We start from the raw sequence: 72,089 nt of genomic DNA on the forward strand, positions 1-72,089 counted from the left end.
AAATGTATGTATCAATCGAAAGAAAATCATCTGTGCTAGAAGCAGGATCATCAAGCACATTGTTTCAGAGTGAGAATTGAATTAGTTTTTGAGAAGAAAGCTTCCTGCTACTTCGGTAATTGATGGTTAAGTTAGGCTGTGTTTGTTCCCAATTGCCCTGTTCAGGTCACTTGAAGAAACACTTGGATCACTCTAAGGAAAACCGTCTATGTTAGAAGCTGCAGAATCTGGCAGACTGTTTCACTCTGAGAATTGAGTACGTTTTTGAAAGGAATTCCTCCCATAACTTCGATTTTCCCAAAAGACGTTTGACTTTCTTTGTTCCAAGTAGTCATCCTCACCTCATTTGAAGAAGCACATGTATCAACAGGCAGAAAAACATCTGTGTGAGAAGAAGGATAACCTAGCACATTGTTTTCCTGTGAAAAGGGAGTTAGATTTTGAAAGGAAAATGTCCTGCTATGGAGGATGGCTCTGATTGTTCCAAATAAGCCTATTCAGCTGAGGTGAAGAAACACAGGTATCAATTGACAGAAAACCATCTGAGTTAGAGGCACGATCATCTATCACATTGTTTTTTATTTGTGTGAGAATTGAGCTACTGTTTGAAAGGAAAACTTCATGCTACTTGAGGATATCAAGGTCGTGGTAGGCGCTCTTTATTCCAAATAGGCCTATTCAGCAGATTGAAGAAACACATATACCACTGCAAAGATAACCATCTATGTTAGAAGCTGCGGAATTGAGCACATTGTTTGCTTGTTGGAATTGAGTCAGTTTTGAAAGGAATTACTCTTGCAACTTAGACTTTTCGAGGTGGAGGTAGGCTCTGGTTGTTCCAAATAGCCCTATTCAGATCAGTTGAAGAAACACATGTATCACTTCAAAGAAGACCATATGTGTGAGAGCTGCAGCATCTAGCACATTGTTTCCCAGTGAGAACTAAATGAGTTTCTGAAAGTAATCCTTCCTCCAACTTATGCTTTTCATGCTTGAGATATGCTGTCTTTGTGCCAAATAGGCCTATTCAGCTGAGTTGAAGAAACAGCTGTACTACTCTAAAGAAAACCATCTATGTTTCAGACTGTACCATCTATCACCTTGTTTCCAAGTGAAAATTGAGTTACTTTTTGAAAGGTGTTCCTCCTACAACTTAGATTTTGAACGTTGGAGATTAGCTCATGTTGTCCTAAGGGGCATAGTCACCTCAGTTGAAAAACCCATGTATCACTGCAAAGAAGAACATCTGTGTTAAAAGCTTCATCATCTAGCACATTGTTTCCCTATGAGAATTGAGTAATTTTTGATAGGAACTCCACCTTCAACTTAGATGATTCAAAGTGGAGATTAGCTGTCTTTGTTTCAAATAGGCCTACTCACCTGAATTGAATGAACACATGTTTCTCTAGAAAGAAAACCATCTGTCATGGAAGCCAGATCAAAAGTCACATTGTTTCCCTGTGAGAATTGAATGAATTTTTGAAAGGAAATCTTCCTGCTACTTAGGTTTTTCAAGGTGTATACAGGCTGTGTTTGTTCCATATTGGGCTGTTCAGCTCAGTTCAACAAACACATGTGTCACTCCAAAGAAACCATCTCTGTTAGAAGCTGCAGCATCTAGCACATTGTTTCCCTGTGAGAACTGAGATTCTTTCTGAAAGCAATACTTCTTGCAAGTTAGGTTTCTCAAGGTGGGGATTGGCTTTCTTGTTCCAAATAGGCCTATTCATCAGAGTTGAAGAAACACATATATCACTGCAGAGAAAGCCATGTTTGTTAGAAGCTGCAAAAACTAGCAAATTGTTTCCCAGTGAGAATTGATTTCTTTTTAGAAGGGAATACTTCTGCAACATAGGTATCTCAAGGTGTAGAAAGGCTGGTTTTGTTAGAAGTATGTGTGTGCAGCAGAGTTGATGTAACACATGTATCTCTCGAAAGAAAACCATCTGTGTGAACTATTTAAGCATCGGACACACTGCTCCCTGTGAGAATCGAGTTAGTTTTTGAAAGGAAAAGCGCCGGAAACTTGAGCGTTTCAAGGTGAATGTTGCCTCTCTTTGCTCAAAATAGGCCTATTCATCTCAGTTGAAGAAATACATGTATCACTAAAAAGAAGACCACGTGTGTGACAAGCTGCAGTATCTAACACATGGTTTGCCTGTGAGAAATGAGTTAGTTTAGGAACGTAAACTTCCTGCAACTTTGCTTTCTGTAGGTGGAGATAGGCTCTGTTTGTTTCAAGTAGGCCTATACTGTTGAGTTGAAGAAACACATGTATCTCTCGAAAGAAAACAATCTGTGTTAGAAGCAGAATCATGGAGCACATTGTTTCCCAGTGAGAAGTGATGTACTTATTGAAAGCAAAACTCCTGCTCCCTGGAATGTTCGTGGCGGACCTAGGCTCTGTTTGTTCCAAGAAGCTCTATTCAGCTCAGTTGAAAATACACATGTATCACTCCAAAGAAACCATCTCTGTTAGAAGCTGTACCACATACCACATTGTTGCCTTAGGAGAATTCAGTTTCTGATGGAAATACTTCCTGCTCATTAGGTTTGACAAGGAGGCGCTTCACTTTCTTCCAATTAGGCCTCTTAAGCACAGTTGAAGAACCACATGTATCATGCAAAGAAAATCATCTATATTAGAAGTTGCAACATCTAGTACATTGTTTTCCTTGCAGAATTGAGTGAGTTTCTTAAAGTGATACTTCTTGCAACTTATGTTTTTCAAGGTGGAGGTAAGCTCTTGTTCCAAATATTCCTATTTAGATGAGATGAAGAAACACATGTATCTCTCCAAAGAAAACCACCTGTGCTAGAAGCAGGATCTTCGAGCACCTAATTTCCCTGTCAGAATTGAATTAGTTTTTGAAAGGAAAACCTCCTGCTTCTTAGGATTTTCAAGGAGTAGATATGATCTGTTTGTTCCATGTAGTCCTGTTCAGCTTAGTTGAGAAACGGATGTTGAACAACAAAGAAAGCCATCTGTGTTAGAAGCTGCAGCATCAAGCACATTGTTTCCCTATGAGACCTGAGTTACTTTCTGAAAGTAATACTTCCTACAACTTATGTTTTTCAAGGTGGATATAGGCTCTTTTGGTTCCATAGAGGACTATGTAGCTGAGGTGAAGAAACACATGTATCATACCAAAGAAAATCATTTTGGTTAGAAGCTGCAGCATCTAGCTCCATGTTTCCCTCTGAATATTGAGTTAATTTTAGAAAGGAGTACTTCCTGCAGCTTAGGTTTCTCAAGGTGGAGATGAGCTTACTTTGTTACCAGTATGCCTATTGAGAAGATGTGATGACACACATGAATCTCTCAAAAGAAAATAATCCACATTAGAGGCAGGAGTACCTAGCACATTGTCTCTGTCTGAGAACTTAGTTCATTTCTGAAATTAATCGATCCTGAAACGTAGGTTTTTCAAGGTGCAGTTAACCTCTCTTTGTGCCAAATATCTCTATTCAGCTGAGTTGAAAGAACACATATATCAATTGAAAAAAACCCGCCGTTCCTAGATGCAGGATCATTGAGCTTACTGTTTCCCTATTAGATTTCAGTTATTTTTTCCAAGAAAAACCTTCTGCTACTTAGCATGTTCAAATAGGCATATTCAGCTCAGTGGAAGAAACACATATGTCCCTGCAAAAAAGGCCATCTGTGTTAGAAGCTGCAGCATTTAGCACATTGATTCCCTGTGAGAATGCAGTTATATTCTGATAGCAATACTTCCTGCAACTTAGGTTTTTCCAGCTGGAGCTAGTCTCTCTTCGTTCCAAATATCCCTATTCGGCTGGGTTGAAAAAACACATGTATCTCTCAAAGGGAAACCATCTGTGTTAGAAGCAGGGGCATCTATCACACTGATTCCCTGTGAGAATTGAGTTATTTTTTGAAAGTAAAAGTTCCTTCTACTTAGGAATTTCAAGATAGTGATAGGCTCTTTTTATTTCCAGTAGGCCTACTGAGCAGACCTGAAGAAAGACATATATCACTTCCAAGACAACCATCTATGTTGAAAGCTGCAGCATCTAGCACATTGGTTCCCTGTGAGAATTGAGTTAGGTTTAGAAAGGAATACTTCCTGTTACTTATGTTTCTCTAAGTAGATGTAGGCTTAGTTTCTCACCTGTAGGCCTATTGATTAGAGTGGATGGAATACATGTATCTCTCCAAAGAGTACCATCTGTGTTCAAAGCCAGTGCATCTAGCACTTGGTTCCTTGTGAGAATTGAGTGAATTTGTGAATATAATACTCCCTGCATCTTCGGATTTTCTTTCTGGAGATAGATTCGGGTTGTTCCAAATAGGCCTATTCAGCATAGTTGAAGAAATGTATGTATCAATCGAAAGAAAATCATCTGTGCTAGAAGCAGGATCATCAAGCACATTGTTTCAGAGTGAGAATTGAATTAGTTTTTGAGAAGAAAGCTTCCTGCTACTTCGGTAATTGATGGTTAAGTTAGGCTGTGTTTGTTCCCAATTGCCCTGTTCAGGTCACTTGAAGAAACACTTGGATCACTCTAAGGAAAACCGTCTATGTTAGAAGCTGCAGAATCTGGCAGACTGTTTCACTCTGAGAATTGAGTACGTTTTTGAAAGGAATTCCTCCCATAACTTCGATTTTCCCAAAAGACGTTTGACTTTCTTTGTTCCAAGTAGTCATCCTCACCTCATTTGAAGAAGCACATGTATCAACAGGCAGAAAAACATCTGTGTGAGAAGAAGGATAACCTAGCACATTGTTTTCCTGTGAAAAGGGAGTTAGATTTTGAAAGGAAAATGTCCTGCTATGGAGGATGGCTCTGATTGTTCCAAATAAGCCTATTCAGCTGAGGTGAAGAAACACAGGTATCAATTGACAGAAAACCATCTGAGTTAGAGGCACGATCATCTATCACATTGTTTTTTATTTGTGTGAGAATTGAGCTACTGTTTGAAAGGAAAACTTCATGCTACTTGAGGATATCAAGGTCGTGGTAGGCGCTCTTTATTCCAAATAGGCCTATTCAGCAGATTGAAGAAACACATATACCACTGCAAAGATAACCATCTATGTTAGAAGCTGCGGAATTGAGCACATTGTTTGCTTGTTGGAATTGAGTCAGTTTTGAAAGGAATTACTCTTGCAACTTAGACTTTTCGAGGTGGAGGTAGGCTCTGGTTGTTCCAAATAGCCCTATTCAGATCAGTTGAAGAAACACATGTATCACTTCAAAGAAGACCATATGTGTGAGAGCTGCAGCATCTAGCACATTGTTTCCCAGTGAGAACTAAATGAGTTTCTGAAAGTAATCCTTCCTCCAACTTATGCTTTTCATGCTTGAGATATGCTGTCTTTGTGCCAAATAGGCCTATTCAGCTGAGTTGAAGAAACAGCTGTACTACTCTAAAGAAAACCATCTATGTTTCAGACTGTACCATCTATCACCTTGTTTCCAAGTGAAAATTGAGTTACTTTTTGAAAGGTGTTCCTCCTACAACTTAGATTTTGAACGTTGGAGATTAGCTCATGTTGTCCTAAGGGGCATAGTCACCTCAGTTGAAAAACCCATGTATCACTGCAAAGAAGAACATCTGTGTTAAAAGCTTCATCATCTAGCACATTGTTTCCCTATGAGAATTGAGTAATTTTTGATAGGAACTCCACCTTCAACTTAGATGATTCAAAGTGGAGATTAGCTGTCTTTGTTTCAAATAGGCCTACTCACCTGAATTGAATGAACACATGTTTCTCTAGAAAGAAAACCATCTGTCATGGAAGCCAGATCAAAAGTCACATTGTTTCCCTGTGAGAATTGAATGAATTTTTGAAAGGAAATCTTCCTGCTACTTAGGTTTTTCAAGGTGTATACAGGCTGTGTTTGTTCCATATTGGGCTGTTCAGCTCAGTTCAACAAACACATGTGTCACTCCAAAGAAACCATCTCTGTTAGAAGCTGCAGCATCTAGCACATTGTTTCCCTGTGAGAACTGAGATTCTTTCTGAAAGCAATACTTCTTGCAAGTTAGGTTTCTCAAGGTGGGGATTGGCTTTCTTGTTCCAAATAGGCCTATTCATCAGAGTTGAAGAAACACATATATCACTGCAGAGAAAGCCATGTTTGTTAGAAGCTGCAAAAACTAGCAAATTGTTTCCCAGTGAGAATTGATTTCTTTTTAGAAGGGAATACTTCTGCAACATAGGTATCTCAAGGTGTAGAAAGGCTGGTTTTGTTAGAAGTATGTGTGTGCAGCAGAGTTGATGTAACACATGTATCTCTCGAAAGAAAACCATCTGTGTGAACTATTTAAGCATCGGACACACTGCTCCCTGTGAGAATCGAGTTAGTTTTTGAAAGGAAAAGCGCCGGAAACTTGAGCGTTTCAAGGTGAATGTTGCCTCTCTTTGCTCAAAATAGGCCTATTCATCTCAGTTGAAGAAATACATGTATCACTAAAAAGAAGACCACGTGTGTGACAAGCTGCAGTATCTAACACATGGTTTGCCTGTGAGAAATGAGTTAGTTTAGGAACGTAAACTTCCTGCAACTTTGCTTTCTGTAGGTGGAGATAGGCTCTGTTTGTTTCAAGTAGGCCTATACTGTTGAGTTGAAGAAACACATGTATCTCTCGAAAGAAAACAATCTGTGTTAGAAGCAGAATCATGGAGCACATTGTTTCCCAGTGAGAAGTGATGTACTTATTGAAAGCAAAACTCCTGCTCCCTGGAATGTTCGTGGCGGACCTAGGCTCTGTTTGTTCCAAGAAGCTCTATTCAGCTCAGTTGAAAATACACATGTATCACTCCAAAGAAACCATCTCTGTTAGAAGCTGTACCACATACCACATTGTTGCCTTAGGAGAATTCAGTTTCTGATGGAAATACTTCCTGCTCATTAGGTTTGACAAGGAGGCGCTTCACTTTCTTCCAATTAGGCCTCTTAAGCACAGTTGAAGAACCACATGTATCATGCAAAGAAAATCATCTATATTAGAAGTTGCAACATCTAGTACATTGTTTTCCTTGCAGAATTGAGTGAGTTTCTTAAAGTGATACTTCTTGCAACTTATGTTTTTCAAGGTGGAGGTAAGCTCTTGTTCCAAATATTCCTATTTAGATGAGATGAAGAAACACATGTATCTCTCCAAAGAAAACCACCTGTGCTAGAAGCAGGATCTTCGAGCACCTAATTTCCCTGTCAGAATTGAATTAGTTTTTGAAAGGAAAACCTCCTGCTTCTTAGGATTTTCAAGGAGTAGATATGATCTGTTTGTTCCATGTAGTCCTGTTCAGCTTAGTTGAGAAACGGATGTTGAACAACAAAGAAAGCCATCTGTGTTAGAAGCTGCAGCATCAAGCACATTGTTTCCCTATGAGACCTGAGTTACTTTCTGAAAGTAATACTTCCTACAACTTATGTTTTTCAAGGTGGATATAGGCTCTTTTGGTTCCATAGAGGACTATGTAGCTGAGGTGAAGAAACACATGTATCATACCAAAGAAAATCATTTTGGTTAGAAGCTGCAGCATCTAGCTCCATGTTTCCCTCTGAATATTGAGTTAATTTTAGAAAGGAGTACTTCCTGCAGCTTAGGTTTCTCAAGGTGGAGATGAGCTTACTTTGTTACCAGTATGCCTATTGAGAAGATGTGATGACACACATGAATCTCTCAAAAGAAAATAATCCACATTAGAGGCAGGAGTACCTAGCACATTGTCTCTGTCTGAGAACTTAGTTCATTTCTGAAATTAATCGATCCTGAAACGTAGGTTTTTCAAGGTGCAGTTAACCTCTCTTTGTGCCAAATATCTCTATTCAGCTGAGTTGAAAGAACACATATATCAATTGAAAAAAACCCGCCGTTCCTAGATGCAGGATCATTGAGCTTACTGTTTCCCTATTAGATTTCAGTTATTTTTTCCAAGAAAAACCTTCTGCTACTTAGCATGTTCAAATAGGCATATTCAGCTCAGTGGAAGAAACACATATGTCCCTGCAAAAAAGGCCATCTGTGTTAGAAGCTGCAGCATTTAGCACATTGATTCCCTGTGAGAATGCAGTTATATTCTGATAGCAATACTTCCTGCAACTTAGGTTTTTCCAGCTGGAGCTAGTCTCTCTTCGTTCCAAATATCCCTATTCGGCTGGGTTGAAAAAACACATGTATCTCTCAAAGGGAAACCATCTGTGTTAGAAGCAGGGGCATCTATCACACTGATTCCCTGTGAGAATTGAGTTATTTTTTGAAAGTAAAAGTTCCTTCTACTTAGGAATTTCAAGATAGTGATAGGCTCTTTTTATTTCCAGTAGGCCTACTGAGCAGACCTGAAGAAAGACATATATCACTTCCAAGACAACCATCTATGTTGAAAGCTGCAGCATCTAGCACATTGGTTCCCTGTGAGAATTGAGTTAGGTTTAGAAAGGAATACTTCCTGTTACTTATGTTTCTCTAAGTAGATGTAGGCTTAGTTTCTCACCTGTAGGCCTATTGATTAGAGTGGATGGAATACATGTATCTCTCCAAAGAGTACCATCTGTGTTCAAAGCCAGTGCATCTAGCACTTGGTTCCTTGTGAGAATTGAGTGAATTTGTGAATATAATACTCCCTGCATCTTCGGATTTTCTTTCTGGAGATAGATTCGGGTTGTTCCAAATAGGCCTATTCAGCATAGTTGAAGAAATGTATGTATCAATCGAAAGAAAATCATCTGTGCTAGAAGCAGGATCATCAAGCACATTGTTTCAGAGTGAGAATTGAATTAGTTTTTGAGAAGAAAGCTTCCTGCTACTTCGGTAATTGATGGTTAAGTTAGGCTGTGTTTGTTCCCAATTGCCCTGTTCAGGTCACTTGAAGAAACACTTGGATCACTCTAAGGAAAACCGTCTATGTTAGAAGCTGCAGAATCTGGCAGACTGTTTCACTCTGAGAATTGAGTACGTTTTTGAAAGGAATTCCTCCCATAACTTCGATTTTCCCAAAAGACGTTTGACTTTCTTTGTTCCAAGTAGTCATCCTCACCTCATTTGAAGAAGCACATGTATCAACAGGCAGAAAAACATCTGTGTGAGAAGAAGGATAACCTAGCACATTGTTTTCCTGTGAAAAGGGAGTTAGATTTTGAAAGGAAAATGTCCTGCTATGGAGGATGGCTCTGATTGTTCCAAATAAGCCTATTCAGCTGAGGTGAAGAAACACAGGTATCAATTGACAGAAAACCATCTGAGTTAGAGGCACGATCATCTATCACATTGTTTTTTATTTGTGTGAGAATTGAGCTACTGTTTGAAAGGAAAACTTCATGCTACTTGAGGATATCAAGGTCGTGGTAGGCGCTCTTTATTCCAAATAGGCCTATTCAGCAGATTGAAGAAACACATATACCACTGCAAAGATAACCATCTATGTTAGAAGCTGCGGAATTGAGCACATTGTTTGCTTGTTGGAATTGAGTCAGTTTTGAAAGGAATTACTCTTGCAACTTAGACTTTTCGAGGTGGAGGTAGGCTCTGGTTGTTCCAAATAGCCCTATTCAGATCAGTTGAAGAAACACATGTATCACTTCAAAGAAGACCATATGTGTGAGAGCTGCAGCATCTAGCACATTGTTTCCCAGTGAGAACTAAATGAGTTTCTGAAAGTAATCCTTCCTCCAACTTATGCTTTTCATGCTTGAGATATGCTGTCTTTGTGCCAAATAGGCCTATTCAGCTGAGTTGAAGAAACAGCTGTACTACTCTAAAGAAAACCATCTATGTTTCAGACTGTACCATCTATCACCTTGTTTCCAAGTGAAAATTGAGTTACTTTTTGAAAGGTGTTCCTCCTACAACTTAGATTTTGAACGTTGGAGATTAGCTCATGTTATCCTAAGGGGCATAGTCACCTCAGTTGAAAAACCCATGTATCACTGCAAAGAAGAACATCTGTGTTAAAAGCTTCATCATCTAGCACATTGTTTCCCTATGAGAATTGAGTAATTTTTGATAGGAACTCCACCTTCAACTTAGATGATTCAAAGTGGAGATTAGCTGTCTTTGTTTCAAATAGGCCTACTCACCTGAATTGAATGAACACATGTTTCTCTAGAAAGAAAACCATCTGTCATGGAAGCCAGATCAAAAGTCACATTGTTTCCCTGTGAGAATTGAATGAATTTTTGAAAGGAAATCTTCCTGCTACTTAGGTTTTTCAAGGTGTATACAGGCTGTGTTTGTTCCATATTGGGCTGTTCAGCTCAGTTCAACAAACACATGTGTCACTCCAAAGAAACCATCTCTGTTAGAAGCTGCAGCATCTAGCACATTGTTTCCCTGTGAGAACTGAGATTCTTTCTGAAAGCAATACTTCTTGCAAGTTAGGTTTCTCAAGGTGGGGATTGGCTTTCTTGTTCCAAATAGGCCTATTCATCAGAGTTGAAGAAACACATATATCACTGCAGAGAAAGCCATGTTTGTTAGAAGCTGCAAAAACTAGCAAATTGTTTCCCAGTGAGAATTGATTTCTTTTTAGAAGGGAATACTTCTGCAACATAGGTATCTCAAGGTGTAGAAAGGCTGGTTTTGTTAGAAGTATGTGTGTGCAGCAGAGTTGATGTAACACATGTATCTCTCGAAAGAAAACCATCTGTGTGAACTATTTAAGCATCGGACACACTGCTCCCTGTGAGAATCGAGTTAGTTTTTGAAAGGAAAAGCGCCGGAAACTTGAGCGTTTCAAGGTGAATGTTGCCTCTCTTTGCTCAAAATAGGCCTATTCATCTCAGTTGAAGAAATACATGTATCACTAAAAAGAAGACCACGTGTGTGACAAGCTGCAGTATCTAACACATGGTTTGCCTGTGAGAAATGAGTTAGTTTAGGAACGTAAACTTCCTGCAACTTTGCTTTCTGTAGGTGGAGATAGGCTCTGTTTGTTTCAAGTAGGCCTATACTGTTGAGTTGAAGAAACACATGTATCTCTCGAAAGAAAACAATCTGTGTTAGAAGCAGAATCATGGAGCACATTGTTTCCCAGTGAGAAGTGATGTACTTATTGAAAGCAAAACTCCTGCTCCCTGGAATGTTCGTGGCGGACCTAGGCTCTGTTTGTTCCAAGAAGCTCTATTCAGCTCAGTTGAAAATACACATGTATCACTCCAAAGAAACCATCTCTGTTAGAAGCTGTACCACATACCACATTGTTGCCTTAGGAGAATTCAGTTTCTGATGGAAATACTTCCTGCTCATTAGGTTTGACAAGGAGGCGCTTCACTTTCTTCCAATTAGGCCTCTTAAGCACAGTTGAAGAACCACATGTATCATGCAAAGAAAATCATCTATATTAGAAGTTGCAACATCTAGTACATTGTTTTCCTTGCAGAATTGAGTGAGTTTCTTAAAGTGATACTTCTTGCAACTTATGTTTTTCAAGGTGGAGGTAAGCTCTTGTTCCAAATATTCCTATTTAGATGAGATGAAGAAACACATGTATCTCTCCAAAGAAAACCACCTGTGTTAGAAGCAGGATCTTCCAGCACCTAATTTCCCTGTCAGAATTGAATTAGTTTTTGAAAGGAAAACCTCCTGCTTCTTAGGATTTTCAAGGAGTAGATATGATCTGTTTGTTCCATGTAGTCCTGTTCAGCTTAGTTGAGAAACGGATGTTGAACAACAAAGAAAGCCATCTGTGTTAGAAGCTGCAGCATCAAGCACATTGTTTCCCTATGAGACCTGAGTTACTTTCTGAAAGTAATACTTCCTACAACTTATGTTTTTCAAGGTGGATATAGGCTCTTTTTGTTCCATAGAGGACTATGTAGCTGAGGTGAAGAAACACATGTATCATACCAAAGAAAATCATTTTGGTTAGAAGCTGCAGCATCTAGCTCCATGTTTCCCTCTGAATATTGAGTTAATTTTAGAAAGGAGTACTTCCTGCAGCTTAGGTTTCTCAAGGTGGAGATGAGCTTACTTTGTTACCAGTATGCCTATTGAGAAGATGTGATGACACACATGAATCTCTCAAAAGAAAATAATCCACATTAGAGGCAGAAGTACCTAGCACATTGTCTCTGTCTGAGAACTTAGTTCATTTCTGAAATTAATCGATCCTGAAACGTAGGTTTTTCAAGGTGCAGTTAACCTCTCTTTGTGCCAAATATCTCTATTCAGCTGAGTTGAAAGAACACATATATCAATTGAAAAAAACCCGCCGTTCCTAGATGCAGGATCATTGAGCTGACTGTTTCCCTATTAGATTTCAGTTATTTTTTCCAAGAAAAACCTTCTGCTACTTAGCATGTTCAAATAGGCATATTCAGCTCAGTGGAAGAAACACATATGTCCCTGCAAAAAAGGCCATCTGTGTTAGAAGCTACAGCATTTAGCACATTGATTCCCTGTGAGAATGCAGTTATATTCTGATAGCAATACTTCCTGCAACTTAGGTTTTTCCAGCTGGAGCTAGTCTCTCTTCGTTCCAAATATCCCTATTCGGCTGGGTTGAAAAAACACATGTATCTCTCAAAGGGAAACCATCTGTGTTAGAAGCAGGGGCATCTATCACACTGATTCCCTGTGAGAATTGAGTTATTTTTTGAAAGTAAAAGTTCCTTCTACTTAGGAATTTCAAGATAGTGATAGGCTCTTTTTATTTCCAGTAGGCCTACTGAGCAGACCTGAAGAAAGACATATATCACTTCCAAGACAACCATCTATGTTGAAAGCTGCAGCATCTAGCACATTGGTTCCCTGTGAGAATTGAGTTAGGTTTAGAAAGGAATACTTCCTGTTACTTATGTTTCTCTAAGTAGATGTAGGCTTAGTTTCTCACCTGTAGGCCTATTGATTAGAGTGGATGGAATACATGTATCTCTCCAAAGAGTACCATCTGTGTTCAAAGCCAGTGCATCTAGCACTTGGTTCCTTGTGAGAATTGAGTGAATTTGTGAATATAATACTCCCTGCATCTTCGGATTTTCTTTCTGGAGATAGATTCGGGTTGTTCCAAATAGGCCTATTCAGCATAGTTGAAGAAATGTATGTATCAATCGAAAGAAAATCATCTGTGCTAGAAGCAGGATCATCAAGCACATTGTTTCAGAGTGAGAATTGAATTAGTTTTTGAGAAGAAAGCTTCCTGCTACTTCGGTAATTGATGGTTAAGTTAGGCTGTGTTTGTTCCCAATTGCCCTGTTCAGGTCACTTGAAGAAACACTTGGATCACTCTAAGGAAAACCGTCTATGTTAGAAGCTGCAGAATCTGGCAGACTGTTTCACTCTGAGAATTGAGTACGTTTTTGAAAGGAATTCCTCCCATAACTTCGATTTTCCCAAAAGACGTTTGACTTTCTTTGTTCCAAGTAGTCATCCTCACCTCATTTGAAGAAGCACATGTATCAACAGGCAGAAAAACATCTGTGTGAGAAGAAGGATAACCTAGCACATTGTTTTCCTGTGAAAAGGGAGTTAGATTTTGAAAGGAAAATGTCCTGCTATGGAGGATGGCTCTGATTGTTCCAAATAAGCCTATTCAGCTGAGGTGAAGAAACACAGGTATCAATTGACAGAAAACCATCTGAGTTAGAGGCACGATCATCTATCACATTGTTTTTTATTTGTGTGAGAATTGAGCTACTGTTTGAAAGGAAAACTTCATGCTACTTGAGGATATCAAGGTCGTGGTAGGCGCTCTTTATTCCAAATAGGCCTATTCAGCAGATTGAAGAAACACATATACCACTGCAAAGATAACCATCTATGTTAGAAGCTGCGGAATTGAGCACATTGTTTGCTTGTTGGAATTGAGTCAGTTTTGAAAGGAATTACTCTTGCAACTTAGACTTTTCGAGGTGGAGGTAGGCTCTGGTTGTTCCAAATAGCCCTATTCAGATCAGTTGAAGAAACACATGTATCACTTCAAAGAAGACCATATGTGTGAGAGCTGCAGCATCTAGCACATTGTTTCCCAGTGAGAACTAAATGAGTTTCTGAAAGTAATCCTTCCTCCAACTTATGCTTTTCATGCTTGAGATATGCTGTCTTTGTGCCAAATAGGCCTATTCAGCTGAGTTGAAGAAACAGCTGTACTACTCTAAAGAAAACCATCTATGTTTCAGACTGTACCATCCATCACCTTGTTTCCAAGTGAAAATTGAGTTACTTTTTGAAAGGTGCTCCTCCTACAACTTAGATTTTGAACGTTGGAGATTAGCTCATGTTGTCCTAAGGGGCATAGTCACCTCAGTTGAAAAACCCATGTATCACTGCAAAGAAGAACATCTGTGTTAAAAGCTTCATCATCTAGCACATTGTTTTCCTATGAGAATTGAGTAATTTTTGATAGGAACTCCACCTTCAACTTAGATGATTCAAAGTGGAGATTGGCTGTCTTTGTTTCAAATAGGCCTACTCACCTGAATTGAATGAACACATGTTTCTCTAGAAAGAAAACCATCTGTCATGGAAGCCAGATCAAAAGTCACATTGTTTCCCTGTGAGAATTGAATGAATTTTTGAAAGGAAAACTTCCTGCTACTTAGGTTTTTCAAGGTGTATACAGGCTGTGTTTGTTCCATATTGGGCTGTTCAGCTCAGTTCAACAAACACATGTGTCACTCCAAAGAAACCATCTCTGTTAGAAGCTGCAGCATCTAGCACATTGTTTCCCTGTGAGAACTGAGATTCTTTCTGAAAGCAATACTTCTTGCAAGTTAGGTTTCTCAAGGTGGGGATTGGCTTTCTTGTTCCAAATAGGCCTATTCATCAGAGTTGAAGAAACACATATATCACTGCAGAGAAAGCCATGTTTGTTAGAAGCTGCAAAAACTAGCAAATTGTTTCCCAGTGAGAATTGATTTCTTTTTAGAAGGGAATACTTCTGCAACATAGGTATCTCAAGGTGTAGAAAGGCTGGTTTTGTTAGAAGTATGTGTGTGCAGCAGAGTTGATGTAACACATGTATCTCTCGAAAGAAAACCATCTGTGTGAACTATTTAAGCATCGGACACACTGCTCCCTGTGAGAATCGAGTTAGTTTTTGAAAGGAAAAGCGCCGGAAACTTGAGCGTTTCAAGGTGAATGTTGCCTCTCTTTGCTCAAAATAGGCCTATTCATCTCAGTTGAAGAAATACATGTATCACTAAAAAGAAGACCACGTGTGTGACAAGCTGCAGTATCTAACACATGGTTTGCCTGTGAGAAATGAGTTAGTTTAGGAACGTAAACTTCCTGCAACTTTGCTTTCTGTAGGTGGAGATAGGCTCTGTTTGTTTCAAGTAGGCCTATACTGTTGAGTTGAAGAAACACATGTATCTCTCGAAAGAAAACAATCTGTGTTAGAAGCAGAATCATGGAGCACATTGTTTCCCAGTGAGAAGTGATGTACTTATTGAAAGCAAAACTCCTGCTCCCTGGAATGTTCGTGGCGGACCTAGGCTCTGTTTGTTCCAAGAAGCTCTATTCAGCTCAGTTGAAAATACACATGTATCACTCCAAAGAAACCATCTCTGTTAGAAGCTGTACCACATACCACATTGTTGCCTTAGGAGAATTCAGTTTCTGATGGAAATACTTCCTGCTCATTAGGTTTGACAAGGAGGCGCTTCACTTTCTTCCAATTAGGCCTCTTAAGCACAGTTGAAGAACCACATGTATCATGCAAAGAAAATCATCTATATTAGAAGTTGCAACATCTAGTACATTGTTTTCCTTGCAGAATTGAGTGAGTTTCTTAAAGTGATACTTCTTGCAACTTATGTTTTTCAAGGTGGAGGTAAGCTCTTGTTCCAAATATTCCTATTTAGATGAGATGAAGAAACACATGTATCTCTCCAAAGAAAACCACCTGTGCTAGAAGCAGGATCTTCGAGCACCTAATTTCCCTGTCAGAATTGAATTAGTTTTTGAAAGGAAAACCTCCTGCTTCTTAGGATTTTCAAGGAGTAGATATGATCTGTTTGTTCCATGTAGTCCTGTTCAGCTTAGTTGAGAAACGGATGTTGAACAACAAAGAAAGCCATCTGTGTTAGAAGCTGCAGCATCAAGCACATGGTTTCCCTATGAGACCTGAGTTACTTTCTGAAAGTAATACTTCCTACAACTTATGTTTTTCAAGGTGGATATAGGCTCTTTTTGTTCCATAGAGGACTATGTAGCTGAGGTGAAGAAACACATGTATCATACCAAAGAAAATCATTTTGGTTAGAAGCTGCAGCATCTAGCTCCATGTTTCCCTCTGAATATTGAGTTAATTTTAGAAAGGAGTACTTCCTGCAGCTTAGGTTTCTCAAGGTGGAGATGAGCTTACTTTGTTACCAGTATGCCTATTGAGAAGATGTGATGACACACATGAATCTCTCAAAAGAAAATAATCCACATTAGAGGCAGAAGTACCTAGCACATTGTCTCTGTCTGAGAACTTAGTTCATTTCTGAAATTAATCGATCCTGAAACGTAGGTTTTTCAAGGTGCAGTTAACCTCTCTTTGTGCCAAATATCTCTATTCAGCTGAGTTGAAAGAACACATATATCAATTGAAAAAAACCCGCCGTTCCTAGATGCAGGATCATTGAGCTGACTGTTTCCCTATTAGATTTCAGTTATTTTTTCCAAGAAAAACCTTCTGCTACTTAGCATGTTCAAATAGGCATATTCAGCTCAGTGGAAGAAACACATATGTCCCTGCAAAAAAGGCCATCTGTGTTAGAAGCTACAGCATTTAGCACATTGATTCCCTGTGAGAATGCAGTTATATTCTGATAGCAATACTTCCTGCAACTTAGGTTTTTCCAGCTGGAGCTAGTCTCTCTTCGTTCCAAATATCCCTATTCGGCTGGGTTGAAAAAACACATGTATCTCTCAAAGGGAAACCATCTGTGTTAGAAGCAGGGGCATCTATCACACTGATTCCCTGTGAGAATTGAGTTATTTTTTGAAAGTAAAAGTTCCTTCTACTTAGGAATTTCAAGATAGTGATAGGCTCTTTTTATTTCCAGTAGGCCTACTGAGCAGACCTGAAGAAAGACATATATCACTTCCAAGACAACCATCTATGTTGAAAGCTGCAGCATCTAGCACATTGGTTCCCTGTGAGAATTGAGTTAGGTTTAGAAAGGAATACTTCCTGTTACTTATGTTTCTCTAAGTAGATGTAGGCTTAGTTTCTCACCTGTAGGCCTATTGATTAGAGTGGATGGAATACATGTATCTCTCCAAAGAGTACCATCTGTGTTCAAAGCCAGTGCATCTAGCACTTGGTTCCTTGTGAGAATTGAGTGAATTTGTGAATATAATACTCCCTGCATCTTCGGATTTTCTTTCTGGAGATAGATTCGGGTTGTTCCAAATAGGCCTATTCAGCATAGTTGAAGAAATGTATGTATCAATCGAAAGAAAATCATCTGTGCTAGAAGCAGGATCATCAAGCACATTGTTTCAGAGTGAGAATTGAATTAGTTTTTGAGAAGAAAGCTTCCTGCTACTTCGGTAATTGATGGTTAAGTTAGGCTGTGTTTGTTCCCAATTGCCCTGTTCAGGTCACTTGAAGAAACACTTGGATCACTCTAAGGAAAACCGTCTATGTTAGAAGCTGCAGAATCTGGCAGACTGTTTCACTCTGAGAATTGAGTACGTTTTTGAAAGGAATTCCTCCCATAACTTCGATTTTCCCAAAAGACGTTTGACTTTCTTTGTTCCAAGTAGTCATCCTCACCTCATTTGAAGAAGCACATGTATCAACAGGCAGAAAAACATCTGTGTGAGAAGAAGGATAACCTAGCACATTGTTTTCCTGTGAAAAGGGAGTTAGATTTTGAAAGGAAAATGTCCTGCTATGGAGGATGGCTCTGATTGTTCCAAATAAGCCTATTCAGCTGAGGTGAAGAAACACAGGTATCAATTGACAGAAAACCATCTGAGTTAGAGGCACGATCATCTATCACATTGTTTTTTATTTGTGTGAGAATTGAGCTACTGTTTGAAAGGAAAACTTCATGCTACTTGAGGATATCAAGGTCGTGGTAGGCGCTCTTTATTCCAAATAGGCCTATTCAGCAGATTGAAGAAACACATATACCACTGCAAAGATAACCATCTATGTTAGAAGCTGCGGAATTGAGCACATTGTTTGCTTGTTGGAATTGAGTCAGTTTTGAAAGGAATTACTCTTGCAACTTAGACTTTTCGAGGTGGAGGTAGGCTCTGGTTGTTCCAAATAGCCATATTCAGATCAGTTGAAGAAACACATGTATCACTTCAAAGAAGACCATATGTGTGAGAGCTGCAGCATCTAGCACATTGTTTCCCAGTGAGAACTAAATGAGTTTCTGAAAGTAATCCTTCCTCCAACTTATGCTTTTCATGCTTGAGATATGCTGTCTTTGTGCCAAATAGGCCTATTCAGCTGAGTTGAAGAAACAGCTGTACTACTCTAAAGAAAACCATCTATGTTTCAGACTGTACCATCCATCACCTTGTTTCCAAGTGAAAATTGAGTTACTTTTTGAAAGGTGCTCCTCCTACAACTTAGATTTTGAACGTTGGAGATTAGCTCATGTTGTCCTAAGGGGCATAGTCACCTCAGTTGAAAAACCCATGTATCACTGCAAAGAAGAACATCTGTGTTAAAAGCTTCATCATCTAGCACATTGTTTTCCTATGAGAATTGAGTAATTTTTGATAGGAACTCCACCTTCAACTTAGATGATTCAAAGTGGAGATTGGCTGTCTTTGTTTCAAATAGGCCTACTCACCTGAATTGAATGAACACATGTTTCTCTAGAAAGAAAACCATCTGTCATGGAAGCCAGATCAAAAGTCACATTGTTTCCCTGTGAGAATTGAATGAATTTTTGAAAGGAAAACTTCCTGCTACTTAGGTTTTTCAAGGTGTATACAGGCTGTGTTTGTTCCATATTGGGCTGTTCAGCTCAGTTCAACAAACACATGTGTCACTCCAAAGAAACCATCTCTGTTAGAAGCTGCAGCATCTAGCACATTGTTTCCCTGTGAGAACTGAGATTCTTTCTGAAAGCAATACTTCTTGCAAGTTAGGTTTCTCAAAGTGGGGATTGGCTTTCTTGTTCCAAATAGGCCTATTCATCAGAGTTGAAGAAACACATATATCACTGCAGAGAAAGCCATGTTTGTTAGAAGCTGCAAAAACTAGCAAATTGTTTCCCAGTGAGAATTGATTTCTTTTTAGAAGGGAATACTTCTGCAACATAGGTATCTCAAGGTGTAGAAAGGCTGGTTTTGTTAGAAGTATGTGTGTGCAGCAGAGTTGATGTAACACATGTATCTTTCGAACGAAAACCATCTGTGTGAACTATTTGAGCATCGGACACACTGCTCCCTGTGAGAATCGAGTTAGTTTTTGAAAGGAAAAGCGCCGGAAACTTGAGCGTTTCAAGGTGAATGTTGCCTCTCTTTGTTCAAAATAGGCCTATTCATCTCAGTTGAAGAAATACATGTATCACTAAAAAGAAGAACACGTGTGTGACAAGCTGCAGTATCTAACACATGGTTTGCCTGTGAGAAATGAGTTAGTTTAGGAACGTAAACTTCCTGCAACTTTGCTTTCTGTAGGTGGAGATAGGCTCTGTTTGTTTCAAGTAGGCCTATACTGTTGAGTTGAAGAAACACATGTATCTCTCGAAAGAAAACAATCTGTGTTAGAAGCAGAATCATGGAGCACATTGTTTCCCAGTGAGAAGTGATGTACTTATTGAAAGCAAAACTCCTGCTCCCTGGAATGTTCGTGGCGGACCTAGGCTCTGTTTGTTCCAAGAAGCTCTATTCAGCTCAGTTGAAAATACACATGTATCACTCCAAAGAAACCATCTCTGTTAGAAGCTGTACCACATACCACATTGTTGCCTTAGGAGAATTCAGTTTCTGATGGAAATACTTCCTGCTCATTAGGTTTGACAAGGAGGCGCTTCACTTTCTTCCAATTAGGCCTCTTAAGCACAGTTGAAGAACCACATGTATCATGCAAAGAAAATCATCTATATTAGAAGTTGCAACATCTAGTACATTGTTTTCCTTGCAGAATTGAGTGAGTTTCTTAAAGTGATTCTTCTTGCAACTTATGTTTTTCAAGGTGGAGGTAAGCTCTTGTTCCAAATATTCCTATTTAGATGAGATGAAGAAACACATGTATCTCTCCAAAGAAAACCACCTGTGTTAGAAGCAGGATCTTCCAGCACCTAATTTCCCTGTCAGAATTGAATTAGTTTTTGAAAGGAAAACCTCCTGCTTCTTAGGATTTTCAAGGAGTAGATATGATCTGTTTGTTCCATGTAGTCCTGTTCAGCTTAGTTGAGAAACGGATGTTGAACAACAAAGAAAGCCATCTGTGTTAGAAGCTGCAGCATCAAGCACATGGTTTCCCTATGAGACCTGAGTTACTTTCTGAAAGTAATACTTCCTACAACTTATGTTTTTATGTTTTTCAAGGTGGATATAGGCTCTTTTTGTTCCATAGAGGACTATGTAGCTGAGGTGAAGAAACACATGTATCATACCAAAGAAAATCATTTTGGTTAGAAGCTGCAGCATCTAGCTCCATGTTTCCCTCTGAATATTGAGTTAATTTTAGAAAGGAGTACTTCCTGCGGCTTAGGTTTCTCAAGGTGGAGATGAGCTTACTTTGTTACCAGTATGCCTATTGAGAAGATGTGATGACACACATGAATCTCTCAAAAGAAAATAATCCACATTAGAGGCAGGAGTACCTAGCACATTGTCTCTGTCTGAGAACATAGTTCATTTCTGAAATTAATCGATCCTGAAACGTAGGTTTTTCAAGGTGCAGTTAACCTCTCTTTGTGCCAAATATCTCTATTCAGCTGAGTTGAAAGAACACATATATCAATTGAAAAAAACCCGCCGTTCCTAGATGCAGGATCATTGAGCTTACTGTTTCCCTATTAGATTTCAGTTATTTTTTCCAAGAAAAACCTTCTGCTACTTAGCATGTTCAAATAGGCATATTCAGCTCAGTGGAAGAAACACATATGTCCCTGCAAAAAAGGCCATCTGTGTTAGAAGCTACAGCATTTAGCACATTGATTCCCTGTGAGAATGCAGTTATATTCTGATAGCAATACTTCCTGCAACTTAGGTTTTTCCAGCTGGAGCTAGTCTCTCTTCGTTCCAAATATCCCTATTCGGCTGGGTTGAAAAAACACATGTATCTCTCAAAGGGAAACCATCTGTGTTAGAAGCAGGGGCATCTATCACACTGATTCCCTGTGAGAATTGAGTTATTTTTTGAAAGTAAAAGTTCCTTCTACTTAGGAATTTCAAGATAGTGATAGGCTCTTTTTATTTCCAGTAGGCCTACTGAGCAGACCTGAAGAAAGACATATATCACTTCCAAGACAACCATCTATGTTGAAAGCTGCAGCATCTAGCACATTGGTTCCCTGTGAGAATTGAGTTAGGTTTAGAAAGGAATACTTCCTGTTACTTATGTTTCTCTAAGTAGATGTAGGCTTAGTTTCTCACCTGTAGGCCTATTGATTAGAGTGGATGGAATACATGTATCTCTCCAAAGAGTACCATCTGTGTTCAAAGCCAGTGCATCTAGCACTTGGTTCCTTGTGAGAATTGAGTGAATTTGTGAATATAATACTCCCTGCATCTTCGGATTTTCTTTCTGGAGATAGATTCGGGTTGTTCCAAATAGGCCTATTCAGCATAGTTGAAGAAATGTATGTATCAATCGAAAGAAAATCATCTGTGCTAGAAGCAGGATCATCAAGCACATTGTTTCAGAGTGAGAATTGAATTAGTTTTTGAGAAGAAAGCTTCCTGCTACTTCGGTAATTGATGGTTAAGTTAGGCTGTGTTTGTTCCCAATTGCCCTGTTCAGGTCACTTGAAGAAACACTTGGATCACTCTAAGGAAAACCGTCTATGTTAGAAGCTGCAGAATCTGGCAGACTGTTTCACTCTGAGAATTGAGTACGTTTTTGAAAGGAATTCCTCCCATAACTTCGATTTTCCCAAAAGACGTTTGACTTTCTTTGTTCCAAGTAGTCATCCTCACCTCATTTGAAGAAGCACATGTATCAACAGGCAGAAAAACATCTGTGTGAGAAGAAGGATAACCTAGCACATTGTTTTCCTGTGAAAAGGGAGTTAGATTTTGAAAGGAAAATGTCCTGCTATGGAGGATGGCTCTGATTGTTCCAAATAAGCCTATTCAGCTGAGGTGAAGAAACACAGGTATCAATTGACAGAAAACCATCTGAGTTAGAGGCACGATCATCTATCACATTGTTTGTTATTTGTGTGAGAATTGAGCTACTGTTTGAAAGGAAAACTTCATGCTACTTGAGGATATCAAGGTCGTGGTAGGCGCTCTTTATTCCAAATAGGCCTATTCAGCAGATTGAAGAAACACATATACCACTGCAAAGATAACCATCTATGTTAGAAGCTGCGGAATTGAGCACATTGTTTGCTTGTTGGAATTGAGTCAGTTTTGAAAGGAATTACTCTTGCAACTTAGACTTTTCGAGGTGGAGGTAGGCTCTGGTTGTTCCAAATAGCCCTATTCAGATCAGTTGAAGAAACACATGTATCACTTCAAAGAAGACCATATGTGTGAGAGCTGCAGCATCTAGCACATTGTTTCCCGGTGAGAACTAAATGAGTTTCTGAAAGTAATCCTTCCTCCAACTTATGCTTTTCATGCTTGAGATATGCTGTCTTTGTGCCAAATAGGCCTATTCAGCTGAGTTGAAGAAACAGCTGTACTACTCTAAAGAAAACCATCTATGTTTCAGACTGTACCATCCATCACCTTGTTTCCAAGTGAAAATTGAGTTACTTTTTGAAAGGTGCTCCTCCTACAACTTAGATTTTGAACGTTGGAGATTAGCTCATGTTGTCCTAAGGGGCATAGTCACCTCAGTTGAAAAACCCATGTATCACTGCAAAGAAGAACATCTGTGTTAAAAGCTTCATCATCTAGCACATTGTTTTCCTATGAGAATTGAGTAATTTTTGATAGGAACTCCACCTTCAACTTAGATGATTCAAAGTGGAGATTGGCTGTCTTTGTTTCAAATAGGCCTACTCACCTGAATTGAATGAACACATGTTTCTCTAGAAAGAAAACCATCTGTCATGGAAGCCAGATCAAAAGTCACATTGTTTCCCTGTGAGAATTGAATGAATTTTTGAAAGGAAAACTTCCTGCTACTTAGGTTTTTCAAGGTGTATACAGGCTGTGTTTGTTCCATATTGGGCTGTTCAGCTCAGTTCAACAAACACATGTGTCACTCCAAAGAAACCATCTCTGTTAGAAGCTGCAGCATCTAGCACATTGTTTCCCTGTGAGAACTGAGATTCTTTCTGAAAGCAATACTTCTTGCAAGTTAGGTTTCTCAAAGTGGGGATTGGCTTTCTTGTTCCAAATAGGCCTATTCATCAGAGTTGAAGAAACACATATATCACTGCAGAGAAAGCCATGTTTGTTAGAAGCTGCAAAAACTAGCAAATTGTTTCCCAGTGAGAATTGATTTCTTTTTAGAAGGGAATACTTCTGCAACATAGGTATCTCAAGGTGTAGAAAGGCTGGTTTTGTTAGAAGTATGTGTGTGCAGCAGAGTTGATGTAACACATGTATCTTTCGAACGAAAACCATCTGTGTGAACTATTTGAGCATCGGACACACTGCTCCCTGTGAGAATCGAGTTAGTTTTTGAAAGGAAAAGCGCCGGAAACTTGAGCGTTTCAAGGTGAATGTTGCCTCTCTTTGTTCAAAATAGGCCTATTCATCTCAGTTGAAGAAATACATGTATCACTAAAAAGAAGAACACGTGTGTGACAAGCTGCAGTATATAACACATGGTTTGCCTGTGAGAAATGAGTTAGTTTAGGAACGTAAACTTCCTGCAACTTTGCTTTCTGTAGGTGGAGATAGGCTCTGTTTGTTTCAAGTAGGCCTATACTGTTGAGTTGAAGAAACACATGTATCTCTCGAAAGAAAACAATCTGTGTTAGAAGCAGAATCATGGAGCACATTGTTTCCCAGTGAGAAGTGATGTACTTATTGAAAGCAAAACTCCTGCTCCCTGGAATGTTCGTGGCGGACCTAGGCTCTGTTTGTTCCAAGAAGCTCTATTCAGCTCAGTTGAAAATACACATGTATCACTCCAAAGAAACCATCTCTGTTAGAAGCTGTACCACATACCACATTGTTGCCTTAGGAGAATTCAGTTTCTGATGGAAATACTTCCTGCTCATTAGGTTTGACAAGGAGGCGCTTCACTTTCTTCCAATTAGGCCTCTTAAGCACAGTTGAAGAACCACATGTATCATGCAAAGAAAATCATCTATATTAGAAGTTGCAACATCTAGTACATTGTTTTCCTTGCAGAATTGAGTGAGTTTCTTAAAGTGATTCTTCTTGCAACTTATGTTTTTCAAGGTGGAGGTAAGCTCTTGTTCCAAATATTCCTATTTAGATGAGATGAAGAAACACATGTATCTCTCCAAAGAAAACCACCTGTGTTAGAAGCAGGATCTTCCAGCACCTAATTTCCCTGTCAGAATTGAATTAGTTTTTGAAAGGAAAACCTCCTGCTTCTTAGGATTTTCAAGGAGTAGATATGATCTGTTTGTTCCATGTAGTCCTGTTCAGCTTAGTTGAGAAACGGATGTTGAACAACAAAGAAAGCCATCTGTGTTAGAAGCTGCAGCATCAAGCACATGGTTTCCCTATGAGACCTGAGTTACTTTCTGAAAGTAATACTTCCTACAACTTATGTTTTTATGTTTTTCAAGGTGGATATAGGCTCTTTTTGTTCCATAGAGGACTATGTAGCTGAGGTGAAGAAACACATGTATCATACCAAAGAAAATCATTTTGGTTAGAAGCTGCAGCATCTAGCTCCATGTTTCCCTCTGAATATTGAGTTAATTTTAGAAAGGAGTACTTCCTGCGGCTTAGGTTTCTCAAGGTGGAGATGAGCTTACTTTGTTACCAGTATGCCTATTGAGAAGATGTGATGACACACATGAATCTCTCAAAAGAAAATAATCCACATTAGAGGCAGGAGTACCTAGCACATTGTCTCTGTCTGAGAACATAGTTCATTTCTGAAATTAATCGATCCTGAAACGTAGGTTTTTCAAGGTGCAGTTAACCTCTCTTTGTGCCAAATATCTCTATTCAGCTGAGTTGAAAGAACACATATATCAATTGAAAAAAACCCGCCGTTCCTAGATGCAGGATCATTGAGCTTACTGTTTCCCTATTAGATTTCAGTTATTTTTTCCAAGAAAAACCTTCTGCTACTTAGCATGTTCAAATAGGCATATTCAGCTCAGTGGAAGAAACACATATGTCCCTGCAAAAAAGGCCATCTGTGTTAGAAGCTACAGCATTTAGCACATTGATTCCCTGTGAGAATGCAGTTATATTCTGATAGCAATACTTCCTGCAACTTAGGTTTTTCCAGCTGGAGCTAGTCTCTCTTCATTCCAAATATCCCTATTCGGCTGGGTTGAAAAAACACATGTATCTCTCAAAGGGAAACCATCTGTGTTGGAAGCAGGGGCATCTATCACACTGATTCCCTGTGAGAATTGAGTTATTTTTTGAAAGTAAAAGTTCCTTCTACTTAGGAATTTCAAGATAGTGATAGGCTCTTTTTATTTCCAGTAGGCCTACTGAGCAGACCTGAAGAAAGACATATATCACTTCCAAGACAACCATCTATGTTGAAAGCTGCAGCATCTAGCACATTGGTTCCCTGTGAGAATTGAGTTAGGTTTAGAAAGGAATACTTCCTGTTACTTATGTTTCTCTAAGTAGATGTAGGCTTAGTTTCTCACCTGTAGGCCTATTGATTAGAGTGGATGGAATACATGTATCTCTCCAAAGAGTACCATCTGTGTTCAAAGCCAGTGCATCTAGCACTTGGTTCCTTGTGAGAATTGAGTGAATTTGTGAATATAATACTCCCTGCATCTTCGGATTTTCTTTCTGGAGATAGATTCGGGTTGTTCCAAATAGGCCTATTCAGCATAGTTGAAGAAATGTATGTATCAATCGAAAGAAAATCATCTGTGCTAGAAGCAGGATCATCAAGCACATTGTTTCAGAGTGAGAATTGAATTAGTTTTTGAGAAGAAAGCTTCCTGCTACTTCGGTAATTGATGGTTAAGTTAGGCTGTGTTTGTTCCCAATTGCCCTGTTCAGGTCACTTGAAGAAACACTTGGATCACTCTAAGGAAAACCGTCTATGTTAGAAGCTGCAGAATCTGGCAGACTGTTTCACTCTGAGAATTGAGTACGTTTTTGAAAGGAATTCCTCCCATAACTTCGATTTTCCCAAAAGACGTTTGACTTTCTTTGTTCCAAGTAGTCATCCTCACCTCATTTGAAGAAGCACATGTATCAACAGGCAGAAAAACATCTGTGTGAGAAGAAGGATAACCTAGCACATTGTTTTCCTGTGAAAAGGGAGTTAGATTTTGAAAGGAAAATGTCCTGCTATGGAGGATGGCTCTGATTGTTCCAAATAAGCCTATTCAGCTGAGGTGAAGAAACACAGGTATCAATTGACAGAAAACCATCTGAGTTAGAGGCACGATCATCTATCACATTGTTTTTTATTTGTGTGAGAATTGAGCTACTGTTTGAAAGGAAAACTTCATGCTACTTGAGGATATCAAGGTCGTGGTAGGCGCTCTTTATTCCAAATAGGCCTATTCAGCAGATTGAAGAAACACATATACCACTGCAAAGATAACCATCTATGTTAGAAGCTGCGGAATTGAGCACATTGTTTGCTTGTTGGCATTGAGTCAGTTTTGAAAGGAATTACTCTTGCAACTTAGACTTTTCGAGGTGGAGGTAGGCTCTGGTTGTTCCAAATAGCCCTATTCAGATCAGTTGAAGAAACACATGTATCACTTCAAAGAAGACCATATGTGTGAGAGCTGCAGCATCTAGCACATTGTTTCCCGGTGAGAACTAAATGAGTTTCTGAAAGTAATCCTTCCTCCAACTTATGCTTTTCATGCTTGAGATATGCTGTCTTTGTGCCAAATAGGCCTATTCAGCTGAGTTGAAGAAACAGCTGTACTACTCTAAAGAAAACCATCTATGTTTCAGACTGTACCATCCATCACCTTGTTTCCAAGTGAAAATTGAGTTACTTTTTGAAAGGTGCTCCTCCTACAACTTAGATTTTGAACGTTGGAGATTAGCTCATGTTGTCCTAAGGGGCATAGTCACCTCAGTTGAAAAACCCATGTATCACTGCAAAGAAGAACATCTGTGTTAAAAGCTTCATCATCTAGCACATTGTTTCCCTATGAGAATTGAGTAATTTTTGATAGGAACTCCACCTTCAACATAGATGATTCAAAGTGGAGATTGGCTGTCTTTGTTTCCAATAGGCCTACTCACCTGAATTGAATGAACACATGTTTCTCTAGAAAGAAAACCATCTGTCATGGAAGCCAGATCAAAAGTCACATTGTTTCCCTGTGAGAATTGAATGAATTTTTGAAAGGAAAACTTCCTGCTACTTAGGTTTTTCAAGGTGTATACAGGCTGTGTTTGTTCCATATTGGGCTGTTCAGCTCAGTTCAACAAACACATGTGTCACTCCAAAGAAACCATCTCTGTTAGAAGCTGCAGCATCTAGCACATTGTTTCCCTGTGAGAACTGAGATTCTTTCTGAAAGCAATACTTCTTGCAAGTTAGGTTTCTCAAGGTGGGGATTGGCTTTCTTGTTCCAAATAGGCCTATTCATCAGAGTTGAAGAAACACATATATCACTGCAGAGAAAGCCATGTTTGTTAGAAGCTGCAAAAACTAGCAAATTGTTTCCCAGTGAGAATTGATTTCTTTTTAGAAGGGAATACTTCTGCAACATAGGTATCTCAAGGTGTAGAAAGGCTGGTTTTGTTAGAAGTATGTGTGTGCAGCAGAGTTGATGTAACACATGTATCTCTCGAAAGAAAACCATCTGTGTGCACTATTTGAGCATCGGACACACTGCTCCCTGTGAGAATCGAATTAGTTTTTGAAAGGAAAAGCGCCGGAAACTTGAGCGTTTCAAGGTGAATGTTGCCTCTCTTTGTTCAAAATAGGCCTATTCATCTCAGTTGAAGAAATACATGTATCACTAAAAAGAAGACCACGTGTGTGACAAGCTGCAGTATCTAACACATGGTTTGCCTGTGAGAAATGAGTTAGTTTAGGAACGTAAACTTCCTGTAACTTTGCTTTCTGTAGGTGGAGATAGGCTCTGTTTGTTTCAAGTAGGCCTATACTGTTGAGTTGAAGAAACACATGTATCTCTCGAAAGAAAACAATCTGTGTTAGAAGCAGAATCATGGAGCACATTGTTTCCCAGTGAGAAGTGATGTACTTATTGAAAGCAAAACTCCTGCTCCCTGGAATGTTCGTGGCGGACCTAGGCTCTGTTTGTTCCAAGAAGCTCTATTCAGCTCAGTTGAAAATACACATGTATCACTCCAAAGAAACCATCTCTGTTAGAAGCTGTACCACATACCACATTGTTGCCTTAGGAGAATTCAGTTTCTGATGGAAATACTTCCTGCTCATTAGGTTTGCCAAGGAGGCGCTTCACTTTCTTCCAATTAGGCCTCTTAAGCACAGTTGAAGAACCACATGTATCATGCAAAGAAAATCATCTATATTAGAAGTTGCAACATCTAGTACATTGTTTTCCTTGCAGAATTGAGTGAGTTTCTTAAAGTGATACTTCTTGCAACTTATGTTTTTCAAGGTGGAGGTAAGCTCTTGTTCCAAATATTCCTATTTAGATGAGATGAAGAAACACATGTATCTCTCCAAAGAAAACCACCTGTGTTAGAAGCAGGATCTTCCAGCACCTAATTTCCCTGTCAGAATTGAATTAGTTTTTGAAAGGAAAACCTCCTGCTTCTTAGGATTTTCAAGGAGTAGATATGATCTGTTTGTTCCATGTAGTCCTGTTCAGCTTAGTTGAGAAACGGATGTTGAACAACAAAGAAAGCCATCTGTGTTAGAAGCTGCAGCATCAAGCACATGGTTTCCCTATGAGACCTGAGTTACTTTCTGAAAGTAATACTTCCTACAACTTATGTTTTTCAAGGTGGATATAGGCTCTTTTTGTTCCATAGAGGACTATGTAGCTGAGGTGAAGAAACACATGTATCATACCAAAGAAAACCATTTTGGTTAGAAGCTGCAGCATCTAGCTCCATGTTTCCCTCTGAATATTGAGTTAATTTTAGAAAGGAGTACTTCCTGCAGCTTAGGTTTCTCAAGGTGGAGATGAGCTTACTTTGTTACCAGTATGCCTATTGAGAAGATGTGATGACACACATGAATCTCTCAAAAGAAAATAATCCACATTAGAGGCAGGAGTACCTAGCACATTGTCTCTGTCTGAGAACATAGTTCATTTCTGAAATTAATCGATCCTGAAACGTAGGTTTTTCAAGGTGCAGTTAACCTCTCTTTGTGCCAAATATCTCTATTCAGCTGAGTTGAAAGAACACATATATCAATTGAAAAAAACCCGCCGTTCCTAGATGCAGGATCATTGAGCTGACTGTTTCCCTATTAGATTTCAGTTATTTTTTCCAAGAAAAACCTTCTGCTACTTAGCATGTTCAAATAGGCATATTCAGCTCAGTGGAAGAAACACATATGTCCCTGCAAAAAAGGCCATCTGTGTTAGAAGCTACAGCATTTAGCACATTGATTCCCTGTGAGAATGCAGTTATATTCTGATAGCAATACTTCCTGCAACTTAGGTTTTTCCAGCTGGAGCTAGTCTCTCTTCGTTCCAAATATCCCTATTCGGCTGGGTTGAAAAAACACATGTATCTCTCAAAGGGAAACCATCTGTGTTAGAAGCAGGGGCATCTATCACACTGATTCCCTGTGAGAATTGAGTTATTTTTTGAAAGTAAAAGTTCCTTCTACTTAGGAATTTCAAGATAGTGATAGGCTCTTTTTATTTCCAGTAGGCCTACTGAGCAGACCTGAAGAAAGACATATATCACTTCCAAGACAACCATCTATGTTGAAAGCTGCAGCATCTAGCACATTGGTTCCCTGTGAGAATTGAGTTAGGTTTAGAAAGGAATACTTCCTGTTACTTATGTTTCTCTAAGTAGATGTAGGCTTAGTTTCTCACCTGTAGGCCTATTGATTAGAGTGGATGGAATACATGTATCTCTCCAAAGAGTACCATCTGTGTTCAAAGCCAGTGCATCTAGCACTTGGTTCCTTGTGAGAATTGAGTGAATTTGTGAATATAATACTCCCTGCATCTTCGGATTTTCTTTCTGGAGATAGATTCGGGTTGTTCCAAATAGGCCTATTCAGCATAGTTGAAGAAATGTATGTATCAATCGAAAGAAAATCATCTGTGCTAGAAGCAGGATCATCAAGCACATTGTTTCAGAGTGAGAATTGAATTAGTTTTTGAGAAGAAAGCTTCCTGCTACTTCGGTAATTGATGGTTAAGTTAGGCTGTGTTTGTTCCCAATTGCCCTGTTCAGGTCACTTGAAGAAACACTTGGATCACTCTAAGGAAAACCGTCTATGTTAGAAGCTGCAGAATCTGGCAGACTGTTTCACTCTGAGAATTGAGTACGTTTTTGAAAGGAATTCCTCCCATAACTTCGATTTTCCCAAAAGACGTTTGACTTTCTTTGTTCCAAGTAGTCATCCTCACCTCATTTGAAGAAGCACATGTATCAACAGGCAGAAAAACATCTGTGTGAGAAGAAGGATAACCTAGCACATTGTTTTCCTGTGAAAAGGGAGTTAGATTTTGAAAGGAAAATGTCCTGCTATGGAGGATGGCTCTGATTGTTCCAAATAAGCCTATTCAGCTGAGGTGAAGAAACACAGGTATCAATTGACAGAAAACCATCTGAGTTAGAGGCACGATCATCTATCACATTGTTTTTTATTTGTGTGAGAATTGAGCTACTGTTTGAAAGGAAAACTTCATGCTACTTGAGGATATCAAGGTCGTGGTAGGCGCTCTTTATTCCAAATAGGCCTATTCAGCAGATTGAAGAAACACATATACCACTGCAAAGATAACCATCTATGTTAGAAGCTGCGGAATTGAGCACATTGTTTGCTTGTTGGCATTGAGTCAGTTTTGAAAGGAATTACTCTTGCAACTTAGACTTTTCGAGGTGGAGGTAGGCTCTGGTTGTTCCAAATAGCCCTATTCAGATCAGTTGAAGAAACACATGTATCACTTCAAAGAAGACCATATGTGTGAGAGCTGCAGCATCTAGCACATTGTTTCCCGGTGAGAACTAAATGAGTTTCTGAAAGTAATCCTTCCTCCAACTTATGCTTTTCATGCTTGAGATATGCTGTCTTTGTGCCAAATAGGCCTATTCAGCTGAGTTGAAGAAACAGCTGTACTACTCTAAAGAAAACCATCTATGTTTCAGACTGTACCATCCATCACCTTGTTTCCAAGTGAAAATTGAGTTACTTTTTGAAAGGTGCTCCTCCTACAACTTAGATTTTGAACGTTGGAGATTAGCTCATGTTGTCCTAAGGGGCATAGTCACCTCAGTTGAAAAACCCATGTATCACTGCAAAGAAGAACATCTGTGTTAAAAGCTTCATCATCTAGCACATTGTTTCCCTATGAGAATTGAGTAATTTTTGATAGGAACTCCACCTTCAACATAGATGATTCAAAGTGGAGATTGGCTGTCTTTGTTTCCAATAGGCCTACTCACCTGAATTGAATGAACACATGTTTCTCTAGAAAGAAAACCATCTGTCATGGAAGCCAGATCAAAAGTCACATTGTTTCCCTGTGAGAATTGAATGAATTTTTGAAAGGAAAACTTCCTGCTACTTAGGTTTTTCAAGGTGTATACAGGCTGTGTTTGTTCCATATTGGGCTATTCAGCTCAGTTCAACAAACACATGTGTCACTCCAAAGAAACCATCTCTGTTAGAAGCTGCAGCATCTAGCACATTGTTTCCCTGTGAGAACTGAGATTCTTTCTGAAAGCAATTCTTCTTGCAAGTTAGGTTTCTCAAGGTGGGGATTGGCTTTCTTGTTCCAAATAGGCCTATTCATCAGAGTTGAAGAAACACATATATCACTGCAGAGAAAGCCATGTTTGTTAGAAGCTGCAAAAACTAGCAAATTGTTTCCCAGTGAGAATTGATTTCTTTTTAGAAGGGAATACTTCTGCAACATAGGTATCTCAAGGTGTAGAAAGGCTGGTTTTGTTAGAAGTATGTGTGTGCAGCAGAGTTGATGTAACACATGTATCTCTCGAAAGAAAACCATCTGTGTGAACTATTTGAGCATCGGACACACTGCTCCCTGTGAGAATCGAATTAGTTTTTGAAAGGAAAAGCGCCGGAAACTTGAGCGTTTCAAGGTGAATGTTGCCTCTCTTTGTTCAAAATAGGCCTATTCATCTCAGTTGAAGAAATACATGTATCACTAAAAAGAAGAACACGTGTGTGACAAGCTGCAGTATCTAACACATGGTTTGCCTGTGAGAAATGAGTTAGTTTAGGAACGTAAACTTCCTGCAACTTTGCTTTCTGTAGGTGGAGATAGGCTCTGTTTGTTTCAAGTAGGCCTATACTGTTGAGTTGAAGAAACACATGTATCTCTCGAAAGAAAACAATCTGTGTTAGAAGCAGAATCATGGAGCACATTGTTTCCCAGTGAGAAGTGATGTACTTATTGAAAGCAAAACTCCTGCTCCCTGGAATGTTCGTGGCGGACCTAGGCTCTGTTTGTTCCAAGAAGCTCTATTCAGCTCAGTTGAAAATACACATGTATCACTCCAAAGAAACCATCTCTGTTAGAAGCTGTACCACATACCACATTGTTGCCTTAGGAGAATTCAGTTTCTGATGGAAATACTTCCTGCTCATTAGGTTTGACAAGGAGGCGCTTCACTTTCTTCCAATTAGGCCTCTTAAGCACAGTTGAAGAACCACATGTATCATGCAAAGAAAATCATCTATATTAGAAGTTGCAACATCTAGTACATTGTTTTCCTTGCAGAATTGAGTGAGTTTCTTAAAGTGATACTTCTTGCAACTTATGTTTTTCAAGGAGGAAGTAAGCTCTTGTTCCAAATATTCCTATTTAGATGAGATGAAGAAACACATGTATCTCTCCAAAGAAAACCACCTGTGTTAGAAGCAGGATCTTCCAGCACCTAATTTCCCTGTCAGAATTGAATTAGTTTTTGAAAGGAAAACCTCCTGCTTCTTAGGATTTTCAAGGAGTAGATATGATCTGTTTGTTCCATGTAGTCCTGTTCAGCTTAGTTGAGAAACGGATGTTGAACAACAAAGAAAGCCATCTGTGTTAGAAGCTGCAGCATCAAGCACATGGTTTCCCTATGAGACCTGAGTTACTTTCTGAAAGTAATACTTCCTACAACTTATGTTTTTCAAGGTGGATATAGGCTCTTTTTGTTCCATAGAGGACTATGTAGCTGAGGTGAAGAAACACATGTATCATACCAAAGAAAACCATTTTGGTTAGAAGCTGCAGCATCTAGCTCCATGTTTCCCTCTGAATATTGAGTTAATTTTAGAAAGGAGTACTTCCTGCAGCTTAGGTTTCTCAAGGTGGAGATGAGCTTACTTTGTTACCAGTATGCCTATTGAGAAGATGTGATGACACACATGAATCTCTCAAAAGAAAATAATCCACATTAGAGGCAGGAGTACCTAGCACATTGTCTCTGTCTGAGAACTTAGTTCATTTCTGAAATTAATCGATCCTGAAACGTAGGTTTTTCAAGGTGCAGTTAACCTCTCTTTGTGCCAAATATCTCTATTCAGCTGAGTTGAAAGAACACATATATCAATTGAAAAAAACCCGCCGTTCCTAGATGCAGGATCATTGAGCTTACTGTTTCCCTATTAGATTTCAGTTATTTTTTCCAAGAAAAACCTTCTGCTACTTAGCATGTTCAAATAGGCATATTCAGCTCAGTGGAAGAAACACATATGTCCCTGCAAAAAAGGCCATCTGTGTTAGAAGCTACAGCATTTAGCACATTGATTCCCTGTGAGAATGCAGTTATATTCTGATAGCAATACTTCCTGCAACTTAGGTTTTTCCAGCTGGAGCTAGTCTCTCTTCATTCCAAATATCCCTATTCGGCTGGGTTGAAAAAACACATGTATCTCTCAAAGGGAAACCATCTGTGTTAGAAGCAGGGGCATCTATCACACTGATTCCCTGTGAGAATTGAGTTATTTTTTGAAAGTAAAAGTTCCTTCTAGTTAGGAATTTCAAGATAGTGATAAGCTCTTTTTATTTCCAGTAGGCCTACTGAGCAGACCTGAAGAAAGACATATATCACTTCCAAGACAACCATCTATGTTGAAAGCTGCAGCATCTAGCACATTGGTTCCCTGTGAGAATTGAGTTAGGTTTAGAAAGGAATACTTCCTGTTACTTATGTTTCTCTAAGTAGATGTAGGCTTAGTTTCTCACCTGTAGGCCTATTGATTAGAGTGGATGGAATACATGTATCTCTCCAAAGAGTACCATCTGTGTTCAAAGCCAGTGCATCTAGCACTTGGTTCCTTGTGAGAATTGAGTGAATTTGTGAATATAATACTCCCTGCATCTTCGGATTTTCTTTCTGGAGATAGATTCGGGTTGTTCCAAATAGGCCTATTCAGCATAGTTGAAGAAATGTATGTATCAATCGAAAGAAAATCATCTGTGCTAGAAGCAGGATCATCAAGCACATTGTTTCAGAGTGAGAATTGAATTAGTTTTTGAGAAGAAAGCTTCCTGCTACTTCGGTAATTGATGGTTAAGTTAGGCTGTGTTTGTTCCCAATTGCCCTGTTCAGGTCACTTGAAGAAACACTTGGATCACTCTAAGGAAAACCGTCTATGTTAGAAGCTGCAGAATCTGGCAGACTGTTTCACTCTGAGAATTGAGTACGTTTTTGAAAGGAATTCCTCCCATAACTTCGATTTTCCCAAAAGACGTTTGACTTTCTTTGTTCCAAGTAGTCATCCTCACCTCATTTGAAGAAGCACATGTATCAACAGGCAGAAAAACATCTGTGTGAGAAGAAGGATAACCTAGCACATTGTTTTCCTGTGAAAAGGGAGTTAGATTTTGAAAGGAAAATGTCCTGTTATGGAGGATGGCTCTGATTGTTCCAAATAAGCCTATTCAGCTGAGGTGAAGAAACACAGGTATCAATTGACAGAAAACCATCTGAGTTAGAGGCACGATCATCTATCACATTGTTTTTTATTCGTGTGAGAATTGAGCTACTGTTTGAAAGGAAAACTTCATGCTACTTGAGGATATCAAGATCGTGGTAGGCGCTCTTTATTCCAAATAGGCCTATTCAGCAGATTGAAGAAACACATATACCACTGCAAAGATAACCATCTATGTTAGAAGCTGCAGAATTGAGCACATTGTTTGCTTGTTGGCATTGAGTCAGTTTTGAAAGGAATTACTCTTGCAACTTAGACTTTTCGAGGTGGAGGTAGGCTCTGGTTGTTCCAAATAGCCCTATTCAGATCAGTTGAAGAAACACATGTATCACTTCAAAGAAGACCATATGTGTGAGAGCTGCAGCATCTAGCACATTGTTTCCCAGTGAGAACTAAATGAGTTTTTGAAAGTAATCCTTCCTCCAACTTATGCTTTTCATGCTTGAGATATGCTGTCTTTGTGCCAAATAGGCCTATTCAGCTGAGTTGAAGAAACAGCTGTACTACTCTAAAGAAAACCATCTATGTTTCAGACTGTACCATCCATCACCTTGTTTCCAAGTGAAAATTGAGTTACTTTTTGAAAGGTGTTCCTCCTACAACTTAGATTTTGAACGTTGGAGATTAGCTCATGTTGTCCTAAGGGGCATAGTCACCTCAGTTGAAAAACCCATGTATCACTGCAAAGAAGAACATCTGTGTTAAAAGCTTCATCATCTAGCACATTGTTTCCCTATGAGAATTGAGTAATTTTTGATAGGAACTCCACCTTCAACTTAGATGATTCAAAGTGGAGATTGGCTGTCTTTGTTTCAAATAGGCCTACTCACCTGAATTGAATGAACACATGTTTCTCTAGAAAGAAAACCATCTGTCATGGAAGCCAGATCAAAAGTCACATTGTTTCCCTGTGAGAATTGCATGAATTTTTGAAAGGAAAACTTCCTGCTACTTAGGTTTTTCAAGGTGTATACAGGCTGTGTTTGTTCCATATTGGGCTGTTCAGCTCAGTTCAACAAACACATGTGTCACTCCAAAGAAACCATCTCTGTTAGAAGCTGCAGCATCTAGCACATTGTTTCCCTGTGAGAACTGAGATTCTTTCTGAAAGCAATACTTCTTGCAAGTTAGGTTTCTCAAGGTGGGGATTGGCTTTCTTGTTCCAAATAGGCCTATTCATCAGAGTTGAAGAAACACATATATCACTGCAGAGAAAGCCATGTTTGTTAGAAGCTGCAAAAACTAGCAAATTGTTTCCCAGTGAGAATTGATTTCTTTTTAGAAGGGAATACTTCTGCAACATAGGTATCTCAAGGTGTAGAAAGGCTGGTTTTGTTAGAAGTATGTGTGTGCAGCAGAGTTGATGTAACACATGTATCTCTCGAAAGAAAACCATCTGTGTGAACTATTTGAGCATCGGACACACTGCTCCCTGTGAGAATCGAATTAGTTTTTGAAAGGAAAAGCGCCGGAAACTTGAGCGTTTCAATGTGAATGTTGCCTCTCTTTGTTCAAAATAGGCCTATTCATCTCAGTTGAAGAAATACATGTATCACTAAAAAGAAGAACACGTGTGTGACAAGCTGCAGTATCTAACACATGGTTTGCCTGTGAGAAATGAGTTAGATTAGGAACGTAAACTTCCTGCAACTTTGCTTTCTGTAGGTGGAGATAGGCTCTGTTTGTTTCAAGTAGGCCTATACTGTTGAGTTGAAGAAACACATGTATCTCTCGAAAGAAAACAATCTGTGTTAGAAGCAGAATCATGGAGCACATTGTTTCCCAGTGAGAAGTGATGTACTTATTGAAAGCAAAACTCCTGCTCCCTGGAATGTTCGTGGCGGACCTAGGCTCTGTTTGTTCCAAGAAGCTCTATTCAGCTCAGTTGAAAATACACATGTATCACTCCAAAGAAACCATCTCTGTTAGAAGCTGTACCACATACCACATTGTTGCCTTAGGAGAATTCAGTTTCTGATGGAAATACTTCCTGCTCATTAGGTTTGCCAAGGAGGCGCTTCACTTTCTTCCAATTAGGCCTCTTAAGCACAGTTGAAGAACCACATGTATCATGCAAAGAAAATCATCTATATTAGAAGTTGCAACATCTAGTACATTGTTTTCCTTGCAGAATTGAGTGAGTTTCTTAAAGTGATACTTCTTGCAACTTATGTTTTTCAAGGTGGAGGTAAGCTCTTGTTCCAAATATTCCTATTTAGATGAGATGAAGAAACACATGTATCTCTCCAAAGAAAACCACCTGTGTTAGAAGCAGGATCTTCCAGCACCTAATTTCCCTGTCAGAATTGAATTAGTTTTTGAAAGGAAAACCTCCTGCTTCTTAGGATTTTCAAGGAGTAGATATGATCTGTTTGTTCCATGTAGTCCTGTTCAGCTTAGTTGAGAAACGGATGTTGAACAACAAAGAAAGCCATCTGTGTTAGAAGCTGCAGCATCAAGCACATGGTTTCCCTATGAGACCTGAGTTACTTTCTGAAAGTAATACTTCCTACAACTTATGTTTTTATGTTTTTCAAGGTGGATATAGGCTCTTTTTGTTCCATAGAGGACTATGTAGCTGAGGTGAAGAAACACATGTATCATACCAAAGAAAATCATTTTGGTTAGAAGCTGCAGCATCTAGCTCCATGTTTCCCTCTGAATATTGAGTTAATTTTAGAAAGGAGTACTTCCTGCAGCTTAGGTTTCTCAAGGTGGAGATGAGCTTACTTTGTTACCAGTATGCCTATTGAGAAGATGTGATGACACACATGAATCTCTCAAAAGAAAATAATCCACATTAGAGGCAGGAGTACCTAGCACATTGTCTCTGTCTGAGAACATAGTTCATTTCTGAAATTAATCGATCCTGAAACGTAGGTTTTTCAAGGTGCAGTTAACCTCTCTTTGTGCCAAATATCTCTATTCAGCTGAGTTGAAAGAACACATATATCAATTGAAAAAAACCCGCCGTTCCTAGATGCAGGATCATTGAGCTTACTGTTTCCCTATTAGATTTCAGTTATTTTTTCCAAGAAAAACCTTCTGCTACTTAGCATGTTCAAATAGGCATATTCAGCTCAGTGGAAGAAACACATATGTCCCTGCAAAAAAGGCCATCTGTGTTAGAAGCTACAGCATTTAGCACATTGATTCCCTGTGAGAATGCAGTTATATTCTGATAGCAATACTTCCTGCAACTTAGGTTTTTCCAGCTGGAGCTAGTCTCTCTTCGTTCCAAATATCCCTATTCGGCTGGGTTGAAAAAACACATGTATCTCTCAAAGGGAAACCATCTGTGTTAGAAGCAGGGGCATCTATCACACTGATTCCCTGTGAGAATTGAGTTATTTTTTGAAAGTAAAAGTTCCTTCTAGTTAGGAATTTCAAGATAGTGATAAGCTCTTTTTATTTCCAGTAGGCCTACTGAGCAGACCTGAAGAAAGACATATATCACTTCCAAGACAACCATCTATGTTGAAAGCTGCAGCATCTAGCACATTGGTTCCCTGTGAGAATTGAGTTAGGTTTAGAAAGGAATACTTCCTGTTACTTATGTTTCTCTAAGTAGATGTAGGCTTAGTTTCTCACCTGTAGGCCTATTGATTAGAGTGGATGGAATACATGTATCTCTCCAAAGAGTACCATCTGTGTTCAAAGCCAGTGCATCTAGCACTTGGTTCCTTGTGAGAATTGAGTGAATTTGTGAATATAATACTCCCTGCATCTTCGGATTTTCTTTCTGGAGATAGATTCGGGTTGTTCCAAATAGGCCTATTCAGCATAGTTGAAGAAATGTATGTATCAATCGAAAGAAAATCATCTGTGCTAGAAGCAGGATCATCAAGCACATTGTTTCAGAGTGAGAATTGAATTAGTTTTTGAGAAGAAAGCTTCCTGCTACTTCGGTAATTGATGGTTAAGTTAGGCTGTGTTTGTTCCCAATTGCCCTGTTCAGGTCACTTGAAGAAACACTTGGATCACTCTAAGGAAAACCGTCTATGTTAGAAGCTGCAGAATCTGGCAGACTGTTTCACTCTGAGAATTGAGTACGTTTTTGAAAGGAATTCCTCCCATAACTTCGATTTTCCCAAAAGACGTTTGACTTTCTTTGTTCCAAGTAGTCATCCTCACCTCATTTGAAGAAGCACATGTATCAACAGGCAGAAAAACATCTGTGTGAGAAGAAGGATAACCTAGCACATTGTTTTCCTGTGAAAAGGGAGTTAGATTTTGAAAGGAAAATGTCCTGTTATGGAGGATGGCTCTGATTGTTCCAAATAAGCCTATTCAGCTGAGGTGAAGAAACACAGGTATCAATTGACAGAAAACCATCTGAGTTAGAGGCACGATCATCTATCACATTGTTTTTTATTCGTGTGAGAATTGAGCTACTGTTTGAAAGGAAAACTTCATGCTACTTGAGGATATCAAGATCGTGGTAGGCGCTCTTTATTCCAAATAGGCCTATTCAGCAGATTGAAGAAACACATATACCACTGCAAAGATAACCATCTATGTTAGAAGCTGCAGAATTGAGCACATTGTTTGCTTGTTGGCATTGAGTCAGTTTTGAAAGGAATTACTCTTGCAACTTAGACTTTTCGAGGTGGAGGTAGGCTCTGGTTGTTCCAAATAGCCCTATTCAGATCAGTTGAAGAAACACATGTATCACTTCAAAGAAGACCATATGTGTGAGAGCTGCAGCATCTAGCACATTGTTTCCCGGTGAGAACTAAATGAGTTTTTGAAAGTAATCCTTCCTCCAACTTATGCTTTTCATGCTTGAGATATGCTGTCTTTGTGCCAAATAGGCCTATTCAGCTGAGTTGAAGAAACAGCTGTACTACTCTAAAGAAAACCATCTATGTTTCAGACTGTACCATCCATCACCTTGTTTCCAAGTGAAAATTGAGTTACTTTTTGAAAGGTGTTCCTCCTACAACTTAGATTTTGAACGTTGGAGATTAGCTCATGTTGTCCTAAGGGGCATAGTCACCTCAGTTGAAAAACCCATGTATCACTGCAAAGAAGAACATCTGTGTTAAAAGCTTCATCATCTAGCACATTGTTTCCCTATGAGAATTGAGTAATTTTTGATAGGAACTCCACCTTCAACTTAGATGATTCAAAGTGGAGATTGGCTGTCTTTGTTTCAAATAGGCCTACTCACCTGAATTGAATGAACACATGTTTCTCTAGAAAGAAAACCATCTGTCATGGAAGCCAGATCAAAAGTCACATTGTTTCCCTGTGAGAATTGCATGAATTTTTGAAAGGAAAACTTCCTGCTACTTAGGTTTTTCAAGGTGTATACAGGCTGTGTTTGTTCCATATTGGGCTGTTCAGCTCAGTTCAACAAACACATGTGTCACTCCAAAGAAACCATCTCTGTTAGAAGCTGCAGCATCTAGCACATTGTTTCCCTGTGAGAACTGAGATTCTTTCTGAAAGCAATACTTCTTGCAAGTTAGGTTTCTCAAGGTGGGGATTGGCTTTCTTGTTCCAAATAGGCCTATTCATCAGAGTTGAAGAAACACATATATCACTGCAGAGAAAGCCATGTTTGTTAGAAGCTGCAAAAACTAGCAAATTGTTTCCCAGTGAGAATTGATTTCTTTTTAGAAGGGAATACTTCTGCAACATAGGTATCTCAAGGTGTAGAAAGGCTGGTTTTGTTAGAAGTATGTGTGTGCAGCAGAGTTGATGTAACACATGTATCTCTCGAAAGAAAACCATCTGTGTGAACTATTTGAGCATCGGACACACTGCTCCCTGTGAGAATCGAATTAGTTTTTGAAAGGAAAAGCGCCGGAAACTTGAGCGTTTCAATGTGAATGTTGCCTCTCTTTGTTCAAAATAGGCCTATTCATCTCAGTTGAAGAAATACATGTATCACTAAAAAGAAGAACACGTGTGTGACAAGCTGCAGTATCTAACACATGGTTTGCCTGTGAGAAATGAGTTAGATTAGGAACGTAAACTTCCTGCAACTTTGCTTTCTGTAGGTGGAGATAGGCTCTGTTTGTTTCAAGTAGGCCTATACTGTTGAGTTGAAGAAACACATGTATCTCTCGAAAGAAAACAATCTGTGTTAGAAGCAGAATCATGGAGCACATTGTTTCCCAGTGAGAAGTGATGTACTTATTGAAAGCAAAACTCCTGCTCCCTGGAATGTTCGTGGCGGACCTAGGCTCTGTTTGTTCCAAGAAGCTCTATTCAGCTCAGTTGAAAATACACATGTATCACTCCAAAGAAACCATCTCTGTTAGAAGCTGTACCACATACCACATTGTTGCCTTAGGAGAATTCAGTTTCTGATGGAAATACTTCCTGCTCATTAGGTTTGCCAAGGAGGCGCTTCACTTTCTTCCAATTAGGCCTCTTAAGCACAATTGAAGAACCACATGTATCATGCAAAGAAAATCATCTATATTAGAAGTTGCAACATCTAGTACATTGTTTTCCTTGCAGAATTGAGTGAGTTTCTTAAAGTGATACTTCTTGCAACTTATGTTTTTCAAGGTGGAGGTAAGCTCTTGTTCCAAATATTCCTATTTAGATGAGATGAAGAAACACATGTATCTCTCCAAAGAAAACCACCTGTGTTAGAAGCAGGATCTTCCAGCACCTAATTTCCCTGTCAGAATTGAATTAGTTTTTGAAAGGAAAACCTCCTGCTTCTTAGGATTTTCAAGGAGTAGATATGATCTGTTTGTTCCATGTAGTCCTGTTCAGCTTAGTTGAGAAACGGATGTTGAACAACAAAGAAAGCCATCTGTGTTAGAAGCTGCAGCATCAAGCACATGGTTTCCCTATGAGACCTGAGTTACTTTCTGAAAGTAATACTTCCTACAACTTATGTTTTTATGTTTTTCAAGGTGGATATAGGCTCTTTTTGTTCCATAGAGGACTATGTAGCTGAGGTGAAGAAACACATGTATCATACCAAAGAAAATCATTTTGGTTAGAAGCTGCAGCATCTAGCTCCATGTTTCCCTCTGAATATTGAGTTAATTTTAGAAAGGAGTACTTCCTGCAGCTTAGGTTTCTCAAGGTGGAGATGAGCTTACTTTGTTACCAGTATGCCTATTGAGAAGATGTGATGACACACATGAATCTCTCAAAAGAAAATAATCCACATTAGAGGCAGGAGTACCTAGCACATTGTCTCTGTCTGAGAACATAGTTCATTTCTGAAATTAATCGATCCTGAAACGTAGGTTTTTCAAGGTGCAGTTAACCTCTCTTTGTGCCAAATATCTCTATTCAGCTGAGTTGAAAGAACACATATATCAATTGAAAAAAACCCGCCGTTCCTAGATGCAGGATCATTGAGCTTACTGTTTCCCTATTAGATTTCAGTTATTTTTTCCAAGAAAAACCTTCTGCTACTTAGCATGTTCAAATAGGCATATTCAGCTCAGTGGAAGAAACACATATGTCCCTGCAAAAAAGGCCATCTGTGTTAGAAGCTACAGCATTTAGCACATTGATTCCCTGTGAGAATGCAGTTATATTCTGATAGCAATACTTCCTGCAACTTAGGTTTTTCCAGCTGGAGCTAGTCTCTCTTCGTTCCAAATATCCCTATTCGGCTGGGTTGAAAAAACACATGTATCTCTCAAAGGGAAACCATCTGTGTTAGAAGCAGGGGCATCTATCACACTGATTCCCTGTGAGAATTGAGTTATTTTTTGAAAGTAAAAGTTCCTTCTACTTAGGAATTTCAAGATAGTGATAAGCTCTTTTTATTTCCAGTAGGCCTACTGAGCAGACCTGAAGAAAGACATATATCACTTCCAAGACAACCATCTATGTTGAAAGCTGCAGCATCTAGCACATTGGTTCCCTGTGAGAATTGAGTTAGGTTTAGAAAGGAATACTTCCTGTTACTTATGTTTCTCTAAGTAGATGTAGGCTTAGTTTCTCACCTGTAGGCCTATTGATTAGAGTGGATGGAATACATGTATCTCTCCAAAGAGTACCATCTGTGTTCAAAGCCAGTGCATCTAGCACTTGGTTCCTTGTGAGAATTGAGTGAATTTGTGAATATAATACTCCCTGCATCTTCGGATTTTCTTTCTGGAGATAGATTCGGGTTGTTCCAAATAGGCCTATTCAGCATAGTTGAAGAAATGTATGTATCAATCGAAAGAAAATCATCTGTGCTAGAAGCAGGATCATCAAGCACATTGTTTCAGAGTGAGAATTGAATTAGTTTTTGAGAAGAAAGCTTCCTGCTACTTCGGTAATTGATGGTTAAGTTAGGCTGTGTTTGTTCCCAATTGCCCTGTTCAGGTCACTTGAAGAAACACTTGGATCACTCTAAGGAAAACCGTCTATGTTAGAAGCTGCAGAATCTGGCAGACTGTTTCACTCTGAGAATTGAGTACGTTTTTGAAAGGAATTCCTCCCATAACTTCGATTTTCCCAAAAGACGTTTGACTTTCTTTGTTCCAAGTAGTCATCCTCACCTCATTTGAAGAAGCACATGTATCAACAGGCAGAAAAACATCTGTGTGAGAAGAAGGATAACCTAGCACATTGTTTTCCTGTGAAAAGGGAGTTAGATTTTGAAAGGAAAATGTCCTGTTATGGAGGATGGCTCTGATTGTTCCAAATAAGCCTATTCAGCTGAGGTGAAGAAACACAGGTATCAATTGACAGAAAACCATCTGAGTTAGAGGCACGATCATCTATCACATTGTTTTTTATTCGTGTGAGAATTGAGCTACTGTTTGAAAGGAAAACTTCATGCTACTTGAGGATATCAAGGTCGTGGTAGGCGCTCTTTATTCCAAATAGGCCTATTCAGCAGATTGAAGAAACACATATACCACTGCAAAGATAACCATCTATGTTAGAAGCTGCAGAATTGAGCACATTGTTTGCTTGTTGGCATTGAGTCAGTTTTGAAAGGAATTACTCTTGCAACTTAGACTTTTCGAGGTGGAGGTAGGCTCTGGTTGTTCCAAATAGCCCTATTCAGATCAGTTGAAGAAACACATGTATCACTTCAAAGAAGACCATATGTGTGAGAGCTGCAGCATCTAGCACATTGTTTCCCGGTGAGAACTAAATGAGTTTCTGAAAGTAATCCTTCCTCCAACTTATGCTTTACATGCTTGAGATATGCTGTCTTTGTGCCAAATAGGCCTATTCAGCTGAGTTGAAGAAACAGCTGTACTACTCTAAAGAAAACCATCTATGTTTCAGACTGTACCATCCATCACCTTGTTTCCAAGTGAAAATTGAGTTACTTTTTGAAAGGTGTTCCTCCTACAACTTAGATTTTGAACGTTGGAGATTAGCTCATGTTGTCCTAAGGGGCATAGTCACCTCAGTTGAAAAACCCATGTATCACTGCAAAGAAGAACATCTGTGTTAAAAGCTTCATCATCTAGCACATTGTTTCCCTATGAGAATTGAGTAATTTTTGATAGGAACTCCACCTTCAACTTAGATGATTCAAAGTGGAGATTGGCTGTCTTTGTTTCAAATAGGCCTACTCACCTGAATTGAATGAACACATGTTTCTCTAGAAAGAAAACCATCTGTCATGGAAGCCAGATCAAAAGTCACATTGTTTCCCTGTGAGAATTGCATGAATTTTTGAAAGGAAAACTTCCTGCTACTTAGGTTTTTCAAGGTGTATACAGGCTGTGTTTGTTCCATATTGGGCTGTTCAGCTCAGTTCAACAAACACATGTGTCACTCCAAAGAAACCATCTCTGTTAGAAGCTGCAGCATCTAGCACATTGTTTCCCTGTGAGAACTGAGATTCTTTCTGAAAGCAATACTTCTTGCAAGTTAGGTTTCTCAAGGTGGGGATTGGCTTTCTTGTTCCAAATAGGCCTATTCATCAGAGTTGAAGAAACACATATATCACTGCAGAGAAAGCCATGTTTGTTAGAAGCTGCAAAAACTAGCAAATTGTTTCCCAGTGAGAATTGATTTCTTTTTAGAAGGGAATACTTCTGCAACATAGGTATCTCAAGGTGTAGAAAGGCTGGTTTTGTTAGAAGTATGTGTGTGCAGCAGAGTTGATGTAACACATGTATCTCTCGAAAGAAAACCATCTGTGTGAACTATTTGAGCATCGGACACACTGCTCCCTGTGAGAATCGAATTAGTTTTTGAAAGGAAAAGCGCCGGAAACTTGAGCGTTTCAAGGTGAATGTTGCCTCTCTTTGTTCAAAATAGGCCTATTCATCTCAGTTGAAGAAATACATGTATCACTAAAAAGAAGAACACGTGTGTGACAAGCTGCAGTATCTAACACATGGTTTGCCTGTGAGAAATGAGTTAGATTAGGAACGTAAACTTCCTGCAACTTTGCTTTCTGTAGGTGGAGATAGGCTCTGTTTGTTTCAAGTAGGCCTATACTGTTGAGTTGAAGAAACACATGTATCTCTCGAAAGAAAACAATCTGTGTTAGAAGCAGAATCATGGAGCACATTGTTTCCCAGTGAGAAGTGATGTACTTATTGAAAGCAAAACTCCTGCTCCCTGGAATGTTCGTGGCGGACCTAGGCTCTGTTTGTTCCAAGAAGCTCTATTCAGCTCAGTTGAAAATACACATGTATCACTCCAAAGAAACCATCTCTGTTAGAAGCTGTACCACATACCACATTGTTGCCTTAGGAGAATTCAGTTTCTGATGGAAATACTTCCTGCTCATTAGGTTTGACAAGGAGGCGCTTCACTTTCTTCCAATTAGGCCTCTTAAGCACAGTTGAAGAACCACATGTATCATGCAAAGAAAATCATCTATATTAGAAGTTGCAACATCTAGTACATTGTTTTCCTTGCAGAATTGAGTGAGTTTCTTAAAGTGATACTTCTTGCAACTTATGTTTTTCAAGGTGGAGGTAAGCTCTTGTTCCAAATATTCCTATTTAGATGAGATGAAGAAACACATGTATCTCTCCAAAGAAAACCACCTGTGTTAGAAGCAGGATCTTCCAGCACCTAATTTCCCTGTCAGAATTGAATTAGTTTTTGAAAGGAAAACCTCCTGCTTCTTAGGATTTTCAAGGAGTAGATATGATCTGTTTGTTCCATGTAGTCCTTTTCAGCTTAGTTGAGAAACGGATGTTGAACAACAAAGAAAGCCATCTGTGTTAGAAGCTGCAGCATCAAGCACATGGTTTCCCTATGAGACCTGAGTTACTTTCTGAAAGTAATACTTCCTACAACTTATGTTTTTATGTTTTTCAAGGTGGATATAGGCTCTTTTTGTTCCATAGAGGACTATGTAGCTGAGGTGAAGAAACACATGTATCATACCAAAGAAAATCATTTTGGTTAGAAGCTGCAGCATCTAGCTCCATGTTTCCCTCTGAATATTGAGTTAATTTTAGAAAGGAGTACTTCCTGCAGCTTAGGTTTCTCAAGGTGGAGATGAGCTTACTTTGTTACCAGTATGCCTATTGAGAAGATGTGATGACACACATGAATCTCTCAAAAGAAAATAATCCACATTAGAGGCAGGAGTACCTAGCACATTGTCTCTGTCTGAGAACATAGTTCATTTCTGAAATTAATCGATCCTGAAACGTAGGTTTTTCAAGGTGCAGTTAACCTCTCTTTGTGCCAAATATCTCTATTCAGCTGAGTTGAAAGAACACATATATCAATTGAAAAAAACCCGCCGTTCCTAGATGCAGGATCATTGAGCTTACTGTTTCCCTATTAGATTTCAGTTATTTTTTCCAAGAAAAACCTTCTGCTACTTAGCATGTTCAAATAGGCATATTCAGCTCAGTGGAAGAAACACATATGTCCCTGCAAAAAAGGCCATCTGTGTTAGAAGCTACAGCATTTAGCACATTGATTCCCTGTGAGAATGCAGTTATATTCTGATAGCAATACTTCCTGCAACTTAGGTTTTTCCAGCTGGAGCTAGTCTCTCTTCGTTCCAAATATCCCTATTCGGCTGGGTTGAAAAAACACATGTATCTCTCAAAGGGAAACCATCTGTGTTAGAAGCAGGGGCATCTATCACACTGATTCCCTGTGAGAATTGAGTTATTTTTTGAAAGTAAAAGTTCCTTCTACTTAGGAATTTCAAGATAGTGATAGGCTCTTTTTATTTCCAGTAGGCCTACTGAGCAGACCTGAAGAAAGACATATATCACTTCCAAGACAACCATCTATGTTGAAAGCTGCAGCATCTAGCACATTGGTTCCCTGTGAGAATTGAGTTAGGTTTAGAAAGGAATACTTCCTGTTACTTATGTTTCTCTAAGTAGATGTAGGCTTAGTTTCTCACCTGTAGGCCTATTGATTAGAGTGGATGGAATACATGTATCTCTCCAAAGAGTACCATCTGTGTTCAAAGCCAGTGCATCTAGCACTTGGTTCCTTGTGAGAATTGAGTGAATTTGTGAATATAATACTCCCTGCATCTTCGGATTTTCTTTCTGGAGATAGATTCGGGTTGTTCCAAATAGGCCTATTCAGCATAGTTGAAGAAATGTATGTATCAATCGAAAGAAAATCATCTGTGCTAGAAGCAGGATCATCAAGCACATTGTTTCAGAGTGAGAATTGAATTAGTTTTTGAGAAGAAAGCTTCCTGCTACTTCGGTAATTGATGGTTAAGTTAGGCTGTGTTTGTTCCCAATTGCCCTGTTCAGGTCACTTGAAGAAACACTTGGATCACTCTAAGGAAAACCGTCTATGTTAGAAGCTGCAGAATCTGGCAGACTGTTTCACTCTGAGAATTGAGTACGTTTTTAAAGGAATTCCTCCCATAACTTCGATTTTCCCAAAAGACGTTTGACTTTCTTTGTTCCAAGTAGTCATCCTCACCTCATTTGAAGAAGCACATGTATCAACAGGCAGAAAAACATCTGTGTGAGAAGAAGGATAACCTAGCACATTGTTTTCCTGTGAAAAGGGAGTTAGATTTTGAAAGGAAAATGTCCTGTTATGGAGGATGGCTCTGATTGTTCCAAATAAGCCTATTCAGCTGAGGTGAAGAAACACAGGTATCAATTGACAGAAAACCATCTGAGTTAGAGGCACGATCATCTATCACATTGTTTTTTATTCGTGTGAGAATTGAGCTACTGTTTGAAAGGAAAACTTCATGCTACTTGAGGATATCAAGGTCGTGGTAGGCGCTCTTTATTCCAAATAGGCCTATTCAGCAGATTGAAGAAACACATATACCACTGCAAAGATAACCATCTATGTTAGAAGCTGCAGAATTGAGCACATTGTTTGCTTGTTGGCATTGAGTCAGTTTTGAAAGGAATTACTCTTGCAACTTAGACTTTTCGAGGTGGAGGTAGGCTCTGGTTGTTCCAAATAGCCCTATTCAGATCAGTTGAAGAAACACATGTATCACTTCAAAGAAGACCATATGTGTGAGAGCTGCAGCATCTAGCACATTGTTTCCCGGTGAGAACTAAATGAGTTTCTGAAAGTAATCCTTCCTCCAACTTATGCTTTTCATGCTTGAGATATGCTGTCTTTGTGCCAAATAGGCCTATTCAGCTGAGTTGAAGAAACAGCTGTACTACTCTAAAGAAAACCATCTATGTTTCAGACTGTACCATCCATCACCTTGTTTCCAAGTGAAAATTGAGTTACTTTTTGAAAGGTGTTCCTCCTACAACTTAGATTTTGAACGTTGGAGATTAGCTCATGTTGTCCTAAGGGGCATAGTCACCTCAGTTGAAAAACCCATGTATCACTGCAAAGAAGAACATCTGTGTTAAAAGCTTCATCATCTAGCACATTGTTTCCCTATGAGAATTGAGTAATTTTTGATAGGAACTCCACCTTCAACTTAGATGATTCAAAGTGGAGATTGGCTGTCTTTGTTTCAAATAGGCCTACTCACCTGAATTGAATGAACACATGTTTCTCTAGAAAGAAAACCATCTGTCATGGAAGCCAGATCAAAAGTCACATTGTTTCCCTGTGAGAATTGCATGAATTTTTGAAAGGAAAACTTCCTGCTACTTAGGTTTTTCAAGGTGTATACAGGCTGTGTTTGTTCCATATTGGGCTGTTCAGCTCAGTTCAACAAACACATGTGTCACTCCAAAGAAACCATCTCTGTTAGAAGCTGCAGCATCTAGCACATTGTTTCCCTGTGAGAACTGAGATTCTTTCTGAAAGCAATACTTCTTGCAAGTTAGGTTTCTCAAGGTGGGGATTGGCTTTCTTGTTCCAAATAGGCCTATTCATCAGAGTTGAAGAAACACATATATCACTGCAGAGAAAGCCATGTTTGTTAGAAGCTGCAAAAACTAGCAAATTGTTTCCCAGTGAGAATTGATTTCTTTTTTAGAAGGGAATACTTCTGCAACATAGGTATCTCAAGGTGTAGAAAGGCTGATTTTGTTAGAAGTATGTGTGTGCAGCAGAGTTGATGTAACACATGTATCTCTCGAAAGAAAACCATCTGTGTGAACTATTTGAGCATCGGACACACTGCTCCCTGTGAGAATCGAATTAGTTTTTGAAAGGAAAAGCGCCGGAAACTTGAGCGTTTCAAGGTGAATGTTGCCTCTCTTTGTTCAAAATAGGCCTATTCATCTCAGTTGAAGAAATACATGTATCACTAAAAAGAAGAACACGTGTGTGACAAGCTGCAGTATCTAACACATGGTTTGCCTGTGAGAAATGAGTTAGATTAGGAACGTAAACTTCCTGCAACTTTGCTTTCTGTAGGTGGAGATAGGCTCTGTTTGTTTCAAGTAGGCCTATACTGTTGAGTTGAAGAAACACATGTATCTCTCGAAAGAAAACAATCTGTGTTAGAAGCAGAATCATGGAGCACATTGTTTCCCAGTGAGAAGTGATGTACTTATTGAAAGCAAAACTCCTGCTCCCTGGAATGTTCGTGGCGGACCTAGGCTCTGTTTGTTCCAAGAAGCTCTATTCAGCTCAGTTGAAAATACACATGTATCACTCCAAAGAAACCATCTCTGTTAGAAGCTGTACCACATACCACATTGTTGCCTTAGGAGAATTCAGTTTCTGATGGAAATACTTCCTGCTCATTAGGTTTGCCAAGGAGGCGCTTCACTTTCTTCCAATTAGGCCTCTTAAGCACAGTTGAAGAACCACATGTATCATGCAAAGAAAATCATCTATATTAGAAGTTGCAACATCTAGTACATTGTTTTCCTTGCAGAATTGAGTGAGTTTCTTAAAGTGATACTTCTTGCAACTTATGTTTTTCAAGGTGGAGGTAAGCTCTTGTTCCAAATATTCCTATTTAGATGAGATGAAGAAACACATGTATCTCTCCAAAGAAAACCACCTGTGTTAGAAGCAGGATCTTCCAGCACCTAATTTCCCTGTCAGAATTGAATTAGTTTGTGAAAGGAAAACCTCCTGCTTCTTAGGATTTTCAAGGAGTAGATATGATCTGTTTGTTCCATGTAGTCCTGTTCAGCTTAGTTGAGAAACGGATGTTGAACAACAAAGAAAGCCATCTGTGTTAGAAGCTGCAGCATCAAGCACATGGTTTCCCTATGAGACCTGAGTTACTTTCTGAAAGTAATACTTCCTACAACTTATGTTTTTATGTTTTTCAAGGTGGATATAGGCTCTTTTTGTTCCATAGAGGACTATGTAGCTGAGGTGAAGAAACACATGTATCATACCAAAGAAAATCATTTTGGTTAGAAGCTGCAGCATCTAGCTCCATGTTTCCCTCTGAATATTGAGTTAATTTTAGAAAGGAGTACTTCCTGCAGCTTAGGTTTCTCAAGGTGGAGATGAGCTTACTTTGTTACCAGTATGCCTATTGAGAAGATGTGATGACACACATGAATCTCTCAAAAGAAAATAATCCACATTAGAGGCAGGAGTACCTAGCACATTGTCTCTGTCTGAGAACATAGTTCATTTCTGAAATTAATCGATCCTGAAACGTAGGTTTTTCAAGGTGCAGTTAACCTCTCTTTGTGCCAAATATCTCTATTCAGCTGAGTTGAAAGAACACATATATCAATTGAAAAAAACCCGCCGTTCCTAGATGCAGGATCATTGAGCTTACTGTTTCCCTATTAGATTTCAGTTATTTTTTCCAAGAAAAACCTTCTGCTACTTAGCATGTTCAAATAGGCATATTCAGCTCAGTGGAAGAAACACATATGTCCCTGCAAAAAAGGCCATCTGTGTTAGAAGCTACAGCATTTAGCACATTGATTCCCTGTGAGAATGCAGTTATATTCTGATAGCAATACTTCCTGCAACTTAGGTTTTTCCAGCTGGAGCTAGTCTCTCTTCGTTCCAAATATCCCTATTCGGCTGGGTTGAAAAAACACATGTATCTCTCAAAGGGAAACCATCTGTGTTAGAAGCAGGGGCATCTATCACACTGATTCCCTGTGAGAATTGAGTTATTTTTTGAAAGTAAAAGTTCCTTCTACTTAGGAATTTCAAGATAGTGATAGGCTCTTTTTATTTCCAGTAGGCCTACTGAGCAGACCTGAAGAAAGACATATATCACTTCCAAGACAACCATCTATGTTGAAAGCTGCAGCATCTAGCACATTGGTTCCCTGTGAGAATTGAGTTAGGTTTAGAAAGGAATACTTCCTGTTACTTATGTTTCTCTAAGTAGATGTAGGCTTAGTTTCTCACCTGTAGGCCTATTGATTAGAGTGGATGGAATACATGTATCTCTCCAAAGAGTACCATCTGTGTTCAAAGCCAGTGCATCTAGCACTTGGTTCCTTGTGAGAACTGAGTGAATTTGTGAATATAATACTCCCTGCATCTTCGGATTTTCTTTCTGGAGATAGATTCGGGTTGTTCCAAATAGGCCTATTCAGCATAGTTGAAGAAATGTATGTATCAATCGAAAGAAAATCATCTGTGCTAGAAGCAGGATCATCAAGCACATTGTTTCAGAGTGAGAATTGAATTAGTTTTTGAGAAGAAAGCTTCCTGCTACTTCGGTAATTGATGGTTAAGTTAGGCTGTGTTTGTTCCCAATTGCCCTGTTCAGGTCACTTGAAGAAACACTTGGATCACTCTAAGGAAAACCGTCTATGTTAGAAGCTGCAGAATCTGGCAGACTGTTTCACTCTGAGAATTGAGTACGTTTTTGAAAGGAATTCCTCCCATAACTTCGATTTTCCCAAAAGACGTTTGACTTTCTTTGTTCCAAGTAGTCATCCTCACCTCATTTGAAGAAGCACATGTATCAACAGGCAGAAAAACATCTGTGTGAGAAGAAGGATAACCTAGCACATTGTTTTCCTGTGAAAAGGGAGTTAGATTTTGAAAGGAAAATGTCCTGCTATGGAGGATGGCTCTGATTGTTCCAAATAAGCCTATTCAGCTGAGGTGAAGAAACACAGGTATCAATTGACAGAAAACCATCTGAGTTAGAGGCACGACCATCTATCACATTGTTTTTTATTCGTGTGAGAATTGAGCTACTGTTTGAAAGGAAAACTTCGTGCTACTTGAGGATATCAAGGTCGTGGTAGGCGCTCTTTATTCCAAATAGGCCTATTCAGCAGATTGAAGAAACACATATACCACTGCAAAGATAACCATCTATGTTAGAAGCTGCAGAATTGAGCACATTGTTTGCTTGTTGGCATTGAGTCAGTTTTGAAAGGAATTACTCTTGCAACTTAGACTTTTCGAGGTGGAGGTAGGCTCTGGTTGTTCCAAATAGCCCTATTCAGATCAGTTGAATAAACACATGTATCACTTCAAAGAAGACCATATGTGTGAGAGCTGCAGCATCTAGCACATTGTTTCCCGGTGAGAACTAAATGAGTTTCTGAAAGTAATCCTTCCTCCAACTTATGCTTTTCATGCTTGAGATATGCTGTCTTTGTGCCAAATAGGCCTATTCAGCTGAGTTGAAGAAACAGCTGTACTACTCTAAAGAAAACCATCTATGTTTCAGACTGTACCATCCATCACCTTGTTTCCAAGTGAAAATTGAGTTACTTTTTGAAAGGTGTTCCTCCTACAACTTAGATTTTGAACGTTGGAGATTAGCTCATGTTGTCCTAAGGGGCATAGTCACCTCAGTTGAAAAACCCATGTATCACTGCAAAGAAGAACATCTGTGTTAAAAGCTTCATCATCTAGCACATTGTTTCCCTATGAGAATTGAGTAATTTTTGATAGGAACTCCACCTTCAACTTAGATGATTCAAAGTGGAGATTGGCTGTCTTTGCTTCAAATAGGCCTACTCACCTGAATTGAATGAACACATGTTTCTCTAGAAAGAAAACCATCTGTCATGGAAGCCAGATCAAAAGTCACATTGTGTCCCTGTGAGAATTGCATGAATTTTTGAAAGGAAAACTTCCTGCTACTTAGGTTTTTCAAGGTGTATACAGGCTGTGTTTGTTCCATATTGGGCTGTTCAGCTCAGTTCAACAAACACATGTGTCACTCCAAAGAAACCATCTCTGTTAGAAGCTGCAGCATCTAGCACATTGTTTCCCTGTGAGAACTGAGATTCTTTCTGAAAGCAATACTTCTTGCAAGTTAGGTTTCTCAAGGTGGGGATTGGCTTTCTTGTTCCAAATAGGCCTATTCATCAGAGTTGAAGAAACACATATATCACTGCAGAGAAAGCCATGTTTGTTAGAAGCTGCAAAAACTAGCAAATTGTTTCCCAGTGAGAATTGATTTCTTTTTAGAAGGGAATACTTCTGCAACATAGGTATCTCAAGGTGTAGAAAGGCTGGTTTTGTTAGAAGTATGTGTGTGCAGCAGAGTTGATGTAACACATGTATCTCTCGAAAGAAAACCATCTGTGTGAACTATTTGAGCATCGGACACACTGCTCCCTGTGAGAATCGAATTAGTTTTTGAAAGGAAAAGCGCCGGAAACTTGAGCGTTTCAAGGTGAATGTTGCCTCTCTTTGTTCAAAATAGGCCTATTCATCTCAGTTGAAGAAATACATGTATCACTAAAAAGAAGAACACGTGTGTGACAAGCTGCAGTATCTAACACATGGTTTGCCTGTGAGAAATGAGTTAGATTAGGAACGTAAACTTCCTGCAACTTTGCTTTCTGTAGGTGGAGATAGGCTCTGTTTGTTTCAAGTAGGCCTATACTGTTGAGTTGAAGAAACACATGTATCTCTCGAAAGAAAACAATCTGTGTTAGAAGCAGAATCATGGAGCACATTGTTTCCCAGTGAGAAGTGATGTACTTATTGAAAGCAAAACTCCTGCTCCCTGGAATGTTCGTGGCGGACCTAGGCTCTGTTTGTTCCAAGAAGCTCTATTCAGCTCAGTTGAAAATACACATGTATCACTCCAAAGAAACCATCTCTGTTAGAAGCTGTACCACATACCACATTGTTGCCTTAGGAGAATTCAGTTTCTGATGGAAATACTTCCTGCTCATTAGGTTTGACAAGGAGGCGCTTCACTTTCTTCCAATTAGGCCTCTTAAGCACAGTTGAAGAACCACATGTATCATGCAAAGAAAATCATCTATATTAGAAGTTGCAACATCTAGTACATTGTTTTCCTTGCAGAATTGAGTGAGTTTCTTAAAGTGATACTTCTTGCAACTTATGTTTTTCAAGGTGGAGGTAAGCTCTTGTTCCAAATATTCCTATTTAGATGAGATGAAGAAACACATGTATCTCTCCAAAGAAAACCACCTGTGTTAGAAGCAGGATCTTCCAGCACCTAATTTCCCTGTCAGAATTGAATTAGTTTTTGAAAGGAAAACCTCCTGCTTCTTAGGATTTTCAAGGAGTAGATATGATCTGTTTGTTCCATGTAGTCCTGTTCAGCTTAGTTGAGAAACGGATGTTGAACAACAAAGAAAGCCATCTGTGTTAGAAGCTGCAGCATCAAGCACATGGTTTCCCTATGAGACCTGAGTTACTTTCTGAAAGTAATACTTCCTACAACTTATGTTTTTCAAGGTGGATATAGGCTCTTTTTGTTCCATAGAGGACTATGTAGCTGAGGTGAAGAAACACATGTATCATACCAAAGAAAACCATTTTGGTTAGAAGCTGCAGCATCTAGCTCCATGTTTCCCTCTGAATATTGAGTTAATTTTAGAAAGGAGTACTTCCTGCAGCTTAGGTTTCTCACGGTGAAGATGAGCTTACTTTGTTACCAGTATGCCTATTGAGAAGATGTGATGACACACATGAATCTCTCAAAAGAAAATAATCCACATTAGAGGCAGGAGTACCTAGCACATTGTCTCTGTCTGAGAACTTAGTTCATTTCTGAAATTAATCGATCCTGAAACGTAGGTTTTTCAAGGTGCAGTTAACCTCTCTTTGTGCCAAATATCTCTATTCAGCTGAGTTGAAAGAACACATATATCAATTGAAAAAAACCCGCCGTTCCTAGATGCAGGATCATTGAGCTTACTGTTTCCCTATTAGATTTCAGTTATTTTTTCCAAGAAAAACCTTCTGCTACTTAGCATGTTCAAATAGGCATATTCAGCTCAGTGGAAGAAACACATATGTCCCTGCAAAAAAGGCCATCTGTGTTAGAAGCTACAGCATTTAGCACATTGATTCCCTGTGAGAATGCAGTTATATTCTGATAGCAATACTTCCTGCAACTTAGGTTTTTCCAGCTGGAGCTAGTCTCTCTTCGTTCCAAATATCCCTATTCGGCTGGGTTGAAAAAACACATGTATCTCTCAAAGGGAAACCATCTGTGTTAGAAGCAGGGGCATCTATCACACTGATTCCCTGTGAGAATTGAGTTATTTTTTGAAAGTAAAAGTTCCTTCTACTTAGGAATTTCAAGATAGTGATAGGCTCTTTTTATTTCCAGTAGGCCTACTGAGCAGACCTGAAGAAAGACATATATCACTTCCAAGACAACCATCTATGTTGAAAGCTGCAGCATCTAGCACATTGGTTCCCTGTGAGAATTGAGTTAGGTTTAGAAAGGAATACTTCCTGTTACTTATGTTTCTCTAAGTAGATGTAGGCTTAGTTTCTCACCTGTAGGCCTATTGATTAGAGTGGATGGAATACATGTATCTCTCCAAAGAGTACCATCTGTGTTCAAAGCCAGTGCATCTAGCACTTGGTTCCTTGTGAGAATTGAGTGAATTTGTGAATATAATACTCCCTGCATCTTCGGATTTTCTTTCTGGAGATAGATTCGGGTTGTTCCAAATAGGCCTATTCAGCATAGTTGAAGAAATGTATGTATCAATCGAAAGAAAATCATCTGTGCTAGAAGCAGGATCATCAAGCACATTGTTTCAGAGTGAGAATTGAATTAGTTTTTGAGAAGAAAGCTTCCTGCTACTTCGGTAATTGATGGTTAAGTTAGGCTGTGTTTGTTCCCAATTGCCCTGTTCAGGTCACTTGAAGAAACACTTGGATCACTCTAAGGAAAACCGTCTATGTTAGAAGCTGCAGAATCTGGCAGACTGTTTCACTCTGAGAATTGAGTACGTTTTTGAAAGGAATTCCTCCCATAACTTCAATTTTCCCAAAAGACGTTTGACTTTCTTTGTTCCAAGTAGTCATCCTCACCTCATTTGAAGAAGCACATGTATCAACAGGCAGAAAAACATCTGTGTGAGAAGAAGGATAACCTAGCACATTGTTTTCCTGTGAAAAGGGAGTTAGATTTTGAAAGGAAAATGTCCTGCTATGGAGGATGGCTCTGATTGTTCCAAATAAGCCTATTCAGCTGAGGTGAAGAAACACAGGTATCAATTGACAGAAAACCATCTGAGTTAGAGGCACGATCATCTATCACATTGTTTTTTATTCGTGTGAGAATTGAGCTACTGTTTGAAAGGAAAACTTCATGCTACTTGAGGATATCAAGGTCATGGTAGGCGCTCTTTATTCCAAATAGGCCTATTCAGCAGATTGAAGAAACACATATACCACTGCAAAGATAATCATCTATGTTAGAAGCTGCAGAATTGAGCACATTGTTTGCTTGTTGGAATTGAGTCAGTTTTGAAAGGAATTACTCTTGCAACTTAGACTTTTCGAGGTGGAGGTAGGCTCTGGTTGTTCCAAATAGCCCTATTCAGATCAGTTGAAGAAACACATGTATCACTTCAAAGAAGACCATATGTGTGAGAGCTGCAGCATCTAGCACATTGTTTCCCGGTGAGAACTAAATGAGTTTCTGAAAGTAATCCTTCCTCCAACTTATGCTTTTCATGCTTGAGATATGCTGTCTTTGTGCCAAATAGGCCTATTCAGCTGAGTTGAAGAAACAGCTGTACTACTCTAAAGAAAACCATCTATGTTTCAGATTGTACCATCTATCACCTTGTTTCCAAGTGAAAATTGAGTTACTTTTTGAAAGGTGTTCCTCCTACAACTTAGATTTTGAACGTTGGAGATTAGCTCATGTTGTCCTAAGGGGCATAGTCACCTCAGTTGAAAAACCCATGTATCACTGCAAAGAAGAACATCTGTGTTAAAAGCTTCATCATCTAGCACATTGTTTCCCTATGAGAATTGAGTAATTTTTGATAGGAACTCCACCTTCAACTTAGATGATTCAAAGTGGAGATTGGCTGTCTTTGTTTCCAATAGGCCTACTCACCTGAATTGAATGAACACATGTTTCTCTAGAAAGAAAACCATCTGTCATGGAAGCCAGATCAAAAGTCACATTGTTTCCCTGTGAGAATTGCATGAATTTTTGAAAGGAAAACTTCCTGCTACTTAGGTTTTTCAAGGTGTATACAGGCTGTGTTTGTTCCATATTGGGCTGTTCAGCTCAGTTCAACAAACACATGTGTCACTCCAAAGAAACCATCTCTGTTAGAAGCTGCAGCATCTAGCACATTGTTTCCCTGTGAGAACTGAGATTCTTTCTGAAAGCAATACTTCTTGCAAGTTAGGTTTCTCAAGGTGGGGATTGGCTTTCTTGTTCCAAATAGGCCTATTCATCAGAGTTGAAGAAACACATATATCACTGCAGAGAAAGCCATGTTTGTTAGAAGCTGCAAAAACTAGCAAATTGTTTCCCAGTGAGAATTGATTTCTTTTTAGAAGGGAATACTTCTGCAACATAGGTATCTCAAGGTGTAGAAAGGCTGGTTTTGTTAGAAGTATGTGTGTGCAGCAGAGTTGATGTAACACATGTATCTCTCGAAAGAAAACCATCTGTGTGAACTATTTGAGCATCGGACACACTGCTCCCTGTGAGAATCGAATTAGTTTTTGAAAGGAAAAGCGCCGGAAACTTGAGCGTTTCAAGGTGAATGTTGCCTCTCTTTGTTCAAAATAGGCCTATTCATCTCAGTTGAAGAAATACATGTATCACTAAAAAGAAGAACACGTGTGTGACAAGCTGCAGTATCTAACACATGGTTTGTCTGTGAGAAATGAGTTAGATTAGGAACGTAAACTTCCTGCAACTTTGCTTTCTGTAGGTGGAGATAGGCTCTGTTTGTTTCAAGTAGGCCTATACTGTTGAGTTGAAGAAACACATGTATCTCTCGAAAGAAAACAATCTGTGTTAGAAGCAGAATCATGGAGCACATTGTTTCCCAGTGAGAAGTGATGTACTTATTGAAAGCAAAACTCCTGCTCCCTGGAATGTTCATGGCGGACCTAGGCTCTGTTTGTTCCAAGAAGCTCTATTCAGCTCAGTTGAAAATACACATGTATCACTCCAAAGAAACCATCTCTGTTAGAAGCTGTACCACATACCACATTGTTGCCTTAGGAGAATTCAGTTTCTGATGGAAATACTTCCTGCTCATTAGATTTGACAAGGAGGCGCTTCACTTTCTTCCAATTAGGCCTCTTAAGCACAGTTGAAGAACCACATGTATCATGCAAAGAAAATCATCTATATTAGAAGTTGCAACATCTAGTACATTGTTTTCCTTGCAGAATTGAGTGAGTTTCTTAAAGTGATACTTCTTGCAACTTATGTTTTTCAAGGTGGAGGTAAGCTCTTGTTCCAAATATTCCTATTTAGATGAGATGAAGAAACACATGTATCTCTCCAAAGAAAACCACCTGTGTTAGAAGCAGGATCTTCCAGCACCTAATTTCCCTGTCAGAATTGAATTAGTTTTTGAAAGGAAAACCTCCTGCTTCTTAGGATTTTCAAGGAGTAGATATGATCTGTTTGTTCCATGTAGTCCTGTTCAGCTTAGTTGAGAAACGGATGTTGAACAACAAAGAAAGCCATCTGTGTTAGAAGCTGCAGCATCAAGCACATGGTTTCCCTATGAGACCTGAGTTACTTTCTGAAAGGAATACTTCCTACAACTTATGTTTTTATGTTTTTCAAGGTGGATATAGGCTCTTTTTGTTCCATAGAGGACTATGTAGCTGAGGTGAAGAAACACATGTATCATACCAAAGAAAATCATTTTGGTTAGAAGCTGCAGCATCTAGCTCCATGTTTCCCTCTGAATATTGAGTTAATTTTAGAAAGGAGTACTTCCTGCAGCTTAGGTTTCTCAAGGTGGAGATGAGCTTACTTTGTTACCAGTATGCCTATTGAGAAGATGTGATGACACACATGAATCTCTCAAAAGAAAATAATCCACATTAGAGGCAGGAGTACCTAGCACATTGTCTCTGTCTGAGAACATAGTTCATTTCTGAAATTAATCGATCCTGAAACGTAGGTTTTTCAAGGTGCAGTTAACCTCTCTTTGTGCCAAATATCTCTATTCAGCTGAGTTGAAAGAACACATATATCAATTGAAAAAAACCCGCCGTTCCTAGATGCAGGATCATTGAGCTTACTGTTTCCCTATTAGATTTCAGTTATTTTTTCCAAGAAAAACCTTCTGCTACTTAGCATGTTCAAATAGGCATATTCAGCTCAGTGGAAGAAACACATATGTCCCTGCAAAAAAGGCCATCTGTGTTAGAAGCTACAGCATTTAGCACATTGATTCCCTGTGGGAATGCAGTTATATTCTGATAGCAATACTTCCTGCAACTTAGGTTTTTCCAGCTGGAGCTAGTCTCTCTTCGTTCCAAATATCCCTATTCGGCTGGGTTGAAAAAACACATGTATCTCTCAAAGGGAAACCATCTGTGTTAGAAGCAGGGGCATCTATCACACTGATTCCCTGTGAGAATTGAGTTATTTTTTGAAAGTAAAAGTTCCTTCTACTTAGGAATTTCAAGATAGTGATAGGCTCTTTTTATTTCCAGTAGGCCTACTGAGCAGACCTGAAGAAAGACATATATCACTTCCAAGACAACCATCTATGTTGAAAGCTGCAGCATCTAGCACATTGGTTCCCTGTGAGAATTGAGTTAGGTTTAGAAAGGAATACTTCCTGTTACTTATGTTTCTCTAAGTAGATGTAGGCTTAGTTTCTCACCTGTAGGCCTATTGATTAGAGTGGATGGAATACATGTATCTCTCCAAAGAGTACCATCTGTGTTCAAAGCCAGTGCATCTAGCACTTGGTTCCTTGTGAGAATTGAGTGAATTTGTGAATATAATACTCCCTGCATCTTCGGATTTTCTTTCTGGAGATAGATTCGGGTTGTTCCAAATAGGCCTATTCAGCATAGTTGAAGAAATGTATGTATCAATCGAAAGAAAATCATCTGTGCTAGAAGCAGGATCATCAAGCACATTGTTTCAGAGTGAGAATTGAATTAGTTTTTGAGAAGAAAGCTTCCTGCTACTTCGGTAATTGATGGTTAAGTTAGGCTGTGTTTGTTCCCAATTGCCCTGTTCAGGTCACTTGAAGAAACACTTGGATCACTCTAAGGAAAACCGTCTATGTTAGAAGCTGCAGAATCTGGCAGACTGTTTCACTCTGAGAATTGAGTACGTTTTTGAAAGGAATTCCTCCCATAACTTCGATTTTCCCAAAAGACGTTTGACTTTCTTTGTTCCAAGTAGTCATCCTCACCTCATTTGAAGAAGCACATGTATCAACAGGCAGAAAAACATCTGTGTGAGAAGAAGGATAACCTAGCACATTGTTTTCCTGTGAAAAGGTAGTTAGATTTTGAAAGGAAAATGTCCTGCTATGGAGGATGGCTCTGATTGTTCCAAATAAGCCTATTCAGCTGAGGTGAAGAAACACAGGTATCAATTGACAGAAAACCATCTGAGTTAGAGGCACGATCATCTATCACATTGTTTTTTATTTGTGTGAGAATTGAGCTACTGTTTGAAAGGAAAACTTCATGCTACTTGAGGATATCAAGGTCGTGGTAGGCGCTCTTTATTCCAAATAGGCCTATTCAGCAGATTGAAGAAACACATATACCACTGCAAAGATAACCATCTATGTTAGAAGCTGCGGAATTGAGCACATTGTTTGCTTGTTGGCATTGATTCAGTTTTGAAAGGAATTACTCTTGCAACTTAGACTTTTCGAGGTGGAGGTAGGCTCTGGTTGTTCCAAATAGCCCTATTCAGATCAGTTGAAGAAACACATGTATCACTTCAAAGAAGACCATATGTGTGAGAGCTGCAGCATCTAGCACATTGTTTCCCGGTGAGAACTAAATGAGTTTCTGAAAGTAATCCTTCCTCCAACTTATGCTTTTCATGCTTGAGATATGCTGTCTTTGTGCCAAATAGGCCTATTCAGCTGAGTTGAAGAAACAGCTGTACTACTCTAAAGAAAACCATCTATGTTTCAGACTGTACCATCCATCACCTTGTTTCCAAGTGAAAATTGAGTTACTTTTTGAAAGGTGCTCCTCCTACAACTTAGATTTTGAACGTTGGAGATTAGCTCATGTTGTCCTAAGGGGCATAGTCACCTCAGTTGAAAAACCCATGTATCACTGCAAGGAAGAACATCTGTGTTAAAAGCTTCATCATCTAGCACATTGTTTCCCTATGAGAATTGAGTAATTTTTGATAGGAACTCCACCTTCAACTTAGATGATTCAAAGTGGAGATTAGCGGTCTTTGTTTCCAATAGGCCTACTCACCTGAATTGAATGAACACATGTTTCTCTAGAAAGAAAACCATCTGTCATGGAAGCCAGATCAAAAGTCACATTGTTTCCCTGTGAGAATTGCATGAATTTTTGAAAGGAAAACTTCCTGCTACTTAGGTTTTTCAAGGTGTATACAGGCTGTGTTTGTTCCATATTGGGCTGTTCAGCTCAGTTCAACAAACACATGTGTCACTCCAAAGAAACCATCTCTGTTAGAAGCTGCAGCATCTAGCACATTGTTTCCCTGTGAGAACTGAGATTCTTTCTGAAAGCAATACTTCTTGCAAGTTAGGTTTCTCAAGGTGGGGATTGGCTTTCTTGTTCCAAATAGGCCTATTCATCAGAGTTGAAGAAACACATATATCACTGCAGAGAAAGCCATGTTTGTTAGAAGCTGCAAAAACTAGCAAATTGTTTCCCAGTGAGAATTGATTTCTTTTTAGAAGGGAATACTTCTGCAACATAGGTATCTCAAGGTGTAGAAAGGCTGGTTTTGTTAGAAGTATGTGTGTGCAGCAGAGTTGATGTAACACATGTATCTCTCGAAAGAAAACCATCTGTGTGAACTATTTGAGCATCGGACACACTGCTCCCTGTGAGAATCGAGTTAGTTTTTGAAAGGAAAAGCGCCGGAAACTTGAGCGTTTCAAGGTGAATGTTGCCTCTCTTTGTTCAAAATAGGCCTATTCATCTCAGTTGAAGAAATACATGTATCACTAAAAAGAAGAACACGTGTGTGACAAGCTGCAGTATCTAACACATGGTTTGCCTGTGAGAAATGAGTTAGTTTAGGAATGTAAACTTCCTGCAACTTTGCTTTCTGTAGGTGGACATAGGCTCTGTTTGTTTCAAGTAGGCCTATACTGTTGAGTTGAAGAAACACATGTATCTCTCGAAAGAAAACAATCTGTGTTAGAAGCAGAATCATGGAGCACATTGTTTCCCAGTGAGAAGTGATGTACTTACTGAAAGCAAAACTCCTGCTCCCTGGAATGTTCATGGCGGACCTAGGCTCTGTTTGTTCCAAGAAGCTCTATTCAGCTCAGTTGAAAATACACATGTATCACTCCAAAGAAACCATCTCTGTTAGAAGCTGTACCACATACCACATTGTTGCCTTAGGAGAATTCAGTTTCTGATGGAAATACTTCCTGCTCATTAGATTTGACAAGGAGGCGCTTCACTTTCTTCCAATTAGGCCTCTTAAGCACAGTTGAAGAACCACATGTATCATGCAAAGAAAATCATCTATATTAGAAGTTGCAACATCTAGTACATTGTTTTCCTTGCAGAATTGAGTGAGTTTCTTAAAGTGATACTTCTTGCAACTTATGTTTTTCAAGGTGGAGGTAAGCTCTTGTTCCAAATATTCCTATTTAGATGAGATGAAGAAACACATGTATCTCTCCAAAGAAAACCACCTGTGTTAGAAGCAGGATCTTCCAGCACCTAATTTCCCTGTCAGAATTGAATTAGTTTTTGAAAGGAAAACCTCCTGCTTCTTAGGATTTTCAAGGAGTAGATATGATCTGTTTGTTCGATGTAGTCCTGTTCAGCTTAGTTGAGAAACGGATGTTGAACAACAAAGAAAGCCATCTGTGTTAGAAGCTGCAGCATCAAGCACATGGTTTCCCTATGAGACCTGAGTTACTTTCTGAAAGGAATACTTCCTACAACTTATGTTTTTATGTTTTTCAAGGTGGATATAGGCTCTTTTTGTTCCATAGAGGACTATGTAGCTGAGGTGAAGAAACACATGTATCATACCAAAGAAAATCATTTTGGTTAGAAGCTGCAGCATCTAGCTCCATGTTTCCCTCTGAATATTGAGTTAATTTTAGAAAGGAGTACTTCCTGCAGCTTAGGTTTCTCAAGGTGGAGATGAGCTTACTTTGTTACCAGTATGCCTATTGAGAAGATGTGATGACACACATGAATCTCTCAAAAGAAAATAATCCACATTAGAGGCAGGAGTACCTAGCACATTGTCTCTGTCTGAGAACATAGTTCATTTCTGAAATTAATCGATCCTGAAACGTAGGTTTTTCAAGGTGCAGTTAACCTCTCTTTGTGCCAAATATCTCTATTCAGCTGAGTTGAAAGAACACATATATCAATTGAAAAAAACCCGCCGTTCCTAGATGCAGGATCATTGAGCTTACTGTTTCCCTATTAGATTTCAGTTATTTTTTCCAAGAAAAACCTTCTGCTACTTAGCATGTTCAAATAGGCATATTCAGCTCAGTGGAAGAAACACATATGTCCCTGCAAAAAAGGCCATCTGTGTTAGAAGCTACAGCATTTAGCACATTGATTCCCTGTGAGAATGCAGTTATATTCTGATAGCAATACTTCCTGCAACTTAGGTTTTTCCAGCTGGAGCTAGTCTCTCTTCGTTCCAAATATCCCTATTCGGCTGGGTTGAAAAAACACATGTATCTCTCAAAGGGAAACCATCTGTGTTAGAAGCAGGGGCATCTATCACACTGATTCCCTGTGAGAATTGAGTTATTTTTTGAAAGTAAAAGTTCCTTCTACTTAGGAATGTCAAGATAGTGATAGGCTCTTTTTATTTCCAGTAGGCCTACTGAGCAGACCTGAAGAAAGACATATATCACTTCCAAGACAACCATCTATGTTGAAAGCTGCAGCATCTAGCACATTGGTTCCCTGTGAGAATTGAGTTAGGTTTAGAAAGGAATACTTCCTGTTACTTATGTTTCTCTAAGTAGATGTAGGCTTAGTTTCTCACCTGTAGGCCTATTGATTAGAGTGGATGGAATACATGTATCTCTCCAAAGAGTACCATCTGTGTTCAAAGCCAGTGCATCTAGCACTTGGTTCCTTGTGAGAATTGAGTGAATTTGTGAATATAATACTCCCTGCATCTTCGGATTTTCTTTCTGGAGATAGATTCGGGTTGTTCCAAATAGGCCTATTCAGCATAGTTGAAGAAATGTATGTATCAATCGAAAGAAAATCATCTGTGCTAGAAGCAGGATCATCAAGCACATTGTTTCAGAGTGAGAATTGAATTAGTTTTTGAGAAGAAAGCTTCCTGCTACTTCGGTAATTGATGGTTAAGTTAGGCTGTGTTTGTTCCCAATTGCCCTGTTCAGGTCACTTGAAGAAACACTTGGATCACTCTAAGGAAAACCGTCTATGTTAGAAGCTGCAGAATCTGGCAGACTGTTTCACTCTGAGAATTGAGTACGTTTTTGAAAGGAATTCCTCCCATAACTTCGATTTTCCCAAAAGACGTTTGACTTTCTTTGTTCCAAGTAGTCATCCTCACCTCATTTGAAGAAGCACATGTATCAACAGGCAGAAAAACATCTGTGTGAGAAGAAGGATAACCTAGCACATTGTTTTCCTGTGAAAAGGGAGTTAGATTTTGAAAGGAAAATGTCCTGCTATGGAGGATGGCTCTGATTGTTCCAAATAAGCCTATTCAGCTGAGGTGAAGAAACACAGGTATCAATTGACAGAAAACCATCTGAGTTAGAGGCACGATCATCTATCACATTGTTTTTTATTTGTGTGAGAATTGAGCTACTGTTTGAAAGGAAAACTTCATGCTACTTGAGGATATCAAGGTGGTGGTAGGCGCTCTTTATTCCAAATAGGCCTATTCAGCAGATTGAAGAAACACATATACCACTGCAAAGATAACCATCTATGTTAGAAGCTGCGGAATTGAGCACATTGTTTGCTTGTTGGCATTGATTCAGTTTTGAAAGGAATTACTCTTGCAACTTAGACTTTTCGAGGTGGAGGTAGGCTCTGGTTGTTCCAAATAGCCCTATTCAGATCAGTTGAAGAAACACATGTATCACTTCAAAGAAGACCATATGTGTGAGAGCTGCAGCATCTAGCACATTGTTTCCCGGTGAGAACTAAATGAGTTTCTGAAAGTAATCCTTCCTCCAACTTATGCTTTTCATGCTTGAGATATGCTGTCTTTGTGCCAAATAGGCCTATTCAGCTGAGTTGAAGAAACAGCTGTACTACTCTAAAGAAAACCATCTTTGTTTCAGACTGTACCATCCATCACCTTGTTTCCAAGTGAAAATTGAGTTACTTTTTGAAAGGTGCTCCTCCTACAACTTAGATTTTGAACGTTGGAGATTAGCTCATGTTGTCCTAAGGGGCATAGTCACCTCAGTTGAAAAACCCATGTATCACTGCAAGGAAGAACATCTGTGTTAAAAGCTTCATCATCTAGCACATTGTTTCCCTATGAGAATTGAGTAATTTTTGATAGGAACTCCACCTTCAACTTAGATGATTCAAAGTGGAGATTTGCTGTCTTTGTTTCCAATAGGCCTACTCACCTGAATTGAATGAACACATGTTTCTCTAGAAAGAAAACCATCTGTCATGGAAGCCAGATCAAAAGTCACATTGTTTCCCTGTGAGAATTGAATGAATTTTTGAAAGGAAAACTTCCTGCTACTTAGGTTTTTCAAGGTGTATACAGGCTGTGTTTGTTCCATATTGGGCTGTTCAGCTCAGTTCAACAAACACATGTGTCACTCCAAAGAAACCATCTCTGTTAGAAGCTGCAGCATCTAGCACATTGTTTCCCTGTGAGAACTGAGATTCTTTCTGAAAGCAATCCTTCTTGCAAGTTAGGTTTCTCAAGGTGGGGATAGGCTTTCTTGTTCCAAATAGGCCTATTCATCAGAGTTGAAGAAACACATATATCACTGCAGAGAAAGCCATGTTTGTTAGAAGCTGCAAAAACTAGCAAATTGTTTCCCAGTGAGAATTGATTTCTTTTTAGAAGGGAATACTTCTGCAACATAGGTATCTCAAGGTGTAGAAAGGCTGGTTTTGTTAGAAGTATGTGTGTGCAGCAGAGTTGATGTAACACATGTATCTCTCGAAAGAAAACCATCTGTGTGAACTATTTGAGCATCGGACACACTGCTCCCTGTGAGAATCGAATTAGTTTTTGAAAGGAAAAGCGCCGGAAACTTGAGCGTTTCAAGGTGAATGTTGCCTCTCTTTGTTCAAAATAGGCCTATTCATCTCAGTTGAAGAAATACATGTATCACTAAAAAGAAGAACACGTGTGTGACAAGCTGCAGTATCTAACACATGGTTTGCCTGTGAGAAATGAGTTAGATTAGGAACGTAAACTTCCTGCATCTTTGCTTTCTGTAGGTGGAGATAGGCTCTGTTTGTTTCAAGTAGGCCTATACTGTTGAGTTGAAGAAACACATGTATCTCTCGAAAGAAAACAATCTGTGTTAGAAGCGGAATCATGGAGCACATTGTTTCCCAGTGAGAAGTGATGTACTTATTGAAAGCAAAACTCCTGCTCCCTGGAATGTTCATGGCGGACCTAGGCTCTGTTTGTTCCAAGAAGCTCTATTCAGCTCAGTTGAAAATACACATGTATCACTCCAAAGAAACCATCTCTGTTAGAAGCTGTACCACATACCACATTGTTGCCTTAGGAGAATTCAGTTTCTGATGGAAATACTTCCTGCTCATTAGATTTGACAAGGAGGCGCTTCACTTTCTTCCAATTAGGCCTCTTAAGCACAGTTGAAGAACCACATGTATCATGCAAAGAAAATCATCTATATTAGAAGTTGCAACATCTAGTACATTGTTTTCCTTGCAGAATTGAGTGAGTTTCTTAAAGTGATACTTCTTGCAACTTATGTTTTTCAAGGTGGAGGTAAGCTCTTGTTCCAAATATTCCTATTTAGATGAGATGAAGAAACACATGTATCTCTCCAAAGAAAACCACCTGTGTTAGAAGCAGGATCTTCCAGCACCTAATTTCCCTGTCAGAATTGAATTAGTTTTTGAAAGGAAAACCTCCTGCTTCTTAGGATTTTCAAGGAGTAGATATGATCTGTTTGTTCCATGTAGTCCTGTTCAGCTTAGTTGAGAAACGGATGTTGAACAACAAAGAAAGCGATCTGTGTTAGAAGCTGCAGCATCAAGCACATGGTTTCCCTATGAGACCTGAGTTACTTTCTGAAAGTAATACTTCCTACAACTTATGTTTTTATGTTTTTCAAGGTGGATATAGGCTCTTTTTGTTCCATAGAGGACTATGTAGCTGAGGTGAAGAAACACATGTATCATACCAAAGAAAATCATTTTGGTTAGAAGCTGCAGCATCTAGCTCCATGTTTCCCTCTGAATATTGAGTTAATTTTAGAAAGGAGTACTTCCTGCAGCTTAGGTTTCTCAAGGTGGAGATGAGCTTACTTTGTTACCAGTATGCCTATTGAGAAGATGTGATGACACACATGAATCTCTCAAAAGAAAATAATCCACATTAGAGGCAGGAGTACCTAGCACATTGTCTCTGTCTGAGAACATAGTTCATTTCTGAAATTAATCGATCCTGAAACGTAGGTTTTTCAAGGTGCAGTTAACCTCTCTTTGTGCCAAATATCTCTATTCAGCTGAGTTGAAAGAACACATATATCAATTGAAAAAAACCCGCCGTTCCTAGATGCAGGATCATTGAGCTTACTGTTTTCCTATTAGATTTCAGTTATTTTTTCCAAGAAAAACCTTCTGCTACTTACCATGTTCAAATAGGCATATTCAGCTCAGTGGAAGAAACACATATGTCCCTGCAAAAAAGGCCATCTGTGTTAGAAGCTACAGCATTTAGCACATTGATTCCCTGTGAGAATGCAGTTATATTCTGATAGCAATACTTCCTGCAACTTAGGTTTTTCCAGCTGGAGCTAGTCTCTCTTCGTTCCAAATATCCCTATTCGGCTGGGTTGAAAAAACACATGTATCTCTCAAAGGGAAACCATCTGTGTTAGAAGCAGGGGCATCTATCACACTGATTCCCTGTGAGAATTGAGTTATTTTTTGAAAGTAAAAGTTCCTTCTACTTAGGAATTTCAAGATAGTGATAGGCTCTTTTTATTTCCAGTAGGCCTACTGAGCAGACCTGAAGAAAGACATATATCACTTCCAAGACAACCATCTATGTTGAAAGCTGCAGCATCTAGCACATTGGTTCCCTGTGAGAATTGAGTTAGGTTTAGAAAGGAATACTTCCTGTTACTTATGTTTCTCTAAGTAGATGTAGGCTTAGTTTCTCACCTGTAGGCCTATTGATTAGAGTGGATGGAATACATGTATCTCTCCAAAGAGTACCATCTGTGTTCAAAGCCAGTGCATCTAGCACTTGGTTCCTTGTGAGAATTGAGTGAATTTGTGAATATAATACTCCCTGCATCTTCGGATTTTCTTTCTGGAGATAGATTCGGGTTGTTCCAAATAGGCCTATTCAGCATAGTTGAAGAAATGTATGTATCAATCGAAAGAAAATCATCTGTGCTAGAAGCAGGATCATCAAGCACATTGTTTCAGAGTGAGAATTGAATTAGTTTTTGAGAAGAAAGCTTCCTGCTACTTCGGTAATTGATGGTTAAGTTAGGCTGTGTTTGTTCCCAATTGCCCTGTTCAGGTCACTTGAAGAAACACTTGGATCACTCTAAGGAAAACCGTCTATGTTAGAAGCTGCAGAATCTGGCAGACTGTTTCACTCTGAGAATTGAGTACGTTTTTGAAAGGAATTCCTCCCATAACTTCGATTTTCCCAAAAGACGTTTGACTTTCTTTGTTCCAAGTAGTCATCCTCACCTCATTTGAAGAAGCACATGTATCAACAGGCAGAAAAACATCTGTGTGAGAAGAAGGATAACCTAGCACATTGTTTTCCTGTGAAAAGGGAGTTAGATTTTGAAAGGAAAATGTCCTGCTATGGAGGATGGCTCTGATTGTTCCAAATAAGCCTATTCAGCTGAGGTGAAGAAACACAGGTATCAATTGACAGAAAACCATCTGAGTTAGAGGCACGATCATCTATCACATTGTTTTTTATTTGTGTGAGAATTGAGCTACTGTTTGAAAGGAAAACTTCATGCTACTTGAGGATATCAAGGTCGTGGTAGGCGCTCTTTATTCCAAATAGGCCTATTCAGCAGATTGAAGAAACACATATACCACTGCAAAGATAACCATCTATGTTAGAAGCTGCGGAATTGAGCACATTGTTTGCTTGTTGGCATTGATTCAGTTTTGAAAGGAATTACTCTTGCAACTTAGACTTTTCGAGGTGGAGGTAGGCTCTGGTTGTTCCAAATAGCCCTATTCAGATCAGTTGAAGAAACACATGTATCACTTCAAAGAAGACCATATGTGTGAGAGCTGCAGCATCTAGCACATTGTTTCCCGGTGAGAACTAAATGAGTTTCTGAAAGTAATCCTTCCTCCAACTTATGCTTTTCATGCTTGAGATATGCTGTCTTTGTGCCAAATAGGCCTATTCAGCTGAGTTGAAGAAACAGCTGTACTACTCTAAAGAAAACCATCTTTGTTTCAGACTGTACCATCCATCACCTTGTTTCCAAGTGAAAATTGAGTTACTTTTTGAAAGGTGCTCCTCCTACAACTTAGATTTTGAACGTTGGAGATTAGCTCATGTTGTCCTAAGGGGCATAGTCACCTCAGTTGAAAAACCCATGTATCACTGCAAGGAAGAACATCTGTGTTAAAAGCTTCATCATCTAGCACATTGTTTCCCTATGAGAATTGAGTAATTTTTGATAGGAACTCCACCTTCAACTTAGATGATTCAAAGTGGAGATTTGCTGTCTTTGTTTCCAATAGGCCTACTCACCTGAATTGAATGAACACATGTTTCTCTAGAAAGAAAACCATCTGTCATGGAAGCCAGATCAAAAGTCACATTGTTTCCCTGTGAGAATTGAATGAATTTTTGAAAGGAAAACTTCCTGCTACTTAGGTTTTTCAAGGTGTATACAGGCTGTGTTTGTTCCATATTGGGCTGTTCAGCTCAGTTCAACAAACACATGTGTCACTCCAAAGAAACCATCTCTGTTAGAAGCTGCAGCATCTAGCACATTGTTTCCCTGTGAGAACTGAGATTCTTTCTGAAAGCAATCCTTCTTGCAAGTTAGGTTTCTCAAGGTGGGGATAGGCTTTCTTGTTCCAAATAGGCCTATTCATCAGAGTTGAAGAAACACATATATCACTGCAGAGAAAGCCATGTTTGTTAGAAGCTGCAAAAACTAGCAAATTGTTTCCCAGTGAGAATTGATTTCTTTTTAGAAGGGAATACTTCTGCAACATAGGTATCTCAAGGTGTAGAAAGGCTGGTTTTGTTAGAAGTATGTGTGTGCAGCAGAGTTGATGTAACACATGTATCTCTCGAAAGAAAACCATCTGTGTGAACTATTTGAGCATCGGACACACTGCTCCCTGTGAGAATCGAATTAGTTTTTGAAAGGAAAAGCGCCGGAAACTTGAGCGTTTCAAGGTGAATGTTGCCTCTCTTTGTTCAAAATAGGCCTATTCATCTCAGTTGAAGAAATACATGTATCACTAAAAAGAAGAACACGTGTGTGACAAGCTGCAGTATCTAACACATGGTTTGCCTGTGAGAAATGAGTTAGATTAGGAACGTAAACTTCCTGCATCTTTGCTTTCTGTAGGTGGAGATAGGCTCTGTTTGTTTCAAGTAGGCCTATACTGTTGAGTTGAAGAAACACATGTATCTCTCGAAAGAAAACAATCTGTGTTAGAAGCAGAATCATGGAGCACATTGTTTCCCAGTGAGAAGTGATGTACTTATTGAAAGCAAAACTCCTGCTCCCTGGAATGTTCATGGCGGACCTAGGCTCTGTTTGTTCCAAGAAGCTCTATTCAGCTCAGTTGAAAATACACATGTATCACTCCAAAGAAACCATCTCTGTTAGAAGCTGTACCACATACCACATTGTTGCCTTAGGAGAATTCAGTTTCTGATGGAAATACTTCCTGCTCATTAGATTTGACAAGGAGGCGCTTCACTTTCTTCCAATTAGGCCTCTTAAGCACAGTTGAAGAACCACATGTATCATGCAAAGAAAATCATCTATATTAGAAGTTGCAACA

This window comes from Castor canadensis, chromosome 6 (genome assembly GCF_047511655.1).
Source record: "Castor canadensis chromosome 6, mCasCan1.hap1v2, whole genome shotgun sequence".
In the NCBI taxonomy this organism is placed as follows: Eukaryota; Metazoa; Chordata; class Mammalia; order Rodentia; family Castoridae; genus Castor; species Castor canadensis.